This window comes from Barbus barbus, assembly GCF_936440315.1.
Source record: "Barbus barbus genome assembly, chromosome: 39".
NCBI lineage: Eukaryota > Metazoa > Chordata > Actinopteri > Cypriniformes > Cyprinidae > Barbus > Barbus barbus.
Genome location: NC_136717.1, coordinates 196947 through 269035, shown reverse-complemented (window position 1 = coordinate 269035; position 72089 = coordinate 196947). Strand labels below are relative to the sequence as shown.

The window sequence follows — 72089 nt, the reverse complement described above, 5'->3', positions numbered from 1 at the left end:
GAATGAATATGAATGAGTGTGTGTATGGGTGGCTTAAAGGTACTGACCAAGGTTGCAGTCAGAAAGGAAACTGGAGAGTGTTGTGTAGAAACCAGGACAGGTGGATAAACAGCCCTCACTTGTCTTCCGAACAGTATTACTAAAAGCAGAAGATCTTGATGTGTAACGCTAGAAGTCCAATAAACTTCACGACGCACCAGACATTGCTCACAGGAAGCCACAGTTCGACAAGCATCAGTCTTTCCACTTTGTACGCCGTCCACTCACTCTTACTACTGCAAACCTTACTGATGACACAATTTATTTCAGATACGTCACGCTTCCTTATATCCTACTTCCTTCCGCTGTTAGTTGAAACACTCCACCCCAGTCACACAAAGTGAAAGTAAATGATTTCTGTGGCACGCTCTCCCCCCCTGGAAGAAAACAACCCATGGTTGTTGAAAGAGAACATGAATTAGAAACCTAGGAATTCATCATCATCATCAGAGGTTTCTTGAAATAAGTGAAGGAGTTTTTGTTTTTCCTGGGTCTCCAATTCCTCCGCGGTTGGATAGCATGGTTTGAGGTTGCACACGTGTGCAGTGCGGACATCCTCTCCAGTGTCTTCCAACGCTATCTGAAAATTCTTTGTCAAATGTATCATATTCTTGTTATAGAAATCATGCCCAAAATTATACTTATATGCCAAAATTATATTTATATAATTATATAAAATTATACCATAATTATACTTTTGCTTTTAGCCATCACTTTTTGCGTTCTTTGAGTGCAGTTCCAGCGTGCTTCGGCCTGTCCGCCCACTGCTACCTAACCCGAAGAAAAGAAAAACTATCTAGTCTCGTTACATCCTTTTATTCTTTTACTTTAGTTTCTTTTCTTCTTCTTGCTGCAACGCCGTGTCTCCGAGTCCAACTCCAACTATGCTCGCATCAAAATTTCAACCAGCCCACAACTCCACATCTTCAGCTAACGCCCAACTATTGGCTTCCAAGATGTCACTTCAATGACTTCTGAACTTCCAGCCAATCAGCAACCTTGGGAAACCCCTTTCTGCAACAACTACAACAAGGGAACCCCCTCAACAAGCAACACAAGTACCTCCAGATTCTAGCTGAACTGGTGCATTGATTATTTAGTTAATAGCCTCATTGAGAAACTCAATGCGAGGGTTAATTAAATAAATGATGGTTGTTCAGGTCTAGGCAATTGCACATATTGCTATAAACTTGGGATTTCACATTTCATTCTTTTAAACTCATCCTTTCCTTACTTTCTCTCTTCCTGCAACTTGTGTGAATGCCTGTGTTCATGTGTTAGATTAGTTTATGTCTTAGATTTATCCAATAAATTTGAGTAAATTATCAGCAAAAGTTTTTTTAAAAGTGAACTAATCCTTTAAATGTGTTTTCACTGTATTTTGGATTTTAACGTCCTGGGCTCAACGGTGGTGCCGGCGACGCCACTTGCAGGTTTTAATGATATGTCTTCCCCGTCTGCCTTCATTATCTCTAATGTGACCACGTCCACGAGCAGATCCCACTTTTGATATTACAATAGTCCACGTGAAACATGCGGCATGTAAACAGCCACAGCACAGCAAACAAAGCAGTGAGACTTTTCCTCAAGATCATCTCGGCTACTTTGTTTCTGGAAGAAGAAACGCTGAGAGAAATAAGACAGGATTTTCCTCAGAAGAATGCGGAGGCTTGATATCCAGCGGGGGATATCATTTACACGAGTAAGTTACATTAGTCGCCGACGCCCGTGAAATATTTGACATGCTAAATATCTGGACCTGTAAAAAAATGTACTAATTAATCACAGATTTTTCTGAAATTGATCGCGATTAATCCCACCTAACATTAAAGTTTTTAAATATACTTTTATGTTGCAATAACTTAACATTCAATCTTCAAATTAATGTAAAAACAACAAAGACAGTATATTTTTTAATATTTGTTCAATGGCATCTTTTTTTGACTAAAGGCCAATATCACTGATACCAATACTGATTTCTCTATAAAATCCCCCCCCCCCCCCCCCCCCCAATATTTAACCATTGACTATAGCCAGTCAACATTAGAGTATAATTGAGAGCTACCAATTTTAAAACTTATTTACTTTTAAAAAACTAACTTGTAATTTAAGTGAACTTAAAACAATCTTCACAACCCATTATAATAAATGTCATATTTACCTGTGCCCTTCAGCAGAAATATACAGAAATTGAAGTTATCAAGCACTAAATTCTAAATGAATCCTTAAAGCAATAAATGTTCTTATTTCCTCTTTGTCCTTTGATTAATAGACATCCCAGAAGCTGGTTATTAGGTTATTTTGTCTGTTATTTCTTTAAGAGCCGCCGCCGCTGAACATGACACGGATACATCATATTTTCTCTCACTCTTTTTACCTTTTCTGACCCACTTCAGGTCTTAAAGCTGACGAGTTGAATCGGGTGTGTTAGCCAGGAATGAAACATGTATTAGCCAGAGCTTTAAGGAAAGGAATGTTACCGTTGAGTGCTGTGTTGCAGATGCAGCAAAGAAGGAATCTGAGAAGAAAGTCCCGGAGAAGACAAATGAGAAAATGGAGAACTTTATATAGAAATCTGCTAAGGGAATTTCCAGATCTCATGACGTGTCAAGACATTGGAATCCACCTGCTGTCTATAAAGGACTGAAGTACGATGAAAAAATCAGATGCTGGTTCTGTGTGACAGCTTCTCCGGTGCCGGCGACCTTGTTATATATTATATACCTTTTTTTATTTCTGTTTTTTTATATATTAGTATTTTATTTGTAATGTATTTAACCTATATACAATAAAACTATATTTAATTATAACTAAGAAGTTCGCCTGCCTGAAGACTCTGATTTATAGACTTGAGCAGAACAGACCATGGAGAAATCTTCTGAGACCTATTTTGTGAGTATGAAAATTGACATGCTTATTGTTACGTGAGTACAGATCTGAACACAGGGGTGAGTATGAGCAATTATTGGTTTATTGAATAGGTAGGTCAGAAATGAAGACGGGGAATTTGAGGTGAGTAATCCAACACTGAGTTTGTCCAGGGAGGTGAATACTGGGAGTAACAGGAATCCTTTGCCTTTCAGGAACTTGTGGAGACGGAGACCAGGAGAACAGGGGGACCAGAGATCGTGAAGCACACACCTCAGCGTGGAGTTGAGAGCTGATTAGATTAGCTGATGCACTGGAAGGGAGTGAGTCCAGTGGAAGCCTGTCATAGGGAGTTCTGAGCGTACTCGGCCCAGTCTAGGAACTGGTTCCAGGGGTCCTGGTGGCCGTGGTGAAGGTTCTTAGGAAGCGCCCCACCTCCTGGATCTTACGTTCGGCTTGCCCGTTAGACTGTGGGTGATAGCCTGAGGTGAGGCTTACGGTTACACCTAGGAGTGAGAAGAAGGCCTTCCAGACTCTTGAGATGAACTGGGGTCCTCTGTCGGATACTATATCTTTGGGTAGGCCGTAATACCGTAAGACTCGATTGAAGAGGAGTTCTGTTGTCTGGAGTGCGGTGGGAAGACCTTTGAGGGGAATCAGTCGACAGAACTTTGAAAAACGATCAATGATGACAAGGATGCAAGTATTACCATCAGAAGCGGGTAGATTCGTTATGAAATCTACTCCTAGGTGTGACCACGGACGGTTAGGTGTGGGTAATGGTAGGAGTTTACCGGCTGGGAGTTGACGGGGACTCTTTGACATGGCACAGTCAGGGCAGCCCTGCACGAACCTTCTCACGTCCCTGGCCATATTGGGCCACCAGAAGCGATCTTTTAACAACGAGAGAGTGTTTTTGATCCCTGGGTGGCCAGTGCCCAAAGAAGTGTGAGTGGAGTGAATGAGGGGTGTACGTTGTGTCCGTGGTACGTACTGATGGTCTGGTGGGCAGCCCGGCGGAGTGGCAGGAGGAGTTAGGGAGGCGACTGGTGGAGACGTCCACTGGATAGGGCTGGAGATGAGCTCTGCGGGAATTATCTTCTCTGTCTGTTCCTGTGATTCTTCAGGTGCGTGAATATGGGAAAGGGCGTCAGCTTTGACGTTTCGTGGGCCTGGGCGATAGGAAATCTTGAAATGGAATCGGGTGAAGAATAATGCCCATCGGGCCTGACGGGGATTGAGTCGTTTAGCATCCCAAAGATATTGTAAGTTCTTATGGTCGGTTAGTACTAGAAAGGGATGTGCTGCGCCCTCCAACCAGTTCCACCACTCCTCTAAGGCTAATTTAATGGCCAGGAGTTCACGATTGCCAATGTCGTAGTTTCTCTCCGCAGGGCTGAGTTTCCGGGAGAAGAAGGCGCATGGATGGAGTTTCGGAGTAGTCCCCTGCTGCTGAGAAAGCACCGCTCCTACTTCCGTGGTTGAGGCGTCAACTTCCACGACGAAAGGGAGTTCCGGGTTGGGATGGACAAGGAGCGGTGCACTGGTGAAAGCCTTCTTGAGAGTATGGAAAGCTTCTGTGGCAGTGGGGTTCCAGGACAGAGACTTGGCCTTTCCTTTGAGGAGGTCGGTGAGTGGACTGGTGATGGTACTGTAGTTCATAATGAAGCAGCGATAGAAATTGGAGAAACCAAGGAAGCGTTGTAATTCTTTAATTGAGCTGGGGATGGGCCAGGATGTGATGGCCTCCAACTTCCCCTCGTCCATGCGAATGCCACCACTGTCAATGATGTATCCCAGGAAGTGAACTGAGGGTTGGTGGAAAAGACATTTTTCAGCTTTGAGGTACAAATGGAACTTCCTTAACTGCTGGAGGACCTCCACAACATGGTGGTGATGTTCGGCCAGGCTCCAGGCTTGCTGATTCATCGTGCAATGTGAACACAGTAGCGACTGAATGCTACCCCAGATAGTCATGCAGTGTGAAAATGATGATCCGATGATTTTGAAAATCACGCAGTGTGAACTCGGCATAAGAATGTTTAGACAAAACTTTACTATATTCTCTGTTCGCGAAGATCTTTATAACGTGCTTAACAATAAAAATGTATTTTCCCAGATATAAAATGTTTTTGTATTGTATAATAGGCCTAATAAGCATCCTTGTGTTTATGACATAGTATAGTAATTGTACTTTTATTATGCCTAGACTAAAATGTATTTTCTTTGTTATTGGAATTCTGTTTTCTCATGAAGTATGCATACTATACTAAGGTACTGTGGGGAAAGAAAGGCTATCGATTGTTTATAAAATTCTTTTAGGACTGTGAATACACCACTCTTGCCTTCACCTGCATCTCACACAGGAAGGGGATGCTCCTTCAGTTTTTACCTCCATTCAGAATCTTAGAGTAAGCGTGCATTCACTATTTTACAGATGTTACTTTCATTTGATTTATTTACTATATGGTAAAATAAGTGTGCTATGTGGTTATTGTGTTCTTTGTTTCGATAAATTAGTACTAGTATCAGTGAACATCACAATAATGTTAATATTGTAATTTGTGTAAACAGCATGCTTACTTTTTTATTTCAGATGTGAGAATAACAGTGCAAAAGAACTTGTTGCAAAGAGAGACAAAGCAAATAAGCAGCCCACTCTGTCATGGAAAACAGAGACTGATGTTGACAAGTTCCACAGGCTCTGAGATTCCTGCCCGCACAGGAACCTGGACCACAGCTAAGACCATGTGACACACACACACTCCCATGAGACTCTTCAAAATGTTGTTCAAGTTTCCTGCCCGTTTTGGATATTTTGTATATTGCACCCATGATGTCTTGACTCTTGTGTTGTTGTTTCTTTGTTTGTTTGTTCCTAGTAAACTGTTTAACTGCACTCGCATGTGAATCTCAAGTTATTTTATGTGATAGTTATATATATTCTGAATAAACTACAAACAAAAAATAAATTTCTTTTTTCTTTAATTCTTTCTTGTAGCAATTCCCTCTGTCACATACCTGACTGAAAGGCTCATTATGTGGGCCTTTGTCTTCTCAGATGTGAATCACACTATTATTCATGATGATTCACCCCTCCTCGCATATACCTTTTCTACACAAAAAAAAAGTCTTAGAAAATTTAAATCAAAATATTATTTTCTCTGAATGAGTAAGATGATTTTCACATAATTTTGAAGCAAAAACTCTAGACTTAAAGATCCAGTTCTCAAAAGCCTTGTGAACAAATGTTCTGTATGTGTTTTATGGCCTTATTTCAGTGACTTTTATTTTAGTTTTTCACTAAGCATGCATAAACATTGGTCTCTCAAAAACACAATCATGTACATACATGCTGCTCACATATTATTGTAGCCCAGTTTGTGCTGATTACAGTGTTATTAGACTTTAGCCATGTATATGTTTATAAGCAACTGACTAAAACAAAAATGTCAGGGCATGTCAAAACTTCTCCAGGCCCCCAAAACACGCTCAGAATCCCAGAGGGTTAAAGACAGGAAAAAATAGGAGGAACTCAAAAGAATGTGTCAGTGATTTGCTGGCGTGCACGAAACCGGGCAATGTATTGAACATGTCTTGGTTGGTCATCATGAGATCTCATGCCATCTTCATTCTCTTCGTCTTCCTCCCTGAAATACAAAATATTAAGAGTAGAACAGTCTTTCTATTAGGAAGATTAAACTGGAATTAAGTAACGTCATTAATACTTCATCTTTTATTTCAAATTCTTACATTTGATCTATAAGTTTAATTACTACAATAACATGGATGTTGTTATCTATAATTTATAAATAATTTACACTGGAAAAAAATACAACTGCATTCAATAATGTTATGAGATTGTTTTAAAGATTTGTTTTGAATATACAAATAAATGATAGGGGGAAATTATACATTTAAACCAAATGAAAACGCCAGTAGGTGACGGCAAGTGAGCGCCTACTGAGTGAGTCATTCATTCAAACGATTCATTCAAACGGCCGATTCATCAGAGGTTTATGCGTGGGCTAACGAAACATTGACTCAAGCGATTCGTTCAAAACACTGAATCAGAATAATTCAGTGTCAAATCAGAATAATACTTGCCTTTTGGTGATTACCAGATTATTGATATCTTAGTCAGGTTACTTATCTGGCGTTAATGTCGAGCCCTAGAGTTTATGTGCCGGGGCTCAGCCACGGATGGCTCCAGCCCAAATTAAACCCTGTAATATAAAATTAGGAAAAAAATGTCAGTGTCCAAATATATATGGACCTAACTGAGTATATATATATGTGTGCGTGTATATACTCAGTTAGGTAATTACATAATTTTGGCTTTGTGTGCCACCAGAATAGACATAAAATGAAACAATCAAGATTAAATTTCATACTTTAATTCAAGTAGAACAAAAATAAAAATGCTAGGAATTACAACCATTTTTATACACAGGGCTCACTTGTAACTGGACAAATAAATACAATAATAAATAAAATGTTCATTTTAATATTTTTGTTGTATCAATATCTGAACATACAGTATATGAAAAGCCTCTTGCTTTTAGGCTGTTTTGATTTATAAGCTGTTTAATGATAACATGTGAGTATGCAGTGCTTCTGTCGCTTGTCTCTGCTGCTTCACTTGTGCAGAAGTATAAGGCCTTATTTTTAGTTTAAAGGAAGTATATTAATCACACTTCAATCAACTTGTTTGTAATAGTAATCATTAAAAAAGAACACAAAAAGGGTCTGGCATTTGCATTACTTTAATATGTAAAGGAGCTTGATATGTATATTTAAGTGTGGTGTTTTTATTAGACTGATCACAATCAAATTGTCTGGCACCAGAGTGAATGTCACACTCTTGTCACTCTGAGGACAATGGCTGTTTATTTGCAGAATGAGTTTGCAAATGTCGTTTCAGGCTTGTGTTATTTTTGAAACTCTTTTCACACCGAGGACACTTGTAAGGCCTCTCTCCAGTGTGAACTCTGATGTGAGTCTTGAGGTTTCCTTTAACTGTGAAGCTCTTTCCACACTGAGGGCAGGTGAAAGGCTTCTCTCCAGTGTGAAATCTTATGTGATTGTCAAAGTTTGCTCTGTGTGAGAAACTCTTTCCACACTGATGACAAATAAAACAATTCTCCCCTGTGTGAATCCTCATGTGTTTATTAAGGTGTGATTTATATCCGAAACTCTTTCCACACTGATCACAATCATATGGTTTCTCTCCAGTGTGAACTCTAATGTGGCCATCAAGTTCTTTCTTCTGTTTGAAACTCTTTCCACACTGAGAGCAGATGAACGGCTTCTCTCCAGAGTGAATTCTCATGTGAATTTTAAGACTTCCTTTTACTGAGAAACCCTTCCCACACAGTTTGCAGATATGAGGTTTCTCTCCGGTATGAACTCTCATGTGGGCTGTAAGGGTTGATTTCTGTGTAAAACTCTTTCCACACTGAGGACATATGAATGGCTTCTCTCCAGCATGGATATTCAAGTGGACTTTAAGGCTTTGTTTTCGATTAAAACCCTTTCCACACTGTTGGCAGGTGAAAGGGCTCTCTCCAGTGTGAACCGTCATGTGAGACCTAAAACCTTCTTTTCGTCTGAAGCTCATCTCACACAGTTTGCAGGAGTAAGGTTTCTCTCCTGTGTGAATTCTCATGTGGGCATTAAGGGTTTTTTTCTGTGTAAAACTCTTGCCGCACTGAGGACACATGAACAAATTATCTTCAGAGTGGATTTTCAAGTGACTTTTAAGGCTTTCTTTTTGACTGAAACTCCTTCCACACTGTAGACAGCTGAAAGGACTCTCTCCAGTGTGAACTCTCATTTGGACTTTAAGGTTTGTAGTTTCTGATTTATAAGTCTGCGAGTAACAAAAAGATTTTTCTCCAGCCATGAGATCATGATATTTCTCCTCCTGATTTGTTTCTTCCATTTCATCCAATTCTTGACTCTCCTCTTTTAGTGCCATCAGGTCTAGAGTGAACAGAAACAAATGAAAGTTAACACCAGTTTAAGGGCACAAAGATAAAAACAGACATGTAAAACATCAAATCCAACAACAAAACAACAAAAGTAGGTAGTCCACCAAAATGCCTATTACCACTGAATATTCTTCCGCTGCGAAGCCACAACATTAAATGAAACCTGGTCACATTTGAAACACTTTTGTGAAATCACCACCAGGTGGCGCAAAGGGTATTGCTCAATAAAGCTGGAATTGTGACATTTTCACTTGTAAATAAAGATAAAATAATTAACCTCTAAATAAATAAAGATACAAGAGTTGCGTTTTTAGCCGATTCTTGAAGATGGCTAAGCTGCTGGGATTGAGTTGGGCAGGAGGGAACATTTAATTTAAAAGTCTGAAGACTTTGTGCCTCTTTGGGATGAACAATAAAGCGCCGTTCACTTGCAGAATGCAAGCTTCTAGAGGCACATAAGTCTAAAGTAATGAATTTAGGTAAAGTGGAGCAGAGCCAGTAGTGGTTTTGTAGGAAAACATTAATGCCTTGAATTTTGGTGGTCTGAGAAAGTCAGCAGATGATCAATCATAACTCCAAGGTTTCTAGCTGTTTTTAAAGGAGTTATGGTTGATGTCCCTAACTGCATGGTGAAATTGAGATGAAACGATGGGTTTTATGGAACCACAAGCAGTTCTGTCTTGGCAAGTTTGAGTTGAAGGTGACGGTCCTTCATCCAGCAAGAAATGTCTGTTAGACAAGCTGAGATGAGAGCAGCTATCGTCGGATCATCAGGATGGAATGAGAGGTAGAGATGAGTGTCATCAGCATAGCAGTGATATGAAAAGCCATGTTTCTGAATGACAGAACCTAGTGATGCAATGTAGATGGAGAAGAGAAGTAGTCCAAGAACTGAGCCTTGAGGCACCCCAGTAGTTAGATGTTGTGACTTGGATCCTCACCTCTCAAGATACCTTGAAGGACCTATCTGAGAGGTAAGACTCAAACCACTGGAGTGTGGTTCCTGAGATGCCCTTTCTCAATAGGGCTGACAGGAGGATCTGGTGGTCAACTGTGTCAAAAGCAGCGGACAGATCCAGCAAGATAAGTGTAGAAGATTTGGAAGCCGCTCTTGCAAGTCTTAGGACTTCAACAACTGAGAGCAAGGCGGTTTCGGTCGAATGTCCACTTCTGAAACCAGACTGGTTGCTGTCGAGGAGGTTGTTCTGTGTGAGAAAGGTTGAACGCAGCTCGTTCAAGTGTTTTTGCAATGAAAGGAAGAAGGGAACCCGGTCTGTAGTTCTCTGAAAGAGATGGGTTAAGGGTGGGTTCCTTAACTAGTGGGGTTATACGAGCCTGTCTAAATGCTGAGGGAAAAACACCAGTGTTAATGATGTGAGCGAGTACAGGTACAACTCCAGGAGAAATGGCTTGAAGGAGATGAGATGGAATAGGACCAAGGATGTGAATGAGTGTATGTTTGCTGGTTAGATGTGTTTGACAGTTTGTGGTGTGGAAAACTGCAGGGCAGAAGGGGGCAGACAGTGTCTAAACAAGATGTAAGAGTGGAGCAGAAAGGACCAGTAGCACTGTTAGCATCAAGAGATGACAACTGTTTAGGGGGAGGAAGTGAAGATGAAACCATAGCAGATAGCCGGGAGGGTGAGAGTGAGTGTAGGTTACGTCGAAACATGACATGTGGAGGGGTATGTGTTGTGTCAGGAACCATGTTGAGGTTAAGAGTGAGGAGGAAGTGATCCGAGGTGTGCAGTGGAGTAACCAGCACATGATCAGTGGAGCAGTGTCGTGTGTAAATAAGGTCCAGTTGGTTGCCTGATTTGTGAGTAGCCGTAGTTAACACTCTCTTGAGATCAAAAGAGGCAAGCAGAGTGTGGAAGTCTGCAGCCTGAGGTTTATCTAGGTGGATGTTGAAGTCTCCAAGCATAACTAAGAGAGTACCATCCTCAAGGATGTTTGAGAGCAGCAAATCTAATTCTTCCACAAAGTTACCTTGTGGTCCTGGGGGTTGATAAATAACTACAAAATGGATTTTAAAAGGGTGGGTAAGCTTTTAAGGCATTTTTGCCTCACTGAAGGTGTTGGTTTTTTCTGAGTGACATACACAAAAATAATGACTTGAAGACTGTAGCAAGGAGAGTAAAAAGGTTTGCATTAAGTAGTAATGTAGTAAAAGGCAGATATTAAAAGGTGAAATTCAGTAAAAATCTTATTGATGATGTATATTTTGTACAGGCAAGCAGATGAAGCTAGAATATAAACACAATGTGCAATGTTTCACATTAAATGGATTCCCATAGAAAACCATTAGAAGGAAAACACTGAACCGTTAAGCAGATTGCATTCATATTCCAGCCTCATCTGCTTGCCTGTGTAAACTATGCATCATTAATATGGTGATTACTGAATTTGATCTTTTAATATTACTGTTTTAAATATATTAAGGCACTTTAAGTGTTTTTACAATGTTTTGTCGCACTGTTTAATAATTGAAATATTGCCGCGGGTGCTTAATATGCTTGCATTTTGTTCAGAAATACCTTTGTTTTATTCTTTTGAGAGGTGATCTAAATATTTGTGTTTGTGAAACAGATGAAAAATTGACAGGCTTGTGCTGCAGCTCTATGGATGTTTTGCCCTCCAAGTCTTCGAGCCGCTCACGTGACTGAAAGCTATGAATAGCTAATAAAAATTTAAGAACAATTTGTGTGCTCAGGAGAATTTTTTGTGTGCTGTACATGAATTAAATTTTGTGTTGATATTAAGTAATCAAAAGTTTCATAAATTTTTATTCAGATGGACATAGAAACATTTACTGTGTGATAAACAATTAGCAATCAAACCGCTGAGTATCTGAAATTAGTGCGGGTTCTCCAGTAAAGTGCAGATGTAATGAGTAAGTAGGGATGCATTTCATACGAATGAAAATTCTTCACTGAAGATGAAACCGAACAAAATGAAACACTGGGCCAAAGGCCGAATCCCTAACACGTTTTTTGCATAATTTTCCTCATGTACAGTATTTGGCCAATTTTTTGTTAAAACAGGCCATTTTGAGATCACCTACTTGAATCAGGCATGTGATTGGCTAAATATAAAGGAGGAGGAAAACTGGACACTTTGAGCAGTAAATCAGTATATTATTATGATTTCTGAAGATCATGTGACACTGAAGACTGGAGTAATGATGCTGAAAATACAGCTCTGATCAAAGCAATCAATTACATTATACTATATATTCACATACAAAAGTTATTTAAAATTGTAATAATTTCACAATATTACTGTTTTTTGTATTTTTTTACTGTACAAATAAATGCAGCCTTGCTGAGCAGAAGATAATTCTTTTAAAACAGATCCCAATTTGAACACTATGTTATAATATGTATTTATAGAGCTGTTTTCATTATTATTGTCTTGCTATTTTATTTTATTTTACAGTACAACAGAAAAATTACAATACTAACATTTATTAATATTGATGGAGTTCTTTTATTTTGGCGGAAACCCACAAGCAGTCCTCAGTGCTTCTTTTTGTTGAATGTTTCTCATTATGAATTTGAGATGATGTTTGTAGATCGTCACATCCACGCCTTGTAGAAATGTTTCTGAGCAGCTGACAAGTAACAGTTTCAGCACAGATTTACTCCGCACTTTGAACCCTGGCTAACAAGCAGAGAGCGCCGCGATTTCGTGCAGCGCTGTTTGAATACATGCAATTTGTGCATGAATTATATATATAAAATATAACATTCTACAGTTTATTTTTTTAAGTGTTTAAGTCCATTTCAACACCCACCCTTCCTCTTCTCATCGGAGACATGTGATGCAGTGCAAAGCAGTCTCTCGCTGTCGGTGCTTGTAATGATCTCGGACAGTTTTTAACGCATCCACACTGTCCATATTGCTGCATTATAAAAAGTGTGTGCACCTCATTCTATGCTGGTAGAATGTGAACACACACACACACACACACACACACAGCAGTGAACACACACACACACACACAGCAGTGAACACACACACACACACACACACAGCAGTGAACACACACACACACACACACAGCAGTGAACACACACACACACACACACACAGCAGTGAACACACACACACACACACACACACAGCAGTGAACACACACACACACACACACACACACCGTGAACACACACACACAGCAGTGAACACACACACACACACACACACAGCAGTGAACACACACACACAGCAGTGAACACACACACACACACACACACACAGCAGTGAACACACACACACACACACAGCAGTGAACACACACACACACACACACACACACACCGTGAACACACACCCGGAGCAGTGGGCAGCATTTATGCTGCAGCGCCCGGGGAGCAGTTGGGGGTTCGGTGTCTTGCTCAAGGGCACCTCAGTCGTGGTATTGAGGGTGGAGAGAGCGCTGGACATTCACTCCCCCCACCTACAATCCCTGCCGGCCCGAGACTCGAACCCACAACCTTTGGATTACTCTCTAACCATTAGGCCACGACTTTAATGTACGTTATGCATTATAACAAAAGCCTGCAGAGGCCGTCAACAGCCTGATGATTGTTTTACAGTTTACTGCGTGATATATTAATACTGATGAAACAACATTTAATTCAAATGTCTACTTGGTGTCCACGCTTTACAGTAATGCTACAGCCACTGTAATTTCTTGAATATGTGGACATCAAAAATCTGAAATGTCACAATGCGCTGCTATGGTTGCGTCTTGCTTCGGATTTGACTGATAGACTGGTGTTTGAACATCACAAGTCTACCATTGTAACATGTTTACATCTAAGAAAGTCTTACTATAACTAATAATTCTAGATAAACCGGTATAATAATGCATTTCATGGATTCTCATCCGTGGAATGCGCCACTTCTGGTTTTTTTGCCGGGTATCTGACATGAGCAAAATGTAATCGAGGATTTTTTTAAATTGAGAGCTTGAATTGAATCCAGGAATCATGACAGCCCTATTTACAACTGTTTTCATTTGTACAGCAACAATACTACGAGTGATCTCAAATGTATATCGATAGTTTACTAGTTAAAAAGCACATTATTTAGTATGAAAGTACACTTTGAAGTATACTAACTAGTTTAGTAATACGTAAAAACATACTTGTAGTTCACTATTTGTATATAATTTGCACTAAGCATACTACTATGTTGCAGCACGTTTAACTGTACTTTAAGTATTTAAAGTAAACTTCACATTCACGTTCACATTAGGTGTGGGAATCTTTAGGCACTTCACGAGCCGATCCAGTTCTGAGTGTCATGATCTGATTACAAAAAGATTCTTGATTTGTTTTGTTTTTTATTAATTAGACTTAAAAAAAATTAAATCGTGATGCATTGATTTATCTCCCACCCCTAATTAACATTCAACCAAACTATTTTTTTTTTTAATCAACATTTTCAAACAAATCTACTGTATAGGAAGACAAAACATAACAATGACTTATCCCATTAAATGTATACAGTGTTTAATATGTGTCCCTGCAGCACAAAACCAGTCTTAAGTCGCTGGGGTGTATCTGCAGCAATAGCCAACAATACATTGTATGAGTCAAAATTATACATTTCTCTTTTATGACAAAAATCATTAGGATATTAAGATCATGCTCCATGAAGATATTTTGTAAATTTCCTACTGTAAATATATCAAAACTTCATTTTTGATTAGTAATATGCATTGCTAAGAACTTCATTTGAACAACTTTAAAGGAGATTTTCTCAATATTTAGATTTTTTTGCTCCCTCAGGTTCCAGATTTTCTAACAGTTGTATCTCAGACTAATATTGTCCTATCATAACAAACCATACATCAATGGAAATATTACTTATTCAGCTTCAGATGATGTAGAAATCTCAATTTCGAAAAATTTACACAAACTATACTGACAGAAAAGTCCAAGTGTATTTGGACTACACTTGTACTCAATCGTTTGATCGAAAAAGTAAAATTAATTATTTAAAGTGTTCTTTTTATTGACAGAATTCAGAGAAACTCCTGCATGACCCATATATGACCCTTTGCACATAATATATGACCCTGGAGCACAAAACAAAAAAAAGTATATTTCTGAGAAGTATATAAAGCTTTTTTATTTTCAGTTTAGAAGTATGCTAATACAGTGCTTCGCACAGGATTTTGTGAGACTTGTCACATGTTAATTAGCATATTTATGACGTCAGGTTTGCATTAAGACAAGTCTTGGCACTTCGGATGTGTTCTACTCTATTAACCGTCACATACTGTACTACAACTGAATGCCCAATACAGCTGTTCACATTTACTTTAATTCTGTTGTCATACATAAAACAGACCCATTAATACATTAACCAGGAGTCACTCACTTTACTCCTTAAATCCTGATTTATAATCTCAACATCGTCTGATAAAATCAACATGAATCTACACTAAAGATCGATTATATGCAGTGGTTTTGGATATATTACTTTTTTGCCTCATAAAGCGCACTGCCTGCGTCTGAGAAACAAACTATGTGCATATTAACAGACAAAATGATTACAACACTAGTATATCAGCAGCTGAAAATGGTTTGAAGTCAGTTATTTCTATCTTCTGCTGGAGTGTGTCAGTAGGAAATATCAGTTTACATTTCCAAACATTCATTTAGCCATTAATTGTAATAATCCAGTGAGATTTTAGTGCTCCACACAGAGACCTGATCTAAACACAAAGGATGCTCACACCAAACGTTGATTTAGTTTAGTTAATAGAAAATTGATTTATGGCATTATAATTGACAGCATCCTCATTTTACCACATTTTTACAGAAGTGCCTAAAACTGTTAACAGTACTGTAGCTTTGCAGGAGCTTTCTTGAAGCGTTCTTCTGGATTTAGTTTGCATGTAGTAACAGAGAGATTGATGACTGAAGACAGACTTTGAGGATGAAACTGACCTGTTTGTTGTGTCTCAGTATCTTCTTGTTTGAAATCTTCTTCAATCTTCAGGTCTTCTCTCTCCTCTTTAATAAACGCCATCTTTATAACCGTGTGCTTCAGCAGGAGTTTTTCTGTGTGTTTAAAATGAGAATAATTAACAGACAGATCTCAATCAGCTCCCTAGTTCAGTAGTCAGCTCCCTAGTTCAGTAGTCAGCGCACTAGTTCAGTAGTCAGCGCACTAGTCCAGCAGTCAGCTCCCTAGTTCAGTAGACAGCTCACTAGTTCAGTAGACAGCTCACTAGTTCAGGAGTCAGCGCACTAGTTCAGCAGTCAGCTCCCTAGTCCAGCAGTCAGCTCCCTAGTTCAGTAGTCAGCTCCCTAGTTCAGTAGTCAGCGCACTAGTTCAGTAGTCAGCGCACTAGTTTAGTAGTCAGAGCACTAGTTTAGTAGTCAGAGCACTAGTTCAGTAGTCAGCTCCCTAGTTCAGTAGTCAGCGCACTAGTTCAGTAGTCAGCGCACTAGTTTAGTAGTCAGAGCACTAGTTCAGTAGTCAGCTCCCTAGTTCAGTAGTCAGCTCCCTAGTTCAGTAGTCAGCTCCCTAGTTCAGTAGTCAGCGCACTAGTTCAGTAGTCAGCGCACTAGTTCAGTAGTCAGCGCACTGGTTCAGTAGTCAGCGCACTAGTTTAGTAGTCAGCGCACTGGTTCAGTAGTCAGCTCCCTAGTTTAGTAGTCAGAGCACTAGTTCAGTAGTCAGCTCCCTAGTTCAGTAGTCAGCGCACTGGTTCAGTAGTCAGCGCACTAGTTCAGTAGTCAGCGCACTAGTTTAGTAGTCAGTGCACTAGTTTAGTAGTCAGTGCACTAGTTCAGTAGTCAGCGCACTAGTTCAGTAGTCAGTGCACTAGTTCAGTAGTCAGTGCACTAGTTCAGTAGTCAGTGCACTAATAAGGGAGTCAGCTCCCTAGTCCAGTAGTCAGCGCACTAGTTCAGTAGTCAGCGCACTAGTTCAGTAGTCAGCGCACTAGTTCAGTAGTCAGCGCACTAGTTCAGTAGTCAGTGCACTAATAAGGGAGTCAGCGCACTAGTTCAGTAGTCAGCGCACTAGTTCAGTAGTCAGCGCACTAGTTCAGTAGTCAGCGCACTAGTTCAGTAGTCAGCGCACTAGTAAGGAAGTCAGTAGTTAAACACCTGATTAGACAGAAACAGTGTAAACTAGCACATATCTAATAAAAGAACACAGATGTGATATGTATTGTTTGTCTGTATTGATTTGTAGATTATGGTTAGTAGCAGTGTGAGTGCATTTGTAGTGATTTCAGATGTTTGTGTTGTATTTACACTGATGTACTGACGATTAGCAGCTTCAGCATCAATTTACAGCGCAGGGGGCGGCGCTTCAGCTTCTACAGAGCTTCTGATTGGACAGAAAGTTTGATGAGCTGCTGAAATGCAGAGTGACGTCATCAAAATCTCTGATTCATATTGACAGAAGAGAGAGATTTGAATGCTTATATCTTATAAACGCTAATTTTGTCATTGTTTTGAAGCACACTAGCTTATACATACTAGACCTTAAAGCTAACATATGCATACTAAAGGCCAAAAAACAGTTTCGATTTCATGCGGACTCCAATCCCATAGACCCCCGAGGTAATATAAATATACAGATAATATACAATATCAATAAGGACCAATAGAAAAGCATTAAACAAGCCTATTATCATACACAGCTTCACTTGGACAGCTCTTTTCTGCATCTTTCTGTGTAAATGTGTTTAAATCAATCAAACCGTGTGTTTATGAGCTGCTTCACTATGAGACTCAGCTTGTTCATTAACGCTATTAGATACAACACAATATTACACTCGAAGATAACTCGTTTAATAGTTGACTATAAATCAAACAGGCTGTACATGATTAAAAACACACCTTTCTTCAGCAGAATCACAGATGCAGGCGCGCGGCGCAGACCTGTGACGTCATGACGCCACGCCAAAATAAAAGTCCCGCTCGAAATAATGAGTTTACACACAGAAAACATCTTCAAGTGATTAAGAATTAATCCACAGAATAAATAGATTTACAAACATGATTTTACTCCTCACAATAGCCCTCTGTGGAATAACAGATGCATTGTGAAAAGTAACAAATTCATCTTCTATAAGAAATGTTTTGGTCTTTTATCTGATTATCTCTTTTATATGAGCAATTTTTGTATAATAAAAAAGAATATAGTTCACTGAAGGCAAAAATATGACACCATATTCAGTTGTTAGTCCTCGTCTGTTCTGTTTGCTCTGGGGTAGCATTCACGGCTTTGCAAAAGAACACTAGATTCATTTTTAACTTAATAATAATAATAATAGCTCTGTTAGTTCATGTTAAATAATGCATTAACAAATGACACTTTAAAAATTGTTGCTTTGTAAAGTGTTACCAAAAACTCTATTGCCTTAAAAAAGTAAAATAAAATGAAATAATGCAAGCCACTGGACAACATTACTTAGGCTATATATAAAACACGGATAAATAGAACGGAATAGAAGGAAATGATTTTGATCAAATATGCAATAACTGATCTGATACTCATTGATACAGCCTAAACAGGCCAAGACTAAATGGACCGATTTAATGGAGAAATACAAGGTAAGAATGTGTTTGAGTCTTGCTGAAAAGCTGCAAAAGAAGAAGAGAGGGCTGAGCGTTACCTTGCTCTCTTTGAGAAACTTTCAATAAATTGTAATAAAAGTTCATTAAAAAGTATATTTTGGTTTGAAGAAGTTCTATAGCTCAATGATACACGTAGCCTTGGCATGTGGCTTTCAACACGACCTGGTGGTTCAGTCAGTGACAACAGGTCAGTTAGGGTCAAGATCAATCCACCATGTTTATTCACTAAACTTCAATGACATTGAAAATGCAACTGTCACTATATTTATCAGAATTAAGTAAAGACACTGATGTAATGTTATAACTATGTAGACCTACTGACCAGCCACAGGTTGTCTGTATGGGGTGATTATGGTGACAGGACGTTGCAGACATGGATAGCCCCCATCTCCAAGAAGGAAGCACTCTTTTGGTGGATAAAGGGACTCCTTATACATTGGACATCTTCGAAGGACCAGAGCATCATGGACGGATCCTGGGGTGCCTACATAAATGTCGAGGAATTTCCCTGTACTGTCCCAGATGCCCTGGAGTATAATTGATGGAAACAGCTTTCTGTTGATACAGCACTGTTTCTGTTGTCGAATCCTAATATGGCACCAGCAGCTTTCTTGAAGGCATTGTGCCCTGCCATACAGACGAAGCCTCTTCCAAGCTCCTCTTTCTCCTGTGGCCCAGGGAACGTTTCTCAGTCACATTATGCTCAACCTGCATACTGTGGATGTAGGCACTGCAAATGTTTGTGAGCTGACACGGTAAGATGCTCCACATGCCAGCCCAGTCCAGTAGAACGAGCACCTCAATCTCATGACCTTTTATTCTTGGCAGCACCCGACTCAACAGCCCAGTTGTTGACCTGCGGTGTCTCAATGAAGCCACCGTGTCCTCTTCAGAAAAATAAAGAGAAATTGATAGTATTGATGCATAATTTTGAATGTGTTCTTTTTTTCCTGGAAATAAAATGGTAATGTTTAATGACCACCCTTTAAATATGAAATGTATCTTTATTGTTTTCACAGTTTCAAAAAATAAATCTATGGTTTTCAATGCTTTACTTCTCTGTTTTTCACTTGAAAGAGTAACACTTCACAACGGGTATCCTATATCGGGGTTTCTGCGTTTATTGAAGGCTAATAATTCAATCTGTAAAATGTGAATAATAAACAAAAAAAGAATACTGTCTTACTAAAAATATTTATTTGTTTACTTGCATGTCATGTGATGAGTACCTAAGATCAGAGAACTGGAAATATGCAAATATGTTGATCAATTATTGAAATATTAAACTAAACTCTAAGACTTCAAATAATTTACATCAGGGGGTTCGGCTGCCATCTACTGGGCATGTGGCCACTGTAGTACTTATTGTTTTTGTTATTCCATATATTTGTGGGGACATATCAAACAATTCGGTGAATAAACTAGGCATTAAATTAAGTGACAAGTTTGCTTACTGAGGCAACGCCTCCCGGCTCGAGCGTCTCTGACGGGCAACATGCCTTATATTTTTCGCCTCCTCTGCTTCCAAAAACAGCTTTCCTGCCAGAATGGCAACAGCTACCACTTCCCTATTGTAATGCATTTAAGCCTTTTTATTTTAATTCAAGCTATTATTTCAGCTTTTAGGGAATCAAATCGTAAGGATTCGTTATTGACTTGATTAATTGATATTAATCAAAACGTCTCATTAATACTTTATCAACGGTCGACCAGCGAGCGTTAAAATCAGTTGGCTGCATCCCAGGCTGCAGATTGGCTGCTGAAGTCGTCGTTGCGTGATGTCACTGGGGAAACCTTAACGTGATTGGTTGGTTTCCTGGTGATGCAAGAGTGGCGACGCTTTGAAATTCTTCAGAGTTCTTGGCTTCAGGTGTTAGAGTTTCTTTGTTCAGGACTTTGATGAAGTGGTTTGGGTCTGGGTGATCAGCCGGGTGTTAGTCGGTGAGCGCTTCGCAGCGCGATCAGGGATGAAGCCAAAGTTTTCAAGCAGTGTCCAAAACCCCAAAAACTAGCAGAGCTGGGGATCCGTTTCTAGCGGGCTGATTTCAGTATAGAGGCTTCTCCCAATCAGATTCTTCCTGTGGGGCCGAGGCCCGCCCGCACGGCTTCTTTCCGTGCATACATTATCTGCTTAGTTATTTTGTCACATGAAGGAAATATCGAAAGCAGATTTCTATACGTGTTGTAATCATACGTTATGATGCTAAAAGTTAACTTTCATGCACACCAACTTCTTGCCAATGAAATCGGCTTTCGTTCAACATCAAACATTAGGTATTTGGCATTCATGAAGCACATACCTTAATTTGATATACTACATGGTTAAGGCATCGATGAAAACATCCTACATTCTAAATAATCACAGCAAGCATATGAAACTAAGCCCTAGTGACCTGTTTACAGGGTAAGATTATACATCATTACAAAACTACCATAGGTTCCAATACAACACAAGCTTATAAATGACATCAAATACAACCTGAATATATATTATCTTTGATTATTCTGCTTTAAATAGCAGCAGCAATTATTATTTGTCCTTTTGGAATACTTTATAAAGGTTTGATTTGTTCTGCCAAAGAGAAGAAAAGGTGCGTTTCTTGGCGTGCTGGAGAGAGACGGGAGGTTATGAGAATGTCACTTTGGGTGTGTCTCTGTAAAACTTCAACGCTCAGTCTCGTCGTAAAACCGTCTGCCCCTTGTTGATAAAATCATTGAATTACACGTTAAGCGGTCAGTGTCAGACCTCGGTTGTGTGTGTTGTGTTTCCGTGCCCATATTTGGTTTGTTTCCTGTCCTTGTCTGATGTGATTATTAGTTAAGGCTTGTCCAGCCGTGTTCGTCTCATTATCTATGATTTACCTGTGTATTTATAGTCCTGTCTGTTCAGTGTAATGTGGGCTGGTCTACTCGTTACCCCTCGGTGTTTCTTGTCTGTGAGTTTGCCTTGTCCTGCCTTCAGTAAAGTCTATTGTTTGAGTGTACGTCCTGGTCTTAAGTGGCCAAACACACACAAAATTACGCAAAAATGGCCGTCCTGGCGAGTATCCAGGTTTTTTCTTAAGTAAATGTGAACAGTTAAAAAAAAAACAGTTATGTTTACACAAATGCAGCGGTCTGTGCGACGGACATGGGCGGATACATGGGAAAGTGTGGAGTGAATGCGTCATCTGTGTCAGTGTGTTATGATTGGCCCGGAGTAGAGTCTTACGTCAGCGCGTTCTGAACTCGTACGTGCTCATACCGGTAATTTTCCTTCTGCGTTCACACACAGCAGAATTCCGGCAATTTACTGGTAATGTTACAACTTCTCATACCGGTAAATTGCCAGAACGAATTTGCCGGTATTTTTGAAAAGGTCCTGTTCACACATGATCTCTTTACGGCAATTTACCGGTAATTTTCCGGAAAAGTCTGTATGTGTGAAAGGGCTTACTGAGTCATTTATTGAACGGATTCATTCGAAACACTGAATCATTCAGGAACAAAACGCTGCCAGTGTTACTTGGAGAATGTGCTAATACTGTACTTCTGCAGAGATCCTTGATTGGAACTATTTTGTTGGTGGAACAGATCAAAATATTAAATATTGTGTCTAAATTGTAAGTAACTTAACTACTAGACTAACTAACTTGAATTGTTAATGAACTAAAATCAATGTAACATTAGCAATCGTGAGAATTAGTGAAATAGCTCCCTTGGTGTGTTACTATATCATGTTTTAAATAACTACATATTTATAATTTTGACCTCGGTGTGTTTCTTCAGAGTTTCTGTGTGTGCTGTTATGCTCATTGGTTTTGAAGTCTCTCACAAAGAGACGGGCAGCGTGACTGATACCAGAAATACCATTCTATTATCAATCGTGGTTTACATTGAATTATTAAAATCAGAAGTCTCATTCTTTCGTTTCGATGCTTTGCTGGTTATTTTTTTGTCACTTAAGTTTTAATCAGGATGTTTGTCCGGTTGGACAAATAAAAAAGTCAAAAACCTTTTAAACTAGCTAGAAGGCTGTAGGTCAGCTAGCTGTAGCTCGACCTATATTTATTATTATTATTGAGAACATTATATTCACAAAGAAGGTAGTTCGACCTTTGAACTACCAGTCCCGTCAGTCACAACTGAGGAGGTTATGTGTGAACTTCCTGACTGTTGCGTTGCATCTCTAGGGGCCGTTTGTGAACTCTTAACCCTGCCTGGCATGAAATCAGAAACTATAAATGCACCCTATGTCTGTCCTGTTACCCCTGTCATTGCCAAAGAAACCATTAATGAACTGTCCACCCATCCTGTCTCAGTCAAGGAGTCTGTTTAAACTCTCTGTCCGTCCCGTTTTGACCAAAGAGCCTGATTTTGAACTGTCTGCTAGTCCAGGTTCAGTCACTGAAATGCCTGTCAGTCCAGTTTCGCTCAACTCTCTGTCTTCCGCACTGGTGGGCTGCTTCTGTCTGTTAAAAGCGCTATACAAATAATATTGACTTGACTTGACTTTTATCTCGGTTGCTCTGGCTCTGCTGGAGGACCAAACAAGGGATATTTTAGCTCTGGCATGCCTTACTCACTATTACTCACTATTACTCACTATTACTCACTGCCCACAGCGAACGGTCCCAGGAGGACGCATGTTAAGCATTCATTAAGTGAAAAGAAACCAAAAAAAGGAGTTTTCCTGGGCCTCGTTTATGAAATGTTGCTCAGAAAAGCATGTTTATAAATATGAATGTTGCTGGGGATTTTAGTGTATTTATAGATGAGGGCCTTATATACGGCAGATGTGTTACTTTTCCCTATGCATCTGTTATTCCATAGAGGAGTAAAATTATGTTTGATTTCATGTTTGTGAATCTGGGAGCTTAAGAGATCAGTAATTATCAGTAATTAACAATGTAATTACCATTACTTCCCCACTGAGACAGTTAAAAAAAAAATCAATTGTTATATATCAATATAATCCTTTACAGTCACAGTCACTTAATATAATGCACTTTAACAAAACAGAGTTGCTCTCGAGATGAAATAAGATTTATCATGATGGGGATACAGTTGTAGCCAGATCTTTCTGCAACCACAAACTTCATTTTTAACCACATATTCTTAATGAGTTTGAAATATTATACAGTTCTTTCCAGCCCTGTGTAATATGAAGAACTAGATACCTTATTCATGATTGAGAATATCACAAACGTTCAGTAATTATATTTTACATTATTATAATTTTTATTATATTATTTATTATTATTATTTTATATTATAATTATATTTTGAAATAAGCCAACTTTTGATAGCTTTGTGAATCTGTGGTTGAGACAAATCTGATCATTTGATGTGTTTTCTGTGAACCATTTCGTCTGAACAGGACTTTTATTGTGGTGTGGCGGTGTGACGTCATAAGGCTGCGCGATTCTGCTCAGGTTCGTGTTTTTAATCCTTTGCAGTGTTTAAATCAACAAAACCAGTTCATACATTTAGATAGAGAACTCAGAAATGGAATAAATATCTTTGAGTGTAACGTTATTATGTGTCTAATCACATTAATGGACATTTTTTTAATAAGTTAAGCGCCTCCAAACGCGAGTGACAGAAAAGTCACGAGTCACTCCCTTACTAGTGCGCTGACTACTGAACTAGTGCGTTAACTCCCTTACTAGTGCGCTAACTCCCTTACTAGTGCGCGGACTACTGAACTAGTGCGCTAACTCCCTTACTAGTGCGCTAACTCCCTTACTAGTGCGCTGACTACTGAACTAGTGCGTTAACTCCCTTACTAGTGCGCTAACTCCCTTACTAATGCGCTGACTACTGAACTAGTGCGTTAACTCCCTTACTAGTGCGCTAACTCCCTTACTAGTGCGCGGACTACTGAACTAGTGCGCTAACTCCCTTACTAGTGCGCTAACTCCCTTACTAGTGCGCGGACTACTGAACTAGTGCGCTAACTCCCTTACTAGTGCGCCGACTACTGAACTAGTGCGCTAACTCCCTTACTAGTGCGCTGACTACTGAACTAGTGCGCTGACTCCCTTACTAGTGCGCTGACTACTGAACTAGTGCACTGACTCCCTTACTAGTGCGCTGACTACTGAACTAGTTCGCTGACTCCTGAACTAGTGCGCTGACTCCTGAACTAGTGCGCTGACTGCTGAACTAGTGCGCTGACTGCTGAACTTATGTGCTGACTCCTGAACTAGTGCGCTGATTCCTGAACTAGTGCGCTGACTCCTGAACTAGTGCGCTGACTACTGAACTTATGTGCTGACTCCTGAACTAGTGCGCTGACTCCTGAACTAGTGCGCTGACTGCTGAACTAGTGCGCTGACTGCTGAACTTATGTGCTGACTCCTGAACTAGTGCGCTGATTCCTGAACTAGTGCGCTGACTCCTGAACTAGTGCGCTGACTACTGAACTTATGTGCTGACTCCTGAACTAGTGCGCTGACTCCTGAACTAGTGCGCTGACTCCTGAACTAGTGCGCTGACTCCTGAACTAGTGCGCTGACTCCTGAACTAGTGCGCTGACTCCTGAACTAGTGCGCTGACTGCTGAACTAGTGCGCTGACTGCTGAACTTATGTGCTGACTCCTGAACTAGTGCGCTGATTCCTGAACTAGTGCGCTGACTCCTGAACTAGTGCGCTGACTACTGAACTAGTGCGCTGACTCCTGAACTAGTGCGCTGACTTCTGAACTAGTGCGCTGACTACTGAACTAGTGCGCTGACTCCTGAACTAGTGCGCTGACTCCTGAACTAGTGCGCTGACTGCTGGACTAGTGCGCTGACTTCTGAACTAGTGCGCTGACTCCTGAACTAGTGCGCTGACTCCTGAACTAGTGCGCTGACTGCTGAACTAGTGCGCTGACTCCTGAACTTGAACTAGTGCGCCGACTGCTGAACTAGTGCGCTGACTCCTGAACTAGTGCGCTGACTCCTGAACTAGTGCGCTGACTCCTGAACTAGTGCGCTGACTCCTGAACTAGTGCGCTGACTCCTGAACTAGTGCGCTGACTGCTGAACTAGTGCGCTGACTGCTGAACTTATGTGCTGACTCCTGAACTAGTGCGCTGACTCCTGAACTAGTGCGCTGACTCCTGAACTAGTGCGCTGACTCCTGAACTAGTGCGCTGACTGCTGAACTAGTGCGCTGACTGCTGAACTTATGTGCTGACTCCTGAACTAGTGCGCTGACTGCTGAACTAGTGCGCTGACTGCTGAACTTATGTGCTGACTCCTGAACTAGTGCGCTGACTCCTGAACTAGTGCGCTGACTCCTGAACTAGTGCGCTGACTCCTGAACTAGTGCGCTGACTGCTGAACTAGTGCGCTGACTGCTGAACTTATGTGCTGACTCGTGAACTAGTGCGCTGACTCCTGAACTAGTGCGCTGACTGCTGGACTAGTGCGCTGACTTCTGAACTTGTGTGCTGACTACTGAACTAGTGTGTTGACTCCTGAACTAGTGCGCTGACTGCTGGACTAGTGCGCTGACTTCTGAACTTGTGCGCTGACTCCTGAACTAGTGCGCTGACTTCTGAACTAGTGCGCTGACTCCTGAACTAGTGCGCTGACTCCTGAACTAGTGCGCTGACTGCTGGACTAGTGCGCTGACTTCTGAACTTGTGTGCTGACTCCTGAACTAGTGCGCTGACTGCTGGACTAGTGCGCTGACTTCTGAACTAGGGAGCTCACTACTGAACTAGCGGCTGACTTCTGAACTAGTGCGCTGACTCCTGAACTAGCGGCTGACTACTGAACTAGTGCGCTGACTCCTGAACTAGTGCGCTGACTACTGAACTAGTGTGCTGACTACTGAACTAGGGAGCTGATTGAGATCTGTCTGTTAATTATTCTCATCTTAAACACACAGAAAAACTCCTGCTGAAGCACACGGTTATAAAGATGGCGTTTATTAAAGTAGAGAGTGAAGACCTGAAGATTGAAGAAGATTTCAAACAAGAAGATACTGAAGAACAACAAACAGAGATGATGTATATTATAGAGGAGAGTGGAGACGTGAAGAATGAAGTCAAACATGAAGATACTGAGACACAAACAGGTTGGTTTCTTCGGTCATTCATTTCTTTATTTCTGTTTTACAGAGCCATGGTGGTGGAAACATTATAAGTCAATGATTTTGCGTTTTCCCGAGAAAATTTGCACTCGATCGGAAACCATTTCAGTTCTTTGCAAACTTGTACAAGGCATACTAACCAAAACACCTTTACTCCTGAAAAAATAATGACATTTAAACTGAAATAAGACTTGACAAAACTGTTCTCCTTTTGAGAAGGAAATGCAGTTTTTATGTTTGTCACCTTTTTGTGTGGTTCATTCAGTTTATTTGTGTGGCACATTTAAAAACAACACGAGTTAGCCAAATCAACACTTTCAGCATAAACACCAAACCAAACTACACCATTAAACCAGAAGACAAACAATCATCTGTTAGCTCAGTATATCTCCAGAGGACAGGTGCAGCAACAGAGAAAGCATGGTTCTCTTTAGATTAGATTCGGCAACCTTTAAAATACATTTAATGTTTGCGTTGACCTTGTCTGATAAACCTGAAGAAGAAAATCTGAAACATATTTAGAAGCTAGTCCATGCAAGGCCTTAAAAACAAACATTAAAAGCTTAAATTGCAGATTAACTGGGAGCCAATGCAGTGGGCTAGCACTGGGAAAACACCGACCTGCTTCTGGCTTCCTGTTCAAAGACTAGCTGCTGAAGGCAGTTCATCAGCACAAGAGCAAGACCCAGACAGAAATTACAATATGAAACAATCTGAATAAAAACTACAGCTCCCAAAATGCATCTACACTGAGCAACAGTCACTGTTCACACCGTTATCAGCTGCTCTTCATGCATTCAGGCAACAGAGCAAGTGTGATTAAAAGATGTGTAACAAATTATGAAAATGCCTCCAACATTCGAGATATGTTCCTGATTTACATGTTTATTATATACGATATAAAAATCAATGTCATGTGAACAAGACTCCTGTCTCCCTGAATAGCCTATTACCACTGTTGCAAATCTTTGTCTTGTACAGCAGTTAAATAAAGTTTAAGTTACTAATGTTTTAGACACAATACTGTCTATTGTTGCTTTATTTCACCAACACAAATAGCTTCAAACAAAGCGAACGCTGAACTGTTTCAAGCAACTGTTTTTTACTGAAAGAATCTCCATTTTGAAGACTGAATAAATTACTTGCCTCCACCTACTGGCGGTTTTATTTTCATATTTAAAATTGTTGTTTTCATGTTTCATATTTCTACATTCCAATTTTTATTTAAACATTATAACATTATCTACTTTTGAGCTGCATTAAACTATGTATATATTATGCTGTCACTCGATTAACATTTTTTATCATAATTAATCACACCCTTATCATGAAATTAAGCATACACCATTTATCTTGTTTTGAATGCTAGGATTTAGTTGTTAATGGACAGTGTTAAAATAAAGAAATGCATGAAGCAAATGCAGAAGCAAATGAATCCCCTCTCCAGTTCAGACGTCTGAAATTATTACTCCAATATGCAATTTAAGACAAATTTACACAATCCAGTCTTCCCCATAATATATGCATCTATATCAGGGCTGTCAAAGTTCCTGGAGGGCCACAGCCCTGCAGAGTTTTGTTCCAACCCTGCTCCAACATACAAACCATGTAGTTCTCAATTGAGCTTGAAGGACTTGATTAGCTGGATCAGGTGTGTTTAATTAGGGTTGCATCTAAACTCTGCAGGGCGCCGACCCTTCAGGTATTGCATTTGACACCCTTGATCTATATGAAACCAGACCTAGCTCTATATTAGTCCTTTTGGAATGCGCATTAGACCACATTTAGAAAACTTTGGTATATATTTTGACAACCTAAACTAGAAGCTCCTTTGTCCCGTTCCACCTTGGAGTATGGAAAATTTATATACCAATTTGGAGTTGACCTGTTTTTGACATAAGCCTTTTTCCCAATCATAATCCTATATACGCTGATGCGTCAAAAATGGATAACCATGTATCTGCAGCATTAATAAACTGTCATTATGCTTATGACTTTCGGATCCTAGACTACTGTTCCATCTTTACAGCAGGAGCCCGAGTTCTATTACTTGCTGTAGATCATATTGAAGATGCAAAAGAAAGAAACTCTATAGTGTTCACTGACTCAATATACTGTTTACAAGCACTGGAATCTTTGGAAACAAATCATCTGATAATTGTTGGCATATTTATCAAAGGAAATCAGTTGCAGTGGCTCAATTATGATATTGTTTTATTGGGTCCAGGACATATTGAAACAACATGGCGGCGCACACAGACGCAGCGGCTTCTCTCTGTCCCGACAGAACAGTGTTATCGTGTTTTTTGTCTTGTAAGTTGCAATGTTTTTGTACATCTTCATCACGTTTACCTGTCTTTAAGCGTGCATACAATCGTGAGTTTCTGCTCGATGTCGGCAGAATCACATTTTTAGAGTTAAACTCCGCGCACGCCGAAGAGCTGCAGGACCTCGGTCTCAGGTCCACATCACTGTCCTGCTAATGCCTGCATACAGACTGCTCGTTAAAGTCATCAAACCAATACACAAACAGATACAAGTGTGGCCGGAAGGTTCGTCAGAGGCAAGACTGTTTTGACACCACTGACTGGAATAAGTTTAAACAGGCTGCCACACGCAACAACACTACAGACCTCCAAGAGTACTCAGAGACTGTCACTGCCTACATCACCAAATGCATTGATGATGTAACAGTCACAAAGTCCATCACTGTCCGGGCCAACCAGAAGCCGTGGCTGACAGGGGAGGTCTACAGACTTCTGAAGGCTCGGAACGCTGCCTTTAGAGCTGGAGATGAGGAGGGCCTGAAGACAGCTAGGACCAACCTTTCTCCGTGGCATCAGAGAGGCCAAGAGACAGTACTCCAGGAGGATAGCCCATCGTTTCAGCGACAGCAGAGACACGCGGAGCCTGTGGCAGGGGATACAGACCATTACGGACTACAAGCCCCCACCACAGACCTGTGACAGCACCATCCCCCTGCTGAACGAGCTGAATGCCTTCTTTGCTCGCTCTCTTTGCTCCTCCTGGCGACCAGGTGATGACGCTGTCCCTGGACAGTGTGAGGAGATCCCTCAGCAGGATCAATTCACGCAAAGCTCCGGGTCCTGACAACATTCCTGGGCATGTACTGAGAGACTGTGCAGTGGAACTCACTGATGTCTTCACAAACATTTTCAACATCTCGCTAAATCAGGCCGTTGTCCCCACATGCTTCAAAGCTACCACCATCATTCCAGTCCCGAAGAAGTCATCTCCATCCTGCTTCAATGACTACCGTCCAATAGCACTCACTCCTATTCTCATAAAGTGCTTTGAACGGCTAGTTATGCACCACATCAAGTCTGCCCCCCCCCTCCCTGGACCCCTTCCAGTTTGCATATAGGTCCAACCGCTCGACCGTTGATGCCATCGCCACTGCCCTCCACCCAGCCCTCACACATCTGGACAAAAAAGACTCATACGTCAGGATGCTGTTCATAGACTTCAGCATTCAACACAATCATCCCTCAACAGCTCACTCACAAACTGGTCCAGCTGGGGCTCAACACCTCTCTGTGCAACTGGCTGTTGGACTTCCTGACCGGGAGACCTCAGGCAGTACGGGTCGGCAGTAACACATCCAGCACCATCACACTGAACACTGGGGCCCCCCCAAGGATGTGTGCTGAGCCCCCTGCTCTTCACTCTGCTGACCCACAACTGCAAACCGTCACACAACTCCAACCTTTTCATTAAGTTTGCGGATGACACGACTGTGGTGGGTCTCATTAGCAACAGAAATGAGACAAACTACAGGAGCGAGGTGAGCCGCCTGGCCGGGTGGTGCAGTGACAACAATCTATCTCTGAATGTGGAGAAGACGAAGGAGATTGTTGTTGACTTCAGGAGAGTACACACTCAGCATGCCCCTCTGACCATCAACGGTGCGACTGTGGAGAGAGTGAGCAGCACCAAGTTCCTGGGTGTGCACATCACTGAGGACCTCTCCTGGACTAACAACACTGTAGCACTGGCCAAGAAAGCACAGCAGCGTCTCTACTTCCTCCACAAACTCAGAAGAGCCAGAGCCCCGGCCCCCATCATGTACACCTTCTACAGAGGCACCATCGAGAGCATCCTAACTAGCTGCATCACTGTGTGGTATGGCGCTTGCAACGCATCCTGCCGCAAGTCACTTCAACGCATAGTGAGAGCAGCTGAGAAGATCGTTGGTGTCTCTCTCCCCTTCCTCCAGGACATCTACAGCACCCGTCTCACCCGCAAAGCCCTCCACATTGCAGGCGATCCCACCCACCCGACACACAGCTTCTTCAGTCTGCTGCCATCAGGGAGGAGACTGCGGAGTCTCCAGGCGAGGACCAGCAGACTGAAGGACAGCTTCATACATCAGGCTGTCAGGAAGCTGAACTCCCTCCCGTCCCTGCCCCCCCTCCCCACTTTTACCTCATACAACACTGAACTCTGATACTACGACCCCCCCCCCCCCCCCCTCCAGCTTCCCACATCCCCAGGACCTTACACCCCCCCCCCCCATCCATTTAAAAACTGTGACCAGCACCTGTCACTTGTGCAGCATTGGACTGATCACTACTTCATCGAGCATTGACTGCAAACTACCTCTTCGGATAGTCTGATAAAAAGACTATTCTCTTGTCACTTTAACAGACTGATAAGCTCTTCTTGCACTACACATATCTGCACAGTTTTGTTTTATTTAACTGGTTTGCACTCTATCTGCCATGTGCCTTGTGCCACTTTATCTATGTCTTTCTTTATTTTTCTACAATGTCCTCATTGTATATCTGTATAGCTGTTTGTACATATGTTTAAACTGTATTTATCTGTATTTGAACGTCTACTGTCAGTGTCTTAAATGTTAACTGTATGCACCAAGGGTCTGAGAGTAACGCAATTTCAGTTCTCTGTATGTATGTGCTGTACATGTGGAAGAATTGACAATAAAGGAGACTTGACTGATAGTGGAATTATTGGAAATGAACACGCTGCAAAACAAACCCTTACAGAAAATGTAAATGAATGCCAAATCCCACCTTCTGATGTGAAGCCAGTAAACAGATTTTATTGGAGAAATGGCAAGTGGAAATGTCCAAGTAACAAACTTTTTGAAATAAATTCTGTTCTAGGAACAAGATAATTATTATTTTAAATCTAGGCATGACCAAGTTGTGTATACAAGGTGTCTTATTGGACATACTATATTAAATCATGGAAATTTACGGTCACGCGTGGACAAGCACCACACGTGACCGCACTCGTCTCCTTCGCTCTGGTTAAATAGCAAAAGTGAAGTGAATAGAAAGATGACTGCTCTGGTTGTTAAAGAACACAGCAGGAGCGCTATCTGTAGGGATCTATGATCTCCGCGATGCAGAGAACGCCACGGAATCCAGTCATAAACACGGAATTTACAGTTTAACGCGGAATGTCACGGAATTTGTCAAAGTTTGGATGAATTAATCAAAAGTAGGTAATTACACTTAAATCAAATCGCGATATGGACTAGTATCTGTAAATATTAAGCTGCAAAAGTGGATTTAAATATGAATCCTGCATGTTTTGCGCGTCTCTGTGTGAATGTGCTGCACGTGCGGTTGTGTTTACTAATGTGGCGCTCGCGGTGATTTCAGCGTCTGCCGTCTCAATGAGGACATAAATACATCAACAATATCTCCAGAACTGATCTGAAAGCACTTTACCAGCATTTTACCATTTAATTTGAGTAAAACTAGCGTCATATCATACACACACAGAACTTTAAAAGTATTCACGGCAACCCGTCAAAATAAAAGTTCGGTTTAACTTAGCCTATTAAAGACCGTGTGCCAGAAATAGGCTATATTACTATTATTTAGTAGAATGTACATAATACTACTACTTACTACTACTGTTCATTTTTTTTAAAAGACATAATCACAAAATATTTTAATTATTTTAATAGTAAATCCCCTTCATTTGCCAAAAATGTAAATGTTTAATTTTCATTAATTCAAATATAAATTAATAAAAATTGTTTGTATGCATTCAAATAATAGACATGCTAAAACACAGAATTTGGTAACAATAAAACATAAGGAGAGAAAAAAATAAAACATTTCATACGGCCCTAAACGTGTCATTTTTGTTACACTTTTAATAAATTAAATGTTAAATTGTATAATTTTCATGATTTTAATGAATTAGACATGCTTTTAGATTAATAGCATTTAATTTGACCATTAAAAGTCCAGAAAAATTCAAACGGAAAAAAACGGAATCCAGAAAAATTTAAATGGAAAAAATTTAATGTAGAAAAAAATAAAACTGAATTTGGGGAAAATAAAAGGGATTTCATAGGGCCCTATATCTTGAAATATTTTGGTTATGAAGCAAATGAGAATATCAACAAATAGAACTTTGGATTTTAATTAGTACATGTATTAGTAAACGTTAGTTTCAATTAACATTTAACTAAGATTAATAAAAGATTAATAAATAAATCAACGAATGCAGTACCTCAAGACATTTTTTTGTTCATGTAAAATATACCGCATGTTCTCGACTTGTTACGTTTATCTTTAAATTAAAAAAATTACCCCCTTAATATCGTGGCAGTTTTTTTCTCCGTGGTATCGAAAATGGTATCGAATATCGATATTTTTCAAGGTATCGTATCGAAGTTAGAAATTCCAGTATCGTGACAACACTAATTTGGGATGCGTCCTAAAGAAAGTTAATTGGGCTGTCTAATGCTGTTTCATGCATTCTGACTTATTTACACTGCTAAAGAGTTGGATTCTTATGCTAAACATGACCAAAGTTTCAAAAAGTTGTTTTTTTCTCGAGTATTGCCCTGTATTACATCATAAAGGCCGGAATTCCTTGTCCATCAACGTGCTGGGTTAAGCCAGGCTCACACTACAGGATTTTTGGCTGGATTTTGCTGTCGCGGACAGATTTCCACAGTCTGCGACAAAACCCGCGGATCATGAACAAATCGGTGCTCGTTGGTTGCCGAAGCTCGTTAAGTATGAGCAGGTCAGCAACATGATCCAAACCTGTCTCGAGCTATCACAGACGCTACGATATTTTCAAACCTGTTTGATATTATCGCCACTTGATATTATCATCCACCTTGCCATTGTGTAACTAATCCAGCCAATCACAGTGCAGATGGTATAAACCAGGGGTGCCCAACCCTGTTCCTGGCGATCGACTGTCCTGCAAAGTTTAGCTCCAACTCTAATCAAACACACCTGCTTTTAATTTTCACGCGATCCTGAAGACCTTAATTATTGCTTCAGGTGTGTTTGATTAGAGCTAAACTTTTCAGGATAATCGATCGCCAGGAACAGGGTTGGGTACCCTTGGTATAAACAGTCTTATCATGCATCCTTCTGAACAGAAACGAAAAGCCACAAATTAATCAAATCAACTAACTAGAAATAAATTGAACAAATTCATAGATTGTGTATATAATACCATGTTTCATTGTACTGTTTAATTACTTCCAACTCTTTCTGCAGTACTGACAGTCCTTGTTGTCCACGTCTTTCAAGCCATTGTTTCTGCCATATTCTCTTTTGTAGTGGTTTCTTCTTCTTTTCAGATAAAATAACTGCACAGATCAATTGAAGGGCCAGTTGATCGTCCATGCTTGAAGATATGGCCTATAATCGCTGTAATTTCTAACAAGAATTTATGTGAGAAAACTTATTTTTGTTGATGGTCGGGAACGCCTCTTCACTGAATGCTTTGTAGTGTGTGCACCTCGTCAGCGTTGTGTTGTGTAGTACACATGCAGCTATGACAAGATGACGACAGATGAGAAGAAATCTTGTTGCATAGTGTGAGCAACACAGTGATTTAGCTAGTCTTTCAATTGTGTAGTGTGAGCTTGCCATTACGGAAATCTTTAGCAGCTCCACCCATGGCATGCCTCCAGGAGCTCGACTGTTTTTGGAAACAAGGGGTACAGCTGTATGATAAATCTGATAAAACTAAAGACTCTTCGGCGATATGAAGGATGCAATACTACTCTGTAGGTCCACAATATTACCTTGAGATTGGCAGAAACCGTATGTGTTATGTCCCCTTTAAAAGTAAAGGGTATACAGAAGAGGTTCTGAGATTACAGGACTAAATGTTTTTATGTCTGTTCCTTTGTGCCATTAAACTGGTGTTAACATGTTTTTGTTTTTTTTACCTTAGACCTGATGGCACTGAAAGAAGAGAGTCAAGAACTGAATGAAATGGAAGAGAAAAACTTAATGACTGGTGAAGCATCTTTTTGTAACTCACAGACTGATAAAACAGAAACCAGAAACATTAAAGTTCAGATGAGTGTTCACACTGGAGAGATCCCTTTCACCTGTCAACACTGTGGAAAGAGTTTCAGTCGAAAAGACAGCCTTAGAGTCCACTTGAAAATCCACACTGGAGAGAAGCCTTACTCCTGCAAACTGTGTGGAAAGAGTTTCTTACTAAAAGGAAATCTTAAGACTCACATGCGAGTTCACACTGGAGAGAAGCCATTCATATGCTCTCAGTGTGGAAAGAGTTTTAAACAGAAAAGAGACCTTAATACCCACATGATAAATCACACTGGAGAGAAACCTTTCTCCTGCAAAGAGTGTGGGAAGAGCTTCATGCAAAAAGAAAATCTTAAGACTCACATGAGAGTTCACACTGGAGAGGATCCATTTGTTTGTGATCAGTGTGGAAAGAGCTTCAGATGTAGAGAATACCTTAATCATCACATGAGGATTCACTCAGGAGAAGAATGTTTTATATGTCATCAGTGTGAAAGGAGTTTCACAGACAGGAGTCACCTTGAGAATCATGTAAAACTTCACATCGGGGAGAAGCCTTACATGTGCCATCAATGTGGAATGAGTTTCACAAACAGAGCGAAGCTGGAGGATCACATGAGAGTGCACACCGGAGAGAAGCCTTTCACCTGCAAACTGTGTGGAAAGAGCTTCACGGTTAAAAGAGATCTTCATATTCACATGCGGCTTCACACTGGAGAGCAGCCTTACAAGTGTCATCAGTGTGAACAGAGCTTCTTAGAGAGGAATCACCTTGAGAATCATGTAAAAGTTCACATCGGAGAGAAGCCTTTCTTGTGTCCTCACTGTGGAAAGGGTTTCACATACAGAGTAAACCTTGAGTATCACATAAGAATTCACTCTGGAGAGAAGCCCTTCACCTGCCCTCAGTGTGGAAGGAGCTTCACGGTTAAAGGAAACCTTAAGCTGCACATGAGAGTTCACACTGGAGAGAAGCCTTACAAGTGTGTTCAGTGTGAAAAGAGCTTCACAATTCAAGGAAATCTTAAGATTCACATGCGAATTCACACTGGAGAGAAGCCTTACAAGTGTGTTCAGTGTGACATGAGTTTCCCATATCACATAAGCCTGAAACAGCATTTGCAAACTCATTCTGGAAAGAATTCATCATTTTCCTTAGAGTGACAAGGTTTAGAAAAAGGAGTAATTTCAGCAATCATCTGTGCATTCACTGGAGAAAGTCAGTTTAATTGTGATCAATGCAATAAAAACATTGCTTATACGTGCATATGCAAAGTCATGTAAATGTGAGAGCTTGTGTTAAACTGTATAACAATAGAAAATGTATATCTGTTTGAAACCAAGACACATTTCAGCTGAATGTGAGCTTCATCGGATTGTCCACCTGATGATCACTTTTATTTGTATTATAGTTTGTTATATGCTACATCTCTTTATACTTTTTTTTTCTTTTGAAACATGTTTACTGCAGTGAGAACACCCAACCATCTTCTTTGCTATACTTTCAAATTTTAAGCGGTTGAGGTAGACACCCTTTTATTTAGATTATATAGAGGTGTTGCTCATTGTCATATATGTTGGTCAGCTTTTCTGCGATGTCTTTGTGGGGTGTTTTAAATATACTGTAAAGAGGGGCATTTCCAGTGAAAAAGCACCATAAACTGGGACTGTTCCTGAAAGTACTCTTCACACAAAAACGCTTCTGAATTGATTTAAAGGGTTACTCCCGTACATTTTACATTTATGCATTTAGCAGACGCTTTTATCCAAAGCGACTTACATTGAATTCAAGTTACAGTTTTTACATTTTATCAGCTCCTGCTTTCCCTGGGAGTCGAACCCATGACCTTGGCGTTGCTAGCATCATGCTCTACTATTTGAGCTACAGGAAAGCCGTACAAACTGAAATGTTACCATTCTTCTCCCCCGAGTTACATTTTCCGCCATTTAGAGAGTATTTGACGTAATCAGCGGTTTTTTTACGGAAAGCACATGAACGGAATCTGCGTGTTAAGCGTTGTTTACGCGTAGGGGAAAGCGTGCATATGCGTTGTGATATAGAGGGCTGCATTGGGATTGGGACCCGCCGGGTCCCGCGGGACCCAACGCAAATCTCGCGGGAGCGGGCGGTTTGAACTTTGCTGCGGGCGGGAATGGGCGGCTAAAAAAAAACACTGCGGGATCGGGAGGTAACCTAGCGACATGATGTCATTGTCAACAAAATCAAAGTACTTGAAGTCTAAAGAAACGCGCGGTAGCCTAAGCGTTTTAGATGTCCCCGATAGCCCAGGCTATATTCATCTTCCCTACCAGTGCGTCAGAATACATGCAGGTCAGGGAAAGGAACAAACATGAATCTCTTTAATAATAGCAATACAATACTTTTTTTTTTTTTTCCTGCGGGACGGGAGAAGACACAAAATCAATGCATCTCTATTATCGTGCGGGAATAAATTCTCAGAGTTTTGCGGGCGCGGGCGGGAGTGGACATACATATTGCGGGTGCGGGCGGGAGTGTAACACACACGTTGCGGGAGCGGGCGGTAATGGTCAGAAATTCGGCGGGCGCGGGCGGGAGCGGGATGAAGAAAACAGTCCCGCGCAGGGCTCTATTGTGATACTCTCTAATATGGCGGAAGACGTTACTCGAGGGAGAAGAATGGTTGAGTAAATTGTTATTTTTGTTTTCTTTGCGCAAAAAAGAAGTATTCTCGTAGCGTTACAAAACTGAAGCTGAGACACCGATGTCTTTACTACGTTTCTGGACCTGGGAACATTTAAGTTGCGTTGCTGTCAATGGAGGGTCAATGGTAGCTCTCAGATTCCATCAAAAACATCTTAATTTGTGTTCCGAAGATGAACGAAGGTCTTACAGGTTTGGAACGATGTGAGGGTGAGTAATTAATGACAGAATTTTCATTTTGGGGTGAACTAACTCTTTAACACATCCGGCTCAGATAACCAGCTCGTTAGAAGAGAGCTACGTGCATGAACTGTGTTCCGATTGTCAGACGTGATAAGATATACATATGAAATGTGCAGAGCGGGGAGGGCGTGTGGACTGTAATTGGAAACCATTGATGTAGTCTATTGTAGTAATTTAATGTTGTCTCTGGTTTTCTGCTCTTTGAGCATATGTGCGTTCAGGTGGTGGCTTTGGACGGCGATTGCAGGGAGGGTGGGACGTTCGCTTTCAGTGTTATCAGGCTAAAGTTAGCATTTTCAGACATCTCCTACTGCACCTTTAAACCGTCCACTGTTTTTCAGAAAAAATCCTCCTGGGCCTGCAGATTCTTTGGTTTTCCAGCACCTGCATATATGAATCCTTTAAAACAGGGGTTCCCAAACTTTTCCATTCCACGACCCACCTAGACAAGTAGTCAAAATTGGCCTGAAGCCTGGCCCTAGAGGCGTAAAAATCAAAATAAACATTTGAATTTTCCGGTGTATGCAATCTCATGCAGAACACAGCGCAGTGAAGTGAGCAAGCATCTTCTCATTAATAATGCGGAGAAACATTTTAATAATGAACCATGGCTCTGAGACCCTCACTGTTATTACAACTCGTGCGCGCCCGCGCTTCAAAACACACAACGCATGTTTTAAATCCTGGCCTTTGCGTTTCGAAAATCGCACTGAGCAATATCGCAATTCGTAATTAATCTTTGTATATCGTCCCGCTCCAGGAACTGTGTGTGTGTCATTTAGCTGCCGCCAAGTGGCTTTGTGCGACCCACAGATTGAAAACCGCTGCTTCACAACACTGACTGTATGGTTTTGAGATCCATCTTTTCATGCGGAGGACAATCGATGGATTCACACATAACTATTGAAAATGGTGAAAACGTTCACTGATTCTCAAGAATAAAACGCAATGCTTTAAGAGCTAAAGGATGGAAACTTTGTGATAAGGATAAGAAAAAATATCCTGTTTAGAAAGTTTAAATTATTGTAGCAACTGAACATATTAAACAAATTTCTTTGTTTAACAAATAATCCAGCAAAAAACACATTATTTTCCACATACTGTACATTATTGTTGCTCCTCTGTGCCCCGCCTTTCTGAGACACGTCGATTTCTACAAAGCTCATCGTTCTGAGAACATTTAGTCATTTGGCAGACGCTTTGGCCAATGCTCTGATTGGCCAGCTATCCAGTGCGCTGTGATTGGCCGAATACCTCAAGCGTGAGACGGAAATGTTACACCCCTCACCGTATTGCGATGCCATGTCCCGGTGCGACGACACAAAAACAATAAAACCCACTATAAACCAGGCATTTGTTGCATCCAGTGGGGACATAATTACGGATTATAATGATTTATACCGTCTTTTTACACGTCGCGTTGCATCGTGCCATATAAACATTACCATGTCTGCATTTGATAAAAAGTAGTTGCAAATGTTGTACAAAAAAAAATCAACGCAACACTTTGTTTTCCTACCAAATCATATGTAATATCTAATCATTATAAATATTTAAAGTCTGCATGAAATCTAAATTTTCAATATTTATATTGTTAGCGCACATTTCTAGCTTTAAAGTGAAGTTAATCCACTGGACAAAAAATGTTTGTCTTGGTAATCTTTAATCAAAATGTGATCCTTTGCTTTTGCTCTGGAATGGCTTTCCTTCTCTGATATCATCAGTCTGATGGTTTGGGCCATGGCTTGGGTAGAATATACTTAACCACACACCTCCAACCGTTAGTTTGCAGCGAGTGAGAGATGACAGGAAGAAAGAATAAAACCCTGCTCTCTATTCAGTATGCTATTTCAGTAGGAAATATTTCACCATACTGAAATCGCAGCAGCGTCCGGTTCAAGTGGACTTTAACTTGCACTGGAAAGGTTTCTGTGACTTCTCGCAAGATCTTGGCAAAAAGTCTCACGATTTATTTCCAGAACATAATGCAATGATGGGATACACCAAGCCAGGGTTTCACAAAGTGGGGTTCACGAACCCCTGGGGGTTTGTGAGGAAATTGCAGGGGGTTCGTGAGTTGGTACAAGGTTAGGGTGACCACCCGTCCCGCTTTGCGTTGTAGGCCTAGCTCATAGCATTTTCACCCCTTGTCTCGCACGTCGCATATTGAGAAATCTGTTCAATCTGTTGATTTTTAATTGTCATATTAAGAAAACGTACATACTCTCTTTTGCCGTTTTAAGAAATCTTTTTATTCATTCTTTTTGCGGCCTAGTTTTCGCGCAAAGGACGTGCGGACCTCATCAAGTGAGCACCACCAAAGGAAATGGTTGAGCGCACACAGAAAAACACGATATTCTACATTCATTTTAACCAAGTAAAAATCTATACAACTTTCTTCTTATTTTAGTAGTTTGTTTGAGGCGGTTTCTATGGCGTTATTTTAATGACGAATGTCCAGAGCGCATTAATGCGAGACAAATCTCTACCCTCTTCACTCTCACACAAAACGGACGCGCGTTCTCTCGCTTGCTTCTGCACGCTCAGAAACATAAAGAAGCACATATGACAACAGATGTAACGCAGTATTTACATAGCATAACATACATAGTCTCAAAACCACATCTACTGTCCCACAACAGATCTATTGTCAGGTGGTCACCCTATACGTGGTATGCCTACGAGTGTATACCGTTAGTGAATTAATAAAAATACATTAAAACGTTTTGCAAAGAAATGTTACAGGTTTATACAAATGTCATATAAATGTAAAATGTTAACTGTATAAAAATCTCTTTTTGGGAAACCCTTTATTAAAAAAAATATTGTGGAAAAAATTGTATTCATTATAAATTACAGTAATATGAATTTTTTTATAATTTGTTGAGTGCAATAATAATATCTATGTAAATATTATTGAAACTTTAAAACTGATGAAAAATAAATGTTTTTAAAATTAAACATGCAAATGTGCCATTCAATTATTAAAATATTTATAAATAAAAATGGGGTTCGGCTGACAAAAAAGTTTGCAAATCCCTGCACTTGAATACCGCTCTGGAGTGTGTTTAGTGTGTGTTAAGGGCACTGCATTTAGGCGTTTTTAAGACCTGGGACAGTCTTGTACATGCGCTCTCAAGAGGCCTAGATGGCAAGTCATCATTTATTAATATTTGCATTTTTCACAAGGAATCATTTTTTTCATCTCCAAGTGGTTGGTGTCGCAATGTAGCATTTGTTCCTTTACAGAAACTGCTATGTATTAATATTGTAGCTAGCAACACCAGTCGGAGCTGTTAATAGCTCATGTGTCTCATCTGGGTTTTCTGATAACTTTGATAGAATGCGAGAGCTTTCATAATAGGTTGCTTTAGTTCTTTCCCCGCCAGCGTTTTAGAAAAAAGTTGCAGCCACTGCCAGCGTTTTTGCTGATTTTCACTAAAATTGCATGGCCCCCAGAATATTTTGTTTTATGAACATGCAATACATAAAAATAATGATCAGACCCTCTACTTTAAAAAAAAAAAAGTTTTTTATCATGCTTGAATGTAGGTAGGTTTCATAAAAAAAGCAACATTTTGAGCAAAAAGCTGAGAAAATCAAATACTCCATCTGGATCATATTCAGTAATATTATCAAAGCAAAGTTGCAGTAGATGGCTTCCATCAGTCTCCCAAAGCTTCACAGGCCTTTAACACTTTCTGGATCCACATTTCACTCTGAAACATTAGACAGCTTTCATTTATATGTGGTTAGTGTTGATGATCGCATTATTTTTCATATGCATATGTTTACATATGAGATTACTGTGTCTTCCTCGCTTGTGTTTTTGATCGAGTGATTCTAGACTCATTCAGGAGATGCGTAATAGCGCCCCCTAGCGTATAACACTAAACAAATTCAGTGTTTGGCAGGGAAAGAGTTAATCAGTGGTGGCTTTCCAACACCTCCAGGACCAGATATGAACACATGAAATGGATCTGGGTTTTCACCTTGTACTTCGGCTAGAGACCATTGCTGCACTTTATAAAAGATCTGTAACTGTTTCTCATTCAAAGAACTCAGCAAACCCATCACATCTTTCTTTGTCATAGATGGGCTGTTTTCTAATGTGGAAGCACCAATATTTGGTAACAGATCGGGTATGACATCTTTCTTTTTCTATTGGTTGTTGTTTTTTACTCTCCAGACATTCTAAGTGCTCAAGTTCTGCTTCTGGACAGATTTGGGCCCAAGCATCTTCCCATAAGCTCCATGTAGTTCTGAGTCCTCTTGAGCTCTTTGAATAGTCTCTGCTTCTTTTTCAAACTTGCCATGTTTATGTCCATTTTTACTGACTCAAGGTTATCATGATAAATGGTTGCAAATGCAGTGTCATGAAAATCTTTATAGGAAGTGAAATTTGGTGGTTTCAATTGGCTTTGCAAAAAATGAAGCAAATATCATTTTTTTATGGGTGAAAAACGAGCATATTATACAACTGCAAAGTCTGTACGAGTTCCTTTTCTCAAAAAGCCCATATAATTTTCCAGTCTTACTCTGTCTGAGCTTGACGTTTCAGATTTGGACAGAACTCTGACGCAAAGGCAGCTAAGCAGTTTTGGTTTTGGACTTGCTCTGTATCGGTCTGTGATGCTTTTCATCCATATTTCATCATTCAGCTTTTTTATTTATGGTATTTAAAGGTAAACTCATTTGAATTGTATTGATACCAGTTGGAGTAAAACACTCTTTCCTTGATCGTTCTCTTAGTTTCATATTACTCAAACATTAATAAACACTCTCCCGAGCTGAGACCTGTCTAGTATGTAGAAAAACACTTCTAAGCTTTCTTAAAGCTTGTTTTGCATCCATATTGTCTTGTTCTTTCTTCTTTGGAAATATAGGACATTACATACACTATGCAAGAGTAAGCATCAAAAACAAACTGTATGTCCACGATTGAATGGCAAAAGAGCTTCATTTTACTGATTCACCTAAACATCACTTGGCTTTCTCTTCAACACAACATTTGTTTTCTGTCATTTTACTTTTGATAGAGTCAAAGACAGCATCACTTCTCAGCAAACATTCTCTTACTTTTTTATAATAGTTTCAGCTAATTCTTTTGATATCTGCTTACAGTTATTTGCCTTTTTGCTTTTACTTTCTCATTTTTCATCATCTGTTCCTTTTTCATTCTCATCTATTTCGGTGTTTCTTGTAATGAAAGTATATTTGAATCAAAGTGAATCTTTGTCAGCATTTCTGAGGTAATTTTAGTTTTATTACTCATGTCATAGCGCTTCCTCATAGCAACAGATACATTAGAGCAGGGCTTTTCAACCTTTTAGGACATGCACCCATAAAAAAGCAGCACTGGCCTGATCGTTAAGATAGTTTTGGGGGCCTGAAACCCACCTAAAAATGGTTTAGAACCACCCCTGGTATAGCGTGCGTAATTATACTGAAACATAAAAATATAACCAGTTTACCTGATGCAATGTGATGGCTGAGCCTGTGTCTAAGAGAACAACATGCCAATCCGTGGTTGGATTTCTGACACGACTAACCATAAATCATCTTACACTTTCAAAAAGCGTGACTGATACTCGAGCCAACTCTGTCGACTAACAGCGGGAATCAGATTGCCCCCTAGTGGATGGCTAAAGATGTACATGTGACATGTGCTGGCGTGCCCCACAGGTTGAAAACTTGATTGAGCTCAGACACACATTGTCCATAAAAGATGTTATCAAGGTTTTGGGCAAAACATCCATCTGCATTTAAAATTCTGTTGTTTAAATACCTAGACAATGTTAATTTTTCATGTTGTGAATCATGAACTGTAGCTGTTCCTTTAGGGAGGAGAACTGAAGACATTTGGCTTCATTAGTTTCATCTTAACATTCTCACTGGATTACTGCCTTCTGCTGGAGCAAGTGGCATAATGCCATCACAATGTTATTTTACATTGTAATGTTAACATTAATACATTATAATGTTTTTTGTTTTTTTTGCATAATTCAAATACAAAAATTGTAAACTATTTTTATTATACCCTATATTACATTATAACCTATAAAAACATTACCTAGTGCAGCACTGCATATAAGCATGATAACGTAACCAAATCTAATGCACTGGAAGATGTTATTCCTCCTTCATAGTGCTAATATGTCAAATTTTCACCAACAATTTTAATTTAACATTTCAAATCTTATAAATTACGCTGTATATCCACAATTTATTAAACTGCACTTTCCAATGAATGCTCAAATTACTCGCCATATTAGAGTTTACAGTGGCATGTCTTCAAAACTTTACTCATGGCATACAAACACAAAATTAGTGTCTTTCTAGACACATTTATTTCCAACAAGAAATCAAACACAAAATGTACATGCTATACAAGCCCCTCCCTTGTTTTTCTTGGCGTCTCTATGAGCGCACACTCTCTCTCTCTCTCTCTACCTGTTTGCTGTTTGAGAGAAGCTGATTAATAGCAGATATAAGATGCCAACGAGGAGAGTAAGGAGAGACGACAGATGCTTGTGGACTAGCCAGCAAACAGCGTCTTTGACGTTTGTCAGTGTGATTAATACTAACTATCATCTCTTTGACAAACAAAACATATATACATCGAAATATCAATACCTCCTACATTCAAGTCTTATTAAATGAAACAATCAGCATGTTCAAGAAACTCAATATTAATAACATTACCACTTTTAAGCCACAGCTGTCATGACTAAACCCAAAACCTTTTTTTAAACTTGTGCGTTAAAAATGGTGATACTGAATTGAAATACTGTTCACTTTCACTTCGTAAGACACAATGTGTGATCAAAAGCCACAAGTACACATTTTGTTACCTAATATACTCTTTAATTCTGAAAATGATACTGATAGAGCACTTCAGTTATATGAATAACATTCTACTAAAAAACACACATTTAACAACATATTTTTCTTTTTCAGTGAACTGCACCAATAACATTCTAAAATCAATATGGCCAGTACTCTTATACCGCTTCTGACTTCCAGGTTTGTCCAACACATTCTCACGTTTAGTTGGCGCAGACTGATCCAGCAAATGATTGCTTTCAGTTTGTGCACATTCATCAAACCTGAGTCCTCCCCTTCATCCGCTACAGATGGCTCATCTGCGGTCTTCCCAGACAGACCTGCCACCTCTGCGATCTCTGTAACACAGGTACAGTTCTCCACCAAACTCCCTGGGACACAGATCCCTGATCTCGTACGACAGACCCTTCAGCGATGTTCCCACAGCTGAAGCTTGATGCGCTCCGTGTGATCTGCTATATAGCAGCTCTGTGTTTCTGCTGCTGCTACCCTTATTCCTGCGGTTTCATTGGCAGAACTGACAGGACTACCTCGACTTTCACAGCAGCCATCTACAACACACCAAACATATCTTTAATCTCATGACACACAAACACAAAAAACACTATAATCACGTTCCACAAAAAAAGACATAACCTAACTTCTTAATAGATATGCAACAGGGTCCCCTTAAAAATCCTTAAAAAGGACAAAAACATTTGAATTTTGAAATTTAAGGCTATGAAAAATCTTATTTTTACTTATGAGAAGTCTTAATTTTTTAATGGAAACTTATACGTAGGCATATCTAAATACTTTATGAAATTAAATCTATCTAATTAACGTTGATGATTTTGTAATTAAAATTATTTTTGGTTTGTTCGTTCACGTGACAATTTGTGGCGTTTACAACAGCGTTACGTACTGTCTCCAGTGCGCAAATACAAGAGAGAAGGAGACCAGGGGGCTGTTCCATAAAAGACGCTAAGAAAAGCGGGGATTAAAGTCCAAAACCTGACTTGAAATAACCTAACAAATCAATCGGGACTAAAGCGGTTCCATAAACGGCAATTCAAGTTCACGCAATCTGACTAATGCTATCCAGGTTCAGTGAGTCAGGATAATGTGACGTACTCGCTTATTCTGAAGCAGCCCTTAATGTCGATCATGGATCAAATCGATCCACCATAGCAAACAGCGAATATTTGTGCTGTTTAACGCATTTGAAACATTGTGTTTTCCTCAGTGCATAACTGATACGTCACAGGTATATTTTTTACATCTGTAAATGTCAGAAAGCCATGCAAATATATCCATTTAGCTGTCAGGAGTGGGCGGGGCTTATGCGAGAGAACGAGCGCTGCGGCGCGCATGCGCGCTACACAGACGGAGCAGAATAGAATACTAGCGCAAGAATTCTGAATAAAATATACATTCTGCTAAAATATTTGTTGTTGGACATTAAATGTGACACAGAATTTTACTACATATAAGTGTATTTGTATGATAGCAGCAACTGTTAATCACTAGCTCAAATGAGTTAAATGTGTGTTCCTCTTATCAGTTCAAATGTACTCTGATTTCTATTATAAATTTACATTTTTAATTCAGTGATTTTAACTTTTGATTGTGTTTTTATGCTTTAATGCTTTAAAGAGCCATTTTAGATTGTAATGTTTTAATGTTCTAATAACCATAAAAGGTACAGCTGTCATAAATTCAGAGAGAAAGGCTGCATGGCTAGAAACTGCTGATCAACTGCATGCACAAGTAGCAACTATGTTAAAATGTCCTTCGCCTACATTTTGGGCACAATACATTAAATACAGTTGGTTGTAGCCTATTTTTTATTTATTTGACTATTTAAGGTGTATTTTCTGTATACTTTTATTTTTGAACCGATAATAAATTAAACTGACTGTATGTGAGAGAGTCAGTGGTAATATGATGCGTTCCTATTGGTCAGAGTTAGAGGAGCGCAGCTTAGCCTGACAGTTAGCCTGCTCCGGACCAGGTTAGTTTGCCAGCATAAGTTGCCGGGGTAACTGAGTTTGAACTTTTTTAAGTTTGATTTATGAAACCGAATCTACCAAAAATAAGCCTGACTAACCGAAATAAGCCTGGCTTATACTCTAATCTTGGTTTATGGAACAGCCCCCAGATGGGCAGAGTTTAATGTGATTTGGCTCCAAGATGCCAAGAGAGAGCTCTGTGAACTGAACTAACGAGCTGATGATCTCAATCAGGTGTGTTAAATAATCGAAGACAGGCCTAGACCTGAGAACCACTGAGGCTATCCACACACACTGGACTCTGTAGATACTAGGTCATGAATTCTGTGTTGCAAGTGCAATCTAACTCACTTCATGGAAATCTTTTCTCAGAGCCTTCTCTGATGCTTCATCAAGCAGGACATCCTTCTGTTTCTGTGTCGAAGCTTGCCAGGACTCACATTTCTTGCTAGTTATAAATGTATTTTTTAGGATTCAGCTTGTTCATATACTTTTTAATATTTTGCACGTGTTTCTTCTTTTGTCAGGGAACATCAGGGAGTCCAAGCAGAGTAGCTGAGCTTCATTGAAGACTGTAGGAATGCTCTTGCAAACTTCTGCAAGAAGATTCTGGATAAGTACCACGTGGTCCGAAACATGACGTGTCTGGACACAAGTAGATTGTACTGTGAGCCAGATTTGTGCCTGCAGAGATTAAAGGGCCTCATCCAGAGGTTTGTACAGGATAAGCAGTTGTCAACAGCTGCTAAATAATACTTAAGAATAAAAAATTACTGGTCAAATCAAAGTATGTTTTATTTCTTACAGGCACTATTTTATTAATCTATTTAAAACAGTCCATGTACAAATGCAAATGATTTATTATACTTAATTGACTTGCACAATGAGCAGAATTTGTCACTTCCAGTTTGTAAGACAACATTCAGAGCTGGCTCTGCCTCTTTTGTTCATGACACCAGAATCGTGCACTGATTGTGCTGCTTACAGGCTTATATCTGATTGGTCGATTTTTACCAAACAGTAAAAATGGTTACTGCACACTAGAGCTGTTTCTATCGTTTCTAGAGCTGTTTCTAGAGCTGTTTCTAGAGCTGTTTCTATAGGATTCAAATTAAGTTTATGCGCAAAACTGGAATATCGCATGAAACATTTGCAAATGTAGCACCATTTCCATCCAATGATTTAAAGAGAACAAAATCGGCCATTCCTGATAAACTGGCACTAAATATCACTAAGAAAACTAGGAGAAGCCACTGAATATAATAATTTTCATATATGATAAATTACTTGTGCTTCAGCGCTAGCAGACGAAACGCAATAAATGCTGTCATCGCCTTCGGAGGCAGATGCCTGTTATTTGGGAACGCAGTCATGTAAGAAAATTATACAGAAATACTTTGATGATAGACTTTGCTCAGGCATTTCAGAACGACCAAAACCAGATATAGATGCTGCGAGCGAGATCGGTCCACTGGCTACTCAGGTTTGTCGTCCAATAGTGCAAAGTCACATGACTTTTTCGATGCGCATGGAGGAATTTATTCAGTAAATGTGTTTCACAAGCATTTTTCTTATTGGAAAAAACTGTATCCTACTCAGTTGTACAATAAGATTTTTATGCGCATTTTTAGAATTTATGTGCAACTTCCGTTTCCATCCAGCATTTTTTTTTTTCATTTGTGATATCCCAAAATGTGCATAAAAATAGGTGGATGGAAACATAGCTTATGTGCTGTTATTGGCTGGGGATGACATACACGTTGTATTGAAACATTCATAAAACATGTAGAACTCTAGAAACAAGAAAATACAGACAGAGGCAGGGTTTTTGGAGATGCAGACAATATAGTCTGCATGCTGTTTCCAAAAGAACTGAATTCTTAACACTTTCAATGTGTTTGGTATTTTGCATTAGAGTAAGGCCCAATGTGTAAGCACCTGCCAGCTCTGACTTTCCTTTGTTGAATACAGGTGATGTGATTGCACAGCAGTTTGAGATGTTCCTCTTCAGTGAGGCAAGCTTCGAGGACTTCAGTCCCACTGAACCAGACTCCAGAGTCGACATGTTTCTGCATCAGCACCTCATCACCTGAGTCGTGGGGTTGTGTGAAAAAGCTGCTGATTCTCTCTCATGGCCAGGCAATGGTTGAACGTGGGTTCTCAGTCACCAGAGAGGTGGAAACATGCAACATTGAAGACATTGTTGCCCAAAGACTTCTCTGTGACCCTGTGAGAGAGTATGGTGCAACGACCCAGGTACCTTTTACAAAAGAGTTACTAAACTACTGTGACACTGCACGGACCAGGCACAGAAGGCACTCTAGATGAGGGAAAAGACAAAGGATGAGTAGATCACCAAAAGAAAAATGGCTGAAGAACAACGTGCAGCTCTGCGGAAGAAAAGAAAAACCATTCACAGTGTATGCAAGACCCTAGAAAAAGATACAGACAGATTTGTGGAAAAAGCTGAAGGTATGACTGGGACAGAGATGGCAGAACTGATTATAAAGCCTAACACAATACAAGGAGAAGAGAGAGTAGCTGGATGGCTTGGATAAAGGAATTTGAGAGAAAGGTTTCTGAGCTACAAGAAATATGATGCTGAGATGTCTCTGTTTTGATGTTGTTCATTTATTGAATAAAAATTGTTCCACGTTCAACCTGTTAATGAGTGTTTGTTCGACTGAAAATATGGTATTCATTTTACATTGTTCAGATAGAAAAAAGGTCTTAAAGTCTGAAATTTGATTTTACTAAGTATGTAGCAACCCTGTAAAAGTATGCAATTTAATTTCTTAATGAATTTATGCTCTTATAAAACTGATATTACATAGCAGCGATTATTCAAGTAGTTCTGTCACTCATTTGATTTGTTAAAAAAACTCATTTATTAAATAAATGACTGTCATTTACACATGAATCATCACATTCTTTTCCTCACACACACACACACACACACACACACATATTAGGACTGTCAGTTTAACGTGTTAACTCAATTAATTAGTTATGAAAAAATAACGCAATTAAAATGTTAACGCAGTAAACGCACTGGCCCTGCCCCAGACCTGTACTGTTGACAAATATGATGCAGGGCAACAACTACATAAGTGCAGTTATGCCCTAAAATTCAAGATATTGGGGACATGATAAACGATATCACACAAGTAGCGAGGGCAATATCACTGTTTATGTCCCAATATCACAAATTTAAATGATTTTATACAACAGTTCAGTATCCTTAAGAAGTTAATATTGTGTTATAGTTTTAAAAAAATATTGTCTGTTTTTTATCAATTTTGCAAAGAAAATATTATCTATAAAGCCACAGCAGAGCTGTTGTGCATCTGTGAGCAACATAGTGCTGTTTAGTTTCTGAACGAATCCATGTTTTTGAATGATTCGTGTGAACCAATGATTAAACGGCTCATTCATAAACAAAGCCATTTATTTAATTCCTGAATGAATCAGCCGTTTTAACAAATCAAATAAATGAATCAGTCATAAAGACATTTACCGCCACCAGCTAGCAGTTTTAGTTTCTTATGTAGGTAGTGTTTCCTGAGCACTGTACTGTAGGTATTACGCAATAAAATCCTTGTAGTTATGAAATATGACCAATTACAGCATCGTCCATGGAAAGCCTGTGTAACTCCTGTTAAATAAGTTATATGTGTCAGGGTTCTGTCGTGTCTGTCATGTGTTCCCGCCTCTTGTGTCCATATTTGGTTTGTTTCCTGTCTTTGTTATATGTAATCAGTTAATTCTTGTCCAGCCGTATTTGTCTCATTATCTATGATTTACCTGTTTATTTATAGTCCTGTCTGTTCAGTTTGACTTCGTCTGGTCTACTCGCTACTCCCAGGTGTTTGATGTCTGCCTTGCCTTGTCCTGCCTTGTCTTGCCCTGAGGTCTCCAGTAAAAGTTATTATTTGAAGTTATATCCTCGTCTGCGTGTTCCTGTGTCCTCCCTCGTGTGTGCACCGTGACAATATGTGGGATGGTCCTAGTTGATCAGTCCACTTTTGTGGTCAAACGTCAAAGAATTCATTAATAAACCTATTTAGACGGCTCCTCACCTCCTCCTGAAGCATCTAGAGGTGTTAAATCCTCAAGAGTAAATCATCAATCCTTAAGATTTTACACATCTTGGTTTTCATGGACTGACCTTTTAAGCTAATGATGAATATTGATGAGTTATAATGTACTTTAACCTGTCAGGCTGGGTTTGCTGTGTACTGTAATGAATGTTTTAATCAATAAAACCATTATAATCAGTAAAATATGACTCATTATGGCATTGTCCACGGAAAACCTGAGTAGGTCCCGTCAAATAAGTTACAGGTGGTCAAGTGACATCTCTAACGTATTTGATAGGGCCTACACAGGCTTTCTGGGGAGAGAGATGTTATTCTTCTGTTACATATTAATCACATGTATTTTAATGGGAAACTAATCATTAAAATAATTAAAACTTACACTACATAAATTTAATGTACAATTTAACTTAAATAATTGTACCTTTATTTAACCAGGAAATCCCGTTGAGATTTAAAATCTAGGGTAATATCCAAGGTAGCAGCATTACAGAACACATTAGAACAACATTTAAACACAAAACCTCCAGTACCAATTCACCAATAGACACAAATGTATCTAGTTTTAGATCTTTTTCCATGCCCAGGGTGCGTAATAAGAAAAAGCAGTTTTCCACAGCTCTGAACAAACTCGAGGTACATTAAAAAGCAAACACTTGGAAGAACATAGCTGCCAGAAGAGAGACAAAGAAGGGTACAGAGATAAGCTGGAAGTTTACCTAACATTGCTTTATAGTTCAATTAATATGCAATTGTAACGATCCAACTTTAGTACATCTGCCGCCGTATAACATTAAGTGTACATACAAGACCATGCTTTACACAATTTTTTTGTGATTCAATGAAATGAAATTCAATGAAAAATAATTTACATGCACAAAACAAATATATTCACAAAAACCGATTCGTGTGCACAAAATAAGAATACATATTCATAAAATACATTTCACAAGCGCAAAACACAATTCACAGATCTTCAACTGTGTACAAAGTTGTAAAAAAAATTGTACAAGAGTGTATCATGGGCTGTGATTGTGAATCTGCTTGGATGTGTGTGTGTGTGTGTGTATTTGAGACATTTCTGGGAGTGAACTCCTCCCACCCGCATTACTCTTACTCTTTAGCCAATCAGATTTGAGCCTGTCAGTCGACCAATCATAACCTGCTGTGGGCGTGCCTAACTGGATGTTACGTCATCTTTCAATTTTAAAAAGCTTCGCTCGTTTAATGCCACCATTGTTGGGATATTCAGTAGGATCCTGAGCACAATTTCACAGTTGGGAAAGGTTCCTTCAATCCTTCTCAGAAAACAAACGTGTTTGAAGTGCTGTAGTTATTTCCTTTGGAATTATGTCTGGAACTATACTCAACTCCTAGAACACGTCGTCTGCGTTTATATCCTGGGATTCAGATGTACTCAGAGCATCATTCAGTCTTGTGCACTGTCTTTGCAGTTCAGTTTCTTCCATTTCACACAGTTGGGGCAGATCAAAAATAAATCCAAACATGCTGCCAATCTCTTGCATTTGTTTAAAACGGGTATGGAGAGCAGTCACCATAAAGCAATCTGTTAAAGTATGCTTGCTCTGTGTCTGGGTAATATTTATTATGATTTTCATCCCGTTTGTATTTCAGTCGTCTAATTGTTTTAAACACAGGTTTAGTGTCCATATCAATAGCAATGTCTATTGCAGTGGATTTAGAAATCCGATGTCTATATACTTTTGCATGAAGTCAATTAGTCCATGTAGCTGCGACAACACGACATCATCGACTGGAGTGTCTTACTGACAGTGTTCACGGCAAACACAATATCATACCATATAACCATAGACATAATGAATTCATTTCATTTGCCAGCGACTTGGCTTCACTTTTAATTTTTGGGTCTCTACAGGCCTTTGCTGCTTCAAGCAAAGCATCCTTAATATTACTAGTTTGATAGCGTATTGCTCTTACACGGTCTAGGCGACATTCCCACTGTGCTTCACACAGTAATGACCACAGAGAGTCAGGACCTCAGTTTAACGTCTCATCTGAAGGATGATGATTTTCATGGTATAGTGTTCCCGACACTATACTGGGGCGTTAGGACCCACACAGACCACAGTACAGCTTAAATCAGGACGTTCAGCCAGCCTCATTCCTTTTATCATGTTTGCTACCCCATCTCTTAGGTCAAGAACAACACATTCTGTTGCGGCATCCCAGTCTCCTAACATGTTAAGGAAGGCTCCTTGAATTTAACCTGGCCGAGTGTGCTCCAGTCATAGGCTTGACATTGAGCACCACTTGCCTTCTCGACCAGCCCTCAGAAACTAAATGCCCTGTTATTCTCATCAGGGACTCTGTAGCTCCAGAACAACACTCAGTGGCGAATGCCATAAATGGGGCCTTCATCACTTCACTTTTGTCAAAACCCTGGAGTAGGTTTCATCTAGCATCTAGAACTTCTCATTTTTATTTTGGTACCTGGGTTCCATAAATCTCTTAAATGCAACATCTGAAACCACTGGAAAGGCTTGGTTGTCAATGGTAATAATTTCAACGATAGCTGCATCAATATTGAGAGACCTTGGATCTGTGTCCTTCCACCTTGTCTTGCTTTCAAGAAGGTGAAGCGCTGATGGCTGAGAAGGATCTTTCTTGTCTCTTTTTTTCTGTGATTCTTCATTGACTTCAGGATGGATGTGCTTTAGATGACACCACATGTTTCTAGTATTTTTACTTGCAGATGTTGATGCCCCCATGCTAATTATTTTGTCATAGATATTATACTGTGCTTTCCCTGGTGATACTTCAATAAAATACTCCCACACTGGTACTTTCTTCAAAGCCTTTGCCATCTGAAAATAATTTAAACAATATAGCTGCAAGCAGCAATGATGGGGCCAAGCACATCAGCGGCAAAATGAGGAGCTAAGCATGGTATGGAGCTTCAGACCAACTGCAGAAATGAGTAATTGAAGGCATTTTAAGATTATTGTAGTTCAAATGGCTGAAAAATCATCTAAAACTACTAGTAAAATGACTGAATGACGTTTCACTTTTGACCAACAGGTGGCACCGTTATCAAATCGATGTGGTGTGTTCTGTGTGAGGTGACAATGGCACACACAAAGTTTGGTGTCAATATGCCAAACCATTGCAGAGATATGGCCTCAAGTGTCATTTTGGCATCATGTCTCAAATTCGATGTTGTGGTATGTGAAAACTGTTTTGTCTATCAACACGAAATCCACAACTTTTTGTCAGCATGGTCTGAAGATGATATGATTAGATTTTAGTGAAAATCGGACCAACGGTATAGGAGGAGTTCAAAAAAGTAGGTTTTTAAAGAAAATCAAAAGAGTTTTGGCTGACTATGGCAACATTGGTATCACTGTTCTCAGCATGACCCAAGGAGTCATAAAACAATACCCTTTTTACCCTAAATATGTTATAGACTTTTCATTAAGACTCCAAAAGAATCATATCAGCGTCTGGATATTGGGCTTCCTATGACCCCTTTAAGCTTTTTGTTATTCAGATATTTTGCAGAGTAATTCTATTACATTGTTACATTTTTTATTAAAATGTTTAAGTATTATAGTTGTTTTAAAACTAAAAGGCTTCACTATTCCATGTTTGACTTCCGTTGAAAGAATAAATTGTTTAATTTCTGTTGTCTATGCTTTAAGGTTTATAGGGATTTTAAGATGTATTTAATTATTTGAATAATTGTTACTTATTGAGTAACTAAATTACTTTTCAGACAGAGTAATTAGAAAAGTAACTTAAAAACAATAATGATGATGTAATTAGTGATTACTTTTAACACTGAAAGTAACTTACCCAACACTGGGTGGCACTATAATAAGTACTTCAATGTTTTTGCTCATATCTGCACAACTATACAGGTTACAATCCTCAATACACCTTCTCTGATTCTCTGCGTCAAGCTGAGCACAATGTATATCTTGGATTTTTGCCATGCATTAAATGTTTCAACCATTTTGAGCTTTTTTATAAACCTACTTTTTCGAACTCGTCCTAGACCATTTGTCCAATTAATGCCAAATGTTGTATGTATCATCTAGAGACCCTGATGACAAACAATGTATCAAAAGAATTTAATTTGGATTGATTAAATGGTTTAGAAGATTCAGGTACATAAAAAAAAATTGGAATATGGTGAAAAAGTAAATTTTTCTTGTAAGTTATTTCAAAAAGTGAAACTTTCATATATTTTAGATTCGTTACATGTAAAGTAAAACATTTCAAATGTGTTTTTGTTTTAATTTTGATGATTAGAGCTTACAGCTGATGAAAGTCAAAAATCAGTCTCTCAAAATATTCAAATATTTACATTTGAGTTTCAATTAATGACCATCCCTACAGTATAAATTCAGGGTATCTCTTGTTCTTTGAAACACAATAATGGAGAAGACTGCTGACTTGGCAATGATCCAGAAGATGAACATTGACGCTCTCCACAAAGAGGGTAAGTCACAGAGGGTCATTACTGAAAGCTGTGGCTGTTTACAGAGTGCTGTATCAAAGCATATTAAATGCAAAGTTGACTGAAAGGAAGAATTTGGGAAGGAAAAGGTGCACAAACAACAGGGATGACCGCAAGCTTGAGAATACTGTCCAGCAAAGCTGATTCAAACACTTGGGAGAGCTTCACAAGGAGTGGACTGAAGCTGGAGTCAGTGCATCAAGAGTCTCCACGCTCAGACGTCTTCAGGAAAAGAGCTACCAAGCCACTTCTGAACCAGAGACAACGTCAGAAGCATCTTACCTGGGCTGTGGAGAAAAAGAACTGGACTGTTGCTCAGTGCTCCAAAGTCCTCTTTTCAGATGAAAGTAAATTTAGCTTTTCATTTGGAAATCAAGGTCCCAGAGTCTGGAGGAAGAGTGGAGAGGCACAGAATCCATGCTGCTTGAAGTCCAGTGTGAAGTTTCCACAGTCAGTGATGATTTGGGCTGCATGTCATCTGCTGGTGTTGGTCCACTGTGTTTTCTGAAGTCCACAGTCAACGCAGCCATCTACCAGGAGATTTTAGAGCACTTCATGCTTCCTTCTGCTGACAAGCTTTATGGAGATGCTGATTTTATTTTCCAGCAGGACTTGGCACCTGCCCACACTGCCAAAGGTACCAAAAGCTGGTTCAATGACCATGGTGTTACTGTGCTTGATTGGCCAGCAAACTCGCCTGACCTGAACCCCATAGAGAATCTCTGAGGTATTGTCAAGAGGAAGATGAGAGACACCAGACCCAACAATGCAGATGACCTGAAGGCCGCTATCAAAGCATCCTGGGCTTCCACACCACCTCAGCAGTGCCACAGGCTGATCACCTCCACGCCACGCTGCATTGATGCAGTAATTAAAGCAAAAGGAGCCCCTACCAAGTATTGAGTGCATAGAAATGAACATACCTTTCAGAAGCCTGACATTTCTGTTTAAAATATCCTTTTTTTGATCTTATGTAATATTCTAATGTTCTGAGACACTGAATTTGGGGTTTTCATAATGGTAAGCCATAATCATCAAAATTTCAAGAAATAAAGGCTTGAAATATTTCACTCCATGTAATTTTTTAGATGTACCTGTATAGTTTGATAAGTTCATGGAGTAATGTCTACAAAATGTTGGCATATATTTTCTCTAAATGGTTTGACAAATTCATTTGATAACACTGTCATTAATGTCTATAGATGATAAATGCAAAATTTTGTGTGAATTAGTCACGTGGTTTAAGAGGAGATGGAAAAATAGGTTTTTGTCCACTCAAAATGGCCGACGGTCTACAGCATGTTGTACTAATATTGACCACTAGAGGGAAACACAGGATGAGAAATATTTTTTCTATCAGGTTCCATCACTCTGAATAACAAATGAATAATTCTCACAGGGTAAATGTTTATGGAGGTGAAAACCAATTGATATCTGTAGTTCACACTGATAATACTCAGAATGTATCAGGTAACTGACATTGTGTACGCAGATGTATTGCTAGGTGAAATTAGGAAGGTAATTCTACAATGAAATTGGTTTAAATGTTTAAGTACACCAATTTGTTTGACATTAAATTTACATCAAATCAATGTCATTTCAAGTTTTCAGTTGGATTTGCATTCAGTTGAAAAGTCACATTCTTTGAATGATTTTAGGCCCATTGCATTAACTTCCTTAGCCATGAAAGCCTTAGAGAGGGAAGTTAAGTCACAACTTATTACAGTTACGGGTCATAAGTTAGATTCTTTGCAGTTTGCATATCGCACTAAAAGAGGTGTGGATGACGCAAAGCTTTTCCTCCGAAACACCATACATCAACATTTAGAGAATGGAGGCACATTTGCTAGAATGTTGTTTCTCCTCTGCGTTCAATACAATGAATCCTATCATTTTAGCAAAGAAACTTGTTTGTGAATTTGATGAGTCACGGTTTGGTTTTATGGATTTGAGATGTTTTCACATGTAGGCAGCAAAGAGTCATGTTGAATGGAGTGCTGTCAGATACGCTTGTTACGTCAAATGGATCTCCTCAGGGATGTGTACTCTCTTCTATCTTTTTTATACTTTATACAAATGAATGTCGCAGCACTAAGGATACATGTCATGTAGTTAAATATGCGGATGACAGTTTTTCTATCCTTGTTAACTAGTGCAGAATGTGATGACAGTAATGATCACAATGAGTTCTTTGAGTGGTGCAAAAAAGTAGAATTACAACTGAATATTACTAAAACGAAAGAGAAATGCTTTAAAGGTGAAACCTGTGTACTTTTATGGAGAAGAAGTTGAAAGGGTACAGGAGTATAAGTATCTTGGAACGATCTTTGATACTACTCTAAAGTTCCAGCAGAATACAGAGGCTATTATTAAGAAGGTGAATCAAAGAATGTATGTTCTTAGGAAACTGAATTCTTTCTGTGTACAAAAAAACATCCTGAGAACTTTTTATGCTACTTTTATTGAGAGTATCTTGAGCTTTTCTTTTTTATGCTGGTATTCATCACTCTCTCTTAGGAACAAGAATCGTTTGCAGACCTTAGTTAGGACTTGCTCAGAAATGATTGGTGTTCTCTGCGGAGTCTAGCAGAAGTCTACGAGCAACAAATGTTCAGGAAAACTCGTAGTATCACACGAGATGACTCTCATCCCTTGAAGGTTTACTTTGAAGTACTGCCCTCTGGAAGAAGATTTACAAGCATTAAATGTTTATCTAATAGATATAAATTTACCTTTGTTCCAGAGGCTATTCGTTTTTGTAATTCAAAGTCTTAAGGTGTTTTTTTGTTTTTTCAAGAAGAATTGAATTATGAAGCATGTGGTTTTGTTTTTTTTGTATCTTCTATGTGATGTCTTGTGTTTGCTGTGATGCTGCTACCCTACTTGAATTGCCCCTTGTGGGATTAATAAAGTTGTTAACTTCACTTCATAACGTTTTGAATACAAAAATACTACAATTTACATCCTAATGTATCTATCTTTTAAGGGAGAACAAACAGAAACAAAATCAAGCAGCATTAACACAATGTTGAATTATCTGTACTATCACTTCTGTGCTTACCAAAAATAATTCTTCTGTACCTTTTGTTTTTTTAAATTGCAACATATTTAGTTTCTTTGATAGATTTGTTTAAACTAAACTGTAGCTATTTATACTACAGTAAATACAGCTGGATAAAACAGCTACAACAATGTAGGAACAAAATGTAGTTATTTATTTTAATAATTACAAAATGCAATTATTAAAAAAAAACAATTAATAAAGGGAGGCGATTACTTTCTATTCTTATTTTTAATCAAAAAGAAGCATACTAATAGCGGTCTTGAACAAACTTTTTGTAAGGGTACTTTTAAAAAAATAAAGAACACAAACAGGGTCACAATTTAATGACTTCATATATCTGCTGTTTTTATTACAACCAATCACAATTGAACTGTCTTTCTCCAGAGTGAACGCATTATTTCTAAACCTTTTGTCACATGGGACACGAGGAATTCTTTCCAGAATGAGTTTGCAAGTGCCGTTTCAGGCTTATGTGATACGTGAAACTCACGTCACACCGAGGACACTTGTAAGGCTGCTCTCCAGTGTGAACTCTAATGTGAGTTTTAAGGTTTCCTTTATTTGTGAAGCTCTTTCCACACTGAGGGCAGGTGAAAGGCTTCTCTCCAGTGTGAACACTCATGTGAGCCATCAGATGGCCATTTGATGCGAAACTCTTTCCACAGTGATGGCACATGTAAGGCCTCTCCCCAGTGTGACTTTGTACATGATTCTTAAGTTGATTCCTGTCAGCAAAATTAGTTTCACAAACATGACATCGAAAACATTTCTCTATTGAGTGAAGACTCATGTGATACTTAAGGCTTCTTTTCTGTTTGAAACCCTTCCCACACAGTTCACAGGTGTGAGGCTTCTCTCCGGTGTGAACACTCATGTGAGACATTAGATGAGCATTTTCTGTGAAACACTTCCCACACAGTTCACAGGTGTGAGGCTTCTCTCCGGTGTGAACACTCATGTGAGACATTAGATGAGCATTTTCTGTGAAACCCTTCCCACACAGTTCACAGGTGTGAGGCTTCTCTCCGGTGTGAACACTCATGTGAGACATTAGATGAGCATTTTCTGTGAAACCCTTCCCACACAGTTCACAGGTGTGAGGCTTCTCTCCGGTGTGAACACTCATGTGAGACATTAGATGAGCATTTTCTGTGAAACACTTCCCACACAGTTCACAGGTGTGAGGCTTCTCTCCGGTGTGAACACTCATGTGATACTTAAGGCTTCTTTTCTGTTTGAAACCCTTCCCACACAGTTCACAGGTGTGAGGCTTCTCTCCGGTGTGAACACTCATGTGAGACATTAGATGAGCATTTTCTGTGAAACACTTCCCACACAGTTCACAGGTGTGAGGCTTCTCTCCGGTGTGAACACTCATGTGAGACATTAGATGAGCATTTTCTGTGAAACACTTCCCACACAGTTCACAGGTGTGAGGCTTCTCTCCAGTGTGAACACTCATGTGAGACATTAGATGAGCATTTTCTGTGAAACCCTTCCCACACAGTTCACAGGTGTGAGGCTTCTCTCCGGTGTGAACACTCATGTGGGTCATCAGATGAGCATTTTCTGTGAAACACTTCCCACACAGTTCACAGGTGTGAGGCTTCTCTCCAGTGTGAACTATCATGTGGGTCATCAGATGAGCATTTGATGTGCAACGCTTCCCACACAGTTTGCAGGTGTGAGGATTGCCTCTGGTGTGAATTTTCAAGTGGGCTGTAAGTTTCTTTTTCAGTGTAAAACTCCTTCCACAGAGAGGACATATGAACGGCTTCTCTCCAGAGTGAACTCTCATGTGGCCATCAAAGCGTTCCTTTTGCTGGAAAGGTTTTCCACACAGTTTGCAGGTGAAAGGGCCTTCTACAGTGTGAATTCTCATGTGGCCATTAAGACTCTGTTTTTGACTGAAACTCTTTCCACACTGAAAGCATATGAACAGCTTTTCACCAAAGTGAACTCTCATGTGAGTCTTAAGACTTCCTTTTAGTTTGAAACACTTTCCACACCGTTTGCATGTATACGGTTTGCGTTTGTGCATATTCAAGTGGCTTGTAAGGTTTTGTTTTCCACTGAAACTCTTTCCACATTTTTGGCAGGTGAAGGGTCTCTCTTCAGTGTGAACTCTCATCTGGACTTCAGGCTTTCTAGCTTCTCTTTTACGAGTCTGAGAGTAACTAAAAGATTTTTCCCCATCCATGACATCATGACATTTCTCAGTCTGACTTTTTTCTTCTGTTTCATTCAGTTTCCGACTCAGAACTAGGGTGAAAAGAAACAAAAGCAAGTTAAGACCAGTTTATTGGCACAAAGCAAGACATGAAAACATTTAAAGCATCAAATCCAACAACACGTATGCTAGATCCCATACCCACTGAACAAAGTGTAACCTGTAATCTCAGAATCTCGTGTCCTTAACTCTTTGCTTTCTCTAGGACATGTCCCAAATACCAACAAATACCAAATAAAGCGATTTGTCAGCGGACAGGACAAGACCAAGTGTTTTGCTTAATACCAGTTTACAGTTTCTGTAATTTAGAATATCTGCTAGTTAGGAGGATTATTTAGCATTTGGACCAATCAGACACACAATTTTGCATTTGATTTAATGAATCGATTAGTTATTAGATTAACAAATGGTCACAGACCCCCCCCCACCCAATACACATACTGGGTGCTGGTATGTCTGTCAATTGGCGCTTTTCCACTGCATAGTACGGCACGGTACAGTTCAGAACGGCACACTTTTGGGGGGTTTTCCACTGGGTACAGTACCTGGTACTTTTCTTAGTACCACTTCGGCCGAGGTTCCAAGCAAGCCGTACCGTTACCAAAACGTGACGTGTAAACTCTGCTGATCACTGATTGGCCGGAGAGAATCGTCTCTGCCTGCGTCATTGAACTTGCGGCACGAGACACAACAGACCCGCTAGATTTAAATCAGCACAGCCAGCGAAGGATCGAACGCAACTGATTTGAATGAGCGCACCAAAAAATGGCTGTTTCGTTGTCTGTTGAGGTAGTACAGACATCCCTCTCTTTGATAGCTGAGGAGCGGATCCAGTGAGAGCATGATGGAGCGACACGGTATTAAAAAGTTTTTCAGGAGTCACGGCAGTAGAGGCGGTGCAACTATAATGACATGTGAATAATCCCGTCCACTCTAAAAGCGGTACTAAACTGCAGTGGAAACGCAAACCGAGCCAAACTGAGCCGTGCCCTGCCGTTCTGTTCTGCACCGAGCTGAGCCGAGTCGTACCACGCAGCGGAAAAGCACCAGGTTCCATGGCAACCCATCTAATAACACTTGTTTTATTAACTCAAAAGGAATGCGGGCAGAGTAACTCTCACTTCATTTTCCCTTAGGAAAAAGAGACATGAGGCCAAAAAAATGGACTCCTCTCTAATTAATTCACAGAAAAACCCTTCTTTGAATGAACACGCATATCTTTAGAATGCTATGAAATATGTTGCGTGCCATATTCTGTGTAAGAAGCCACATCATCTCACAGAAGGATTTATTTCAAACACCCGACTGATGTTATGAAGTGAGTTGAGTATAGCATATCTCATGACAATCACATTTAATTAGGGCCGCATGATTAATCTAATGTTTTTTTATTATATATAATTACAATAAGAACTCAGATAAATGATATATTGTCGTCGTGTGTTTATTAGTCACGCTGAATCAATGAAAGCAGTTAAATCTTCTGTTTATTCAGCTACTGCTATAGGGATTTCCCACTAGATTTCTTCTACGGGGAGAGCACCATCTGGCCTTCGGATGGAGATTTACTACTGATCACGGAACCGTGCTTCACTGGCAAGATGCGCACAACAATCATAGCTTTTCCCTTATCACGATTGTGATTTCATTTCGATTTATCGTGCAGCCCTACAGTAAATTAAAATGAATCAATAAAATCAGAAAAAAATGCCCAGCGAACAGGCAGATGTGAATGAACAGCACTTTCGTGACATTTAAATCCTCAGCTGTAATGTGATATTTTTATCGGATTACTCTGTGAATCAATGGAATAATTGGTAGAATACTAGATTAAAATAATCGATAGCTACAGCCCTAGTATTTGTCCTCATATTATTTCTGAACATATAATATGTATAAGACAAGCTTGTACAAGATGTAGTTCATGCATCTTTTCTGCAAAGATATTTAACAAGTGATTTGTTTAACAGTTACATCATGTGTGCTGCACTTGGAATAGAATTTTCTTTAACTCGAGGGTTAATAAAGAACAAGTTACTTGAATCATGTTGTAGTTACATTTTCAAGTTCATATATTTCTGATTGCTCAAAAAAATTAAGCCTTTATCACATCACACTTCCGCGTTCAAAAAGAGGAAGATTAAAATAGTAGCGCGTCGCTTTCTCCTTCTTTCAAAGCTCTATGCTTGCTCTCCCGTTGCTAAGCAACCATGACCTGTGCTCTCCATGAAGACGCGGAAGTTTCAGCAAAGGATACATGGATTTCTAGCACTAAAAATCGCTTGCGCTCTGCTACTAAATTAATTTAAAACGGCTAGCCCTGTACAGCTATGATCAGCTGTTCCTCCATCTCTCAGCTTTCAATGTTGTTACGGGAAAGGAAGGAGCTGATTGGTTGGTTCTTGTCACATGACCCGCGGTGCGCTTGCGGCATTGTTTTAATGAGCACACATTTACATTTGAAATAACAGACTTGAGCGTGCGAAAGACGCCATATGTGAACTTCCGCTGCAGCCTCTATCAACGGCATTGTTGTGGATTATTTATTTAGAATTCATCACTGATACGTCTTGACGCGAGTGTAAACCAGGCTTTAACTGTAATGCAGTATAAACCCGCTGCTGTTCAGCTTCCACACGCCACACAAACACTTCAACATGCAAACATTTAATATTGACACTTTAACCCACATGTAATATAGAGCAGACCCCTCATTTTAAGATGAGCCCCCCAAAAATTTAAATGCAGGCTATGTCACTGCTGGAGTGTTATTGGAGGTTATTAAAAGACTTTTATTAAAAAATAAATCATTTTTATGTTGAAAATCAAGGTCAATGAAGTTACCATATATGGTTCCTTTTTTTTTTTTCAAAAAGCATATATATTTAAAATATAAGAAGCACATAAAATATAAATAAATACATGAAACCTACATTAATTTAATAGAATTTGTATTTAGGAACATTTTTTTTCATGTGTCATAACACTAGTGCAGTCACTTGATGGTACTTGAAGCAGTTGCGTTCAGCATTGAGGCACAGGTGGACCTTACAGACCCTGCAGACCACATTTGACCTCCAAATGTTCCCCTTCCTGCTGCAGTACTTGCAGGTCTGGCTCTGGGTGTAGACAGGGGCATGGAACAGGGAAATGTCAAACCGCACAGAAGCATCTGGGGTGTGGCTGCGGTGTCCCCGGATAGGCATGGGGACATCAACAGAGGTACTGGGGGCACATGGAAATGATGAGCTCCTTTGGGGGCAAGACATAACTGGCCTCTGGCTGCTGCAACATCTAAACACCTGGATCCGGAAGTTCTTCAACGACAGGCCATCCACAGCAAGAGCCTTGAGGTCCCGTCTGTACATGATCCAGGCATTCGTGAGGCTGACATCTAATGCATATGCAAACATCCGCATGTACCACCTCTTGGATTTCATGGGGGTGCGGTAGAGGTGGACCAGCATGTCACTCTTGTCAATGCCCCCTGTGTTGGCATTGTAGCTCTTGATGACAGCAGGGCAGCTTACCGGTTCCTTCCTCTTGGTGTCACTGCAGTACCAGTAGACTGAGGATATGGGCTCCACCCCCATGTCTGTTGACAGCAGAGTGACTACCCTGCTGTCCTTCCACCTGAGGGCAAGAATCCCATCATCACTGGTGACGTAGTCATACACAGTGGAGGAGGACATGGTGCTGGCCAGGACAGAGACTATCTGGCTGGTGACACCCATGGCTTGTTGTTCAGACATCATGGGGACACCGTGGGCCTTCAGCGTAGTTCTGCCCTGGTATAGCACCAGGTCATGAATAAAGCCATCTTCAGAAGCCCTGGCAAACAACTTAAATCCCCATTTGTCCGGCTTGCTCTTGATGTATTGCCTCAGGTTGCCCGCTGTCTTGCCTTTGTAGGCAACCATAAATTCATCCACAGACTGCCTGAGGGTCTGTGGCTCACTCCTGAAGACAGCAACCAGGAGATTGAACAGTGGCCGGACTTTGAAGAATCTGTCGATGGTGTCAGGGACCTGGGTGTTGTCATTAAAGTGGACAAGCCTTCTCATCAGCCTGAACCTCTTAGATGACATGAGGTTCACAACTTGAGGGACCCTGGTCTATATTGCCCAGTATTCATCAATGGAGGGTAGCTCAGAAATCCCCATGTAGAGTAGGATGGCCACAAAGTTCCTCACCTCTTCTTCAGTGGTGGTGAAGGTGGTGTTGATGTCCTTCTGGGTTGCATACAAGTTGGTTTGGTATGCTATATGCTTGATGACACGGGGGCTGAAGTACTTGCTGAAGTAAGTATATGGAGTCTCAATGAAGTCAGGGGAAACGTGCTGGTACTCAGGCAGGGCTTGGTTGTCCAGGTCAACCTTCTTTCATGTGGTTAGCCTGGATGCTGGCTTCCCCTTCTTTGAGGGGCCCTTGGCTTGTGGTGCTGACTGGTCTTCATCCTCCTCCTTTTCATCGTCCTCAAGCTCCTCCACTGCAGGCCGCACACACTTCCTCTTGGCAGAGGGGCCCATGTCACTCGGGCACTCGTGGGTAAGTGGGATAAAGTCGGGTCTGCCACGTCATCGTCTTCCTCATCAATTCAATTCAATTCAAGTTTATTTGTATAGCGCTTTTTACGATACAAATCGTTGCAAAGCAGCTCTACAGGAATTTAAGTTTCCACAATATATTTATATATTGCAGAACCTTAATATGTTTGACTTATGGCAAAATTTCATCAGAGCCCTCATCGTCACTGATGGTGGGGTCAGCTGGCATAACAGCAGTCACCCTCTTTCCATAAAAGAGCCGAGTAGACAGCTGCAAAAGAAAGTCAATATCAAGCCCACTTTGAGTAATTTGTGAAGGAAAACAGTAACAGTGAAGAGCAGATCTACTGAAAACCAGACTCACAGTAAAAATAAACACCAATATATGCCATTTAAGTATAATAAAAACTGAACAAAATTACACATATTTCCCTATTTATGGCTTGATAATTTCAATAAATGTGACCCTGGAACACAAAAGCAGTCTTAAGTCGCTGGGGTATATTTGTAGCAATAGCCAACAATACATTGTATGGGTCAAAATTATACATTTTTCTTTTATGACAAAACTCATTAGGATATTAAGATCATGTTTCATGAAGATTTCTGTAAGTCTCTTACCATAAACATATCAAAACTTAATTTTTGATTAGTAATATGCATTGCTAAGAACTTCATTTGAACAACTTTAAAGGAGATTTTCTCAATATTTAGATTTTTCTGCTCCCTCAGATTCCAGATTTTCTAATAGTTGTATCTCAGCCAAATATTGTCCTATCATAACAGGACAGGATTATTTATTCAGCTTTCAGATGATGTATAAATCTCAATTTGGAAAAATTGACCCTTATAATTAGTTTTGTGCTCCAGGGTCACAAATGGTTTATGCTTTGCATTGGATCACTGCATAATGTTTTACAAATCTGTGGCAACATCCAATGCACTCATGAATAGTATTGTCGTACAATATAATGCATTTAAGTGAAAAATAGCACTAAGTACTGGTGGTACCATTTATTTTAGCAGTAATGAGGCTCACAGTAAAAAATAAACACCAATATATGCCATTTAAGTATAATACAAACTGTTATAAGGCCATAAAACTGACCAAAATGACACATATTTCCCTTTTTATGGCTTAATAATTTCAATAAATGGTTTAAGTTTCACATTGGATCGCTGCATAATGTTATACAAACCTGTGGCAACATTCAGTGCACTGTTAAATACTATTGTTCTACGTTATAATGCATTGTTTAAAAAACAAAAAAAAAACAAAAAAAAAAAACATAAGGATGGCTTACTAGACGCATCGGGTGTATATGTCTATAAATGGACACACTGTGGCTTGCGCTAGTTTTACCTGGACACACCATTTTTCATGTCCAACGTTCACTAATTTCTAGACATCCTACACAAACAACATGGATCTCAGCATTTAACACAACTATTCAACCACATAATGTGTGAGCTTCATTAACTTACCATTGTTCGTTTCGCTGGTATTAATGTTTGTATCTGAGTAGATTTGTCTTTCTGAACTTCCGGAATGGCACTGAAGTTTGTAACGGCCCGGGCAACTCCTGACTGGTCAGATGACATGGTGTTACTATCGGTGACGCAGATTGACCTCCGGTGATTGGCTGGGAGAAATACATGCGCTTTTACGAGCTCACGGAGAGGCGTGCAGACGCCATTATGAATGGTCGATTAGGTTCTACGCTGATGATGGGTTAATGTTACACAAAATCGTTGTTTTGTTAGGCTATTTCCTTATCATTTTTCTTAAATTAATGACATGCCATTAACTCTGTTGTGAGACAAATAACAGATAAAGAGATGCATGACACACAATGACTGGAGAAAGACTTTGAGAATGAAACCAACCTGTTTGTGTCTCAGTATCTTCATGTTCGACTTCAATCTTCACATCTTCTCTCTCTTCTTTAAAAAACATCATCTCTGTTTGTTGTGTCTCAGTATCTTCTTGTTTGAAATCTTCTTCAATCTTCAGGTCTTCTCTCTCCTCTTTAATAAACACCATCTTTATAACCGTGTGCTTCAGCAGGAGTTTTTCTGTGTGTTTAAAATGAGAATAATTAACAGACAGATCTCAATCAGCTCCCTAGTTCAGTAGTCAGCTCCCTAGTTCAGTAGTCAGCTCCCTAGTTCAGGAGTCAGAGCACTAGTTCAGGAGTCAGAGCACTAGTTCAGGAGTCAGCTCCCTAGTTCAGTAGTCAGCTCCCTAGTTCAGCAGTCAGCGCACTAGTTCAGGAGTCAGCGCACTAGTTCAAGTTCAGTAGTCAGCGCACTAGTTCAGGAGTCAGCGCACTAGTTCAGGAGTCAGCGCACTAGTTCAAGTTCAGTAGTCAGCGCACTAGTTCAGTAGTCAGCGCACTAGTTCAGAAGTCAGCGCACTAGTTCAAGTTCAGTAGTCAGCGCACTAGTTCAGTAGTCAGCGCACTAGTTCAGGAGTCAGCGCACTAGTTCAGGAGTCAGCGCACTAGTTCAGAAGTCAGCGCACTAGTTCAAGTTCAGTAGTCAGCGCACTAGTTCAGTAGTCAGCGCACTAGTTCAGGAGTCAGCGCACTAGTTCAGGAGTCAGCGCACTAGTTCAGGAGTCAGCTCCCTAGTTCAGGAGTCAGCGCACTGGTTCAGCAGTCAGCGCACTGGTTCAGCAGTCAGCGCACTAGTTCAGCAGTCAGCGCACTAGTTCAAGTTCAGTAGTCAGCGCACTAGTTCAGCAGTCAGCGCACTAGTTCAGGAGTCAGTGCACTAGTTCAGTAGTCAGCGCACTAGTTCAGGAGTCAGCGCACTAGTTCAAGTTCAGCAGTCAGCGCACTAGTTCAGGAGTCAGCGCACTAGTTCAGAAGTCAGCGCACTAGTTCAGCAGTCGGCGCACTAGTTCAAGTTCAGTAGTCAGCGCACTAGTTCAGTAGTCAGCGCACTAGTTCAGGAGTCAGCGCACTAGTTCAGGAGTCAGCGCACTAGTTCAGGAGTCAGCGCACTAGTTCAGGAGTCAGCGCACTAGTTCAGCAGTCGGCGCACTAGTTCAGAAGTCGGCGCACTAGTTCAGCAGTCGGCGCACTAGTTCAGCAGTCGGCGCACTAGTTCAAGTTCAGTAGTCAGCGCACTAGTTCAGGAGTCAGCGCACTAGTTCAGGAGTCAGCGCACTAGTTCAGGAGTCAGCGCACTAGTTCAAGTTCAGTAGTCAGCGCACTAGTTCAGGAGTCAGCGCACTAGTTCAGGAGTCAGCGCACTAGTTCAGGAGTCAGCGCACTAGTTCAGCAGTCAGCGCACTAGTTCAGAAGTAAGCGCACTAGTTCAGCAGTCAGCGCACTAGTTCAGCAGTCAGCGCACTAGTTCAGAAGTCAGCGCACTAGTTCAAGTTCAGTAGTCAGCGCACTAGTTCAGTAGTCAGCGCACTAGTTCAGGAGTCAGCGCACTAGTTCAGGAGTCAGCGCACTAGTTCAGGAGTCAGCGCACTAGTTCAGGAGTCAGCGCACTGGTTCAGCAGTCAGCGCACTGGTTCAGCAGTCAGCGCACTGGTTCAGCAGTCAGCGCACTAGTTCAGCAGTCAGCGCACTAGTTCAGGAGTCAGCGCACTAGTTCAAGTTCAGTAGTCAGCGCACTAGTTCAGGAGTCAGCGCACTAGTTCAGAAGTCAGCGCACTAGTTCAGCAGTCGGCGAACTAGTTCAAGTTCAGTAGTCAGCGCACTAGTTCAGTAGTCAGCGCACTAGTTCAGGAGTCAGCGCACTAGTTCAGCAGTCAGCGCACTAGTTCAGAAGTAAGCGCACTAGTTCAGAAGTCGGCGCACTAGTTCAGCAGTCGGCGCACTAGTTCAAGTTCAGTAGTCAGCGCACTAGTTCAGTAGTCAGCGCACTAGTTCAGGAGTCGGCGCACTAGTTCAGGAGTCGGCGCACTAGTTCAGGAGTCGGCGCACTAGTTCAGCAGTCGGCGCATTAGTTCAGCAGTCGGCGCACTAGTTCAGCAGTCGGCGCACTAGTTCAGCAGTCGGCGCACTAGTTCAGCAGTCGGCGCACTAGTTCAGCAGTCGGCGCACTAGTTCAGCAGTCGGCGCACTGGTTCAGCAGTCGGCGAACTAGCCAGCGCACTAGTTCAGCAGTCGGCGCACTAGTTCAGTAGTCGGCGCACTAGGTCAGCAGTCGGCGCACTAGTTCAGCAGTCGGCGCACTAGTTCAGTAGTCGGCGCACTAGTTCAGCAGTCGGCGCACTAGTTCAGCAGTCGGCGCACTAGTTCAGCAGTCGGCGCACTAGTTCAGCAGTCGGCGCACTAGGTCAGCAGTCGGCGCACTAGTAAGGGAGTCAGTCAGAGTCAGAGTTAATGGATTAGTAGAGCTGCTTGATTTAGGGAGGGGAAAAAAACAGGTTTGTTGTGCTTCTTTGTAGGGCTGCACATTTTCTTTCATATTATTATACAAATAAATTAAACTAAATAAACTTTGCTGTGTAACAAAAGTTTCGTTACTAAAAACCTAAAATAAAGTCTTTAAGAATAAATGACAAAACAATAGTGACAAAATAACACATTTATTTCTCAAACTTATTAAAACTGGGGACATCTGTTAAGATGCAAGCAGCCTTTGATTATAAATCATCAGAGATCTAAAGTTTATTATGAAATTAAAGCTAACAGCCTCACAAACAAGAAACATTTCTGATTATTATCAGTGTTTCAAGGTTTCCTTGATAAATGGAAAATTCAAAAGAACTAAATATATCTGAAATAGAAAATGAGACGCACCTTTTGTGTAGTTTACTCACAAAAACTGTTACTCATAAAAAAACTGTTCATTGGTGTTATTAGATACATTATATCGACAGTGAATAAATAATTAATTCATAAATTCTCTATGAAACTGTCTGAACGGGCTATACTGATTTAAAGAATTAAAAACGAACCTTTCTTCAGCAGAATCTCAGATGCGGGAGCGCGGCGCAGCCTTATGACGTCGCCACACCAAAATAAAAGTCCCGTTCGCGCGCTAAAAAAGAAAAGAAATTCACAAACAAAAACAATTCCTTCAAATGATGAGATGAAAGATTGATTCAAAGGATAAATGACAGATTCCCAGAGCTATCAATACCACTGATTTTTATTTTTTCAGAAGCGTGTGGCTTATATCTAAATGTAAGCAAGTGTGAAGTGATTTGTGATATTCTCAATAAGGGATCAATTCCAGGTTCTTGATCTTCATGTAATAAAAGATTTAAAATAACAATACTTAGACCTGGGTGAAAGGGGGTTTTCAAGCAGATAGATCTGCTATATTCAGACGACATTAATCTACTCTTCATTAATCGTGGTGTTGTTGTTGTGTTGGTTATAGTGGTGAATTACAGATGTGTTGATGACATTACAGTATGCGGTCACACGTTTATGTTCCGTTTTGGTTTAGTTTTCCCTGTGTTTCTGTTATTCCCTCCTTGGCCTAGTTTCCCTTAGTTGTCTTTATTGTCATTCGGTTCACCTGTGTATGATTAATTAACTCATCAGTTCCTTTGTTTTCTCCACTACTTAAACCCTCAGTTCTCCCATAGTCTTCATCCGTTCTCTGTCATGTTTGGTTGTGTTTGAAGATCTCCTCTCTCCTTCTGCCTTCGTACTACACACCGTGACAGAAGAACGGACCCTAACAAAAATTAAGATGAATTGGGCGATCATTGGAGCAGTATGTGAAGGAGTTTCTGAGTGTGTTACATCTGGTAATCTGGAGCGATCATATTGTTAATGCTTGCTTCCGGATGGGATTTAAGGATTGTTATAGACCTGTAGCAGACTATCAATTACGTTCTCAATTTAAATGGCTCTAATTTCTTTGTCGATGTGGAAGATAATCGTCCTCTTCCCATTCGGAGGCATGTGGACACTCCAGCTCACCACAAGCCATTTGTAAACTGTTTTCCACAATTGGAGCTCTATTCAGTAAAATGACTACCATTTTATATACCAAGAGATACCAAGCTCCTGCATAAGGACAGATATATAAGAGCAATAGAAGGGCACCATAAAAACAGTCCACATTCTGCACATACAAGTTTTCAGACCAAAGCAGAACATTATTATATGTACTAGTAAAGTATGCTAGTCATTCATTAATGCCACTTTCAATAATAATTAAAAAAAAAACTGAAAGCATTTAAATGTCTGTATTATTTTATATTTTTATGTTAGTTAGTGGTGTTAAAAATTGCTCTGTGCATAATGAGCTGGTGGGTTTATGGTGTTGCGGACCGGCGTGGTGGGCCGCTCTGTGCCAGAAAGTCCAGGGCCACTTTTTAGCCCCAGTCCGCCCCTGATCACTAGTATCTCCTGGTACTCGTGTCCATGGCTGGAGAAAAAGCTGCCACCAGGTAAAGGCTTCACTTTTGTAGTCCGTTAATTGTTACTCATGCCAACACATTCTCCACATACTCTCCAACACATACTCATGCCAACACATCCCTAAACCCACCCCACGAGGATCATTTCACCTGACGCTCGCTGCATGCAGGTTTCCTGAGAGTAGATCTAAAGGAGTTCTACAGTAAGTGTAAATGTTGTTCGACTACATGTTTCCTCCGTGTCTGTTCACGTGGATTTGACATCGCTTAAGTTTTTAAATGAAGTTTTCATGTTGCATCACACAGATCGCTCCGGGTCAGGGCTTCAAAGGAAACTGATGACAATTAAAAGTGCATTCATTCATTTATTTATGTGATGATATTGTATATGCAGAGCTTTTTTAATGACTACCCCTGTGCATTAGTTCTGGACTTGAGTTGAGCAGTAATTTCTTCTGAAAGACTGTCGTATCAAGTCTTCTGTGCTCTTGCTCCTGGAAACGTCCAGCATGATCATTTCAGTGTCATGTATCCAGAGAGGTGTAGTTACCCCCGTGTGAAAATCACTTGATAATTGCTGATATTTGAATAAGTAAACATCTTTCAGTGTCTTGAGCATTTCAGTTATTTTTCCCAACACTTTA

The 72089-nt window shown here is 40.1% G+C and overlaps 3 protein-coding genes across 3 annotated transcripts; 1 reads left to right on the top strand and 2 right to left on the bottom strand.

Moving 5' to 3' along the window:
• Positions 1-6174: 6174 nt before the first annotated feature.
• Positions 6175-17837, bottom strand: LOC306858645 (uncharacterized protein). Its single transcript, XM_079399264.1, has 3 exons — positions 17777-17837; positions 15866-15979; positions 6175-8892 (listed from the first exon to the last, which is right to left on the bottom strand). The coding sequence occupies exons 2-3, from the start codon at positions 15945-15947 to the stop codon at positions 7775-7777; spliced, it is 1200 nt and encodes a 399-aa protein (XP_079255390.1). The 5' UTR covers positions 15948-15979; positions 17777-17837; the 3' UTR covers positions 6175-7774.
• Positions 17838-23883: 6046 nt separating this feature from the next.
• On the top strand, positions 23884-36589 carry LOC306858245 (uncharacterized protein). Its single transcript, XM_079398678.1, has 3 exons — positions 23884-23931; positions 26382-26570; positions 34797-36589. The coding sequence occupies exons 2-3, from the start codon at positions 26414-26416 to the stop codon at positions 36059-36061; spliced, it is 1422 nt and encodes a 473-aa protein (XP_079254804.1). The 5' UTR covers positions 23884-23931; positions 26382-26413; the 3' UTR covers positions 36062-36589.
• A 21963-nt stretch (positions 36590-58552) lies between these two features.
• Positions 58553-70082, bottom strand: LOC306858228 (uncharacterized protein). Its single transcript, XM_079398657.1, has 3 exons — positions 70024-70082; positions 66987-67175; positions 58553-60584 (listed from the first exon to the last, which is right to left on the bottom strand). The coding sequence occupies exons 2-3, from the start codon at positions 67141-67143 to the stop codon at positions 58735-58737; spliced, it is 2007 nt and encodes a 668-aa protein (XP_079254783.1). The 5' UTR covers positions 67144-67175; positions 70024-70082; the 3' UTR covers positions 58553-58734.
• Positions 70083-72089: the final 2007 nt, after the last annotated feature.

What these genes read in the sequence shown, in the direction of transcription:
- LOC306858228 (XM_079398657.1), bottom strand. Translation starts at nt 67,143, where the DNA reads ATGGTGTTTATTAAAGAGGAGAGAGAAGACCTGAAGATTGAAGAAGAT. An exon ending in AGATACTGAGACACAAACAG is followed by an intron (nt 60,585 to 66,986) that starts GTTGGTTTCATT and finishes TTTTCACCCTAG; the next exon opens with TTCTGAGTCGGAAACTGAAT.
- LOC306858245 (XM_079398678.1), top strand. Translation starts at nt 26,414, where the DNA reads ATGGCGTTTATTAAAGTAGAGAGTGAAGACCTGAAGATTGAAGAAGAT. An exon ending in AGATACTGAGACACAAACAG is followed by an intron (nt 26,571 to 34,796) that starts GTTGGTTTCTTC and finishes TTTTTACCTTAG; the next exon opens with ACCTGATGGCACTGAAAGAA.
- LOC306858645 (XM_079399264.1), bottom strand. Translation starts at nt 15,947, where the DNA reads ATGGCGTTTATTAAAGAGGAGAGAGAAGACCTGAAGATTGAAGAAGAT. An exon ending in TACTGAGACACAACAAACAG is followed by an intron (nt 8,893 to 15,865) that starts GTCAGTTTCATC and finishes TGTTCACTCTAG; the next exon opens with ACCTGATGGCACTAAAAGAG.